This window comes from Apteryx mantelli, chromosome Z, assembly GCF_036417845.1.
Source record: "Apteryx mantelli isolate bAptMan1 chromosome Z, bAptMan1.hap1, whole genome shotgun sequence".
In the NCBI taxonomy this organism is placed as follows: domain Eukaryota; kingdom Metazoa; phylum Chordata; class Aves; order Apterygiformes; family Apterygidae; genus Apteryx; species Apteryx mantelli.
Window position 1 is genome coordinate 87722502 of NC_090020.1, and position 60952 is coordinate 87783453.

At 40.4% G+C, this 60952-nt stretch overlaps 1 protein-coding gene and 1 long non-coding RNA gene across 2 annotated transcripts; one reads left to right on the forward strand and one right to left on the reverse strand.

Moving 5' to 3' along the window:
* Positions 1-4088: 4088 nt before the first annotated feature.
* LOC106486977 (uncharacterized) lies at positions 4089-11779 on the reverse strand. Its single transcript, XR_001292988.2, has 6 exons — positions 11429-11779; positions 10532-10572; positions 9369-9422; positions 7904-7990; positions 4289-4359; positions 4089-4178 (listed from the first exon to the last, which is right to left on the reverse strand). It is a non-coding gene; the product is annotated as an uncharacterized lncRNA (long non-coding RNA).
* A 231-nt stretch (positions 11780-12010) lies between these two features.
* Positions 12011-53320, forward strand: MALT1 (MALT1 paracaspase). Its single transcript, XM_067315925.1, has 17 exons — positions 12011-12190; positions 14536-14702; positions 22110-22231; positions 23435-23585; positions 28918-29096; positions 29569-29665; positions 30431-30463; positions 32171-32197; positions 33316-33351; positions 35096-35299; positions 42896-43073; positions 44449-44523; positions 45652-45779; positions 48451-48600; positions 49929-50086; positions 50903-51028; positions 52127-53320. The coding sequence occupies exons 1-17, from the start codon at positions 12030-12032 to the stop codon at positions 52589-52591; spliced, it is 2457 nt and encodes an 818-aa protein (XP_067172026.1). The 5' UTR covers positions 12011-12029; the 3' UTR covers positions 52592-53320.
* The last annotated feature ends 7632 nt before the right edge of the window (positions 53321-60952 follow it).

Sequence of the window (60952 nt, forward strand, 5' to 3'; positions counted from 1 at the left end):
GAATGCCTTTGTCAAGACTACAGAGAAGAATACTGCAGTCATCAAAACTGCAGATTTTAAGTCACCACTAAAGTTTTTCTGTATGTTTAGACATTGTGGAAAAAAACAAAGCACAAGTAGAGCTTTAGTAAGAGGATTTACACAGGGGTCAAAGTCAAAGATGTTGCATAGGTTTCAAGATTGAGTAGCAGGCAGGATGGCAGTGTGTTTCCCACAGAAACTAAGGAAGCAAGGGAAAAGTGTTCAGTGAGGGATTAGATGAAGTTCTGTTTTAGCCATTTGGAGCTCAACAGCCAAAATGACACGTCAGAGAGATCTGTTGAGGCCTTAGTTTGGTCTGAAGCAGGTAACTCTGGAGGTAAAAAGTGAATCTGTGCATGAAGCAACTGAAGACAAAAGGATGCAAGGGCCAGTCACTGGGCGATCCGTTGTGTGTCTGTGCATGTGCACGCACGCGCGTGTGTGTATAAGGGGGGTCTGTACCAGCAATTCCAGTGGGGCTGCGGGCCTTGGGGGGTCACATGCCCAGGTGCCAGCAGCTGGGGAGACCAGGGATCCCGGGCAGCTGCTGGATGGACTGCATGTCCCAGGCCAGCTACTGGGGATCCATGTGTGCATGTGTGTGTGTGTGAGGGGGTCCGTACCAGCAGCTGCCAGGGGGCTGCGGGTCTCGGGGGCAGCTGGGGAGAGTGGGATCCAGGGGCAGCTGCTGGACAGGAGGGTGTCCAAGGCCAGCTACTGGGGATCCACGTTGCACGTATGTGTATTTCCCACTAACGAGCCGTTGTTTGGATTGGCCAGAGGTGGCCAGGAGGAGGCCGTTGGTGTTGTGTGAGTGCTGAGTGTGTCTGCCTGTGCTGGTCTGTATGGCTGGCCACGTGTCTACGTGTGTGTGTTGTGTGTGTGTGCTTGTGCGTGGGCCTCCTGGGGACACATGCTCAGTCTCACGGCTGGTTGGAGTCGGGGGCAGGGAGCTGCGGCAGCCTTGCCTCTATCAGGCTGCTGGATTTGGCAACTCCTGAAAGACAAGAGGAGCCAGAATGGGGCTTCTAGAGTGTATGAAAGGATCAGAGGAGAGCAGATGAGATCCGCATTCGTGACAGAGGGAAGAAGGGGGTGTGGGAGGAGGTGGTGAAACGGCAGCAAAGAGGTGACACGTTTTGTCAGTTTAGTCTTGGAATAAATTGACAAAGATCCAACATACAGGGAAGCGAAGGCCAACAGGAAAGGATGATTTGAAGAGTGAGTCAAAGCTGCCAAAAAGGGATCTGTTAGCATGGAGCAGTAGCTGGGAAGTTGCCAGGCAAAGAGAAAGACAGAACGACTTCAAAGTAGCAGAAGTCAGCCTGGTCACAGTGGCTTGGCTAGAGATGCTCTGCAGCAGGAGAGCAAGAGGGGAAAACACGCACTGCTGTACACAGTGCTGCTGACATGTGGAAGGTACAAGGCAGAAAGCTGGTGTGCAGACTTCCACCTCCGAGCCTGAAAAGCAGCCTATTCAAAAATCCATCACACTATGGACTTCCCTGAAGATGACAAGAACAATTAGTGCATATTGTGGTGTTTTTTAACAAAGTGGACACCTGCCGACTGGACTTTGGCCCAATGCTCTATGCTTGTTTCATGTAGGCCTTTGAACAACAATCTAGACCATAGCTGCAACAAGAGCCTAGAGAAAAAAGGCATCAGATTCCACTGTCTTCAGCCTTCCAGACCTACGATCATGTTTTTCTTTCCATTTCAACTCCATGAAGTATAAACGTTTAACAGGAAAAATGGAGCAGTAAAGATTAATCTTTTCCTCATCCATTTTCATACGCTGCCATGGAATTACCCCCTGCATTCACCCATCTCCTCTTAATAGTTATTTATCTAATGTTCCTGTTGCATTCTTTCAAATCTGCTTTTATCATTGCTTTTCAGAAGATTAGATGCATCTTTTCTCTTTTTTGGAGGGTTTAAGTTATTTTAAAAGCATGGTAATTTCACCAGCTGAAAAGAGCCTTGGCAACATTTTTTTAATGCAGACCAAACTCATGAATATGCTTTACCAAAGCAATTGTACTATACAGTTATCATTATCTTAGTTCAGCTGCATTTTGACATCAAGGGAAAAAGAGCTGTCAGATCTCTTGATATGAAAATTAGATTAGATTGATGTGCATTTTGCCAGATCTAACAATGGAAATTAAAGCAAAATTATTTTCCATGAAGAAAATTGCAATAAATGCTCTTTTTCTACCCAAGATGAAAAGACATGATTTTTTTTTAAATTTGAGGAGAAAATGAAAGATATTAGATATAATCATAATTTCAATTACTGAATTTGGACTGAAACTGGGAAAAGAACTGTTAGCATAACACACTCACAGCTCCTAGAGAAAACTTGTGATAGAAAATGCATAATGAAATTCACTGAGGAGGGACGAATGGGAGATCATGATCATTTATCTTTGGTTATTGACTAACAGGCTGGAAATGAAACTCAATTTCCTAAAATACCAGGCACAGAACACTTGGTCAAAACATGATGAGAGCAGAGAACTTCAGATGCATAAAGGTGTTCTGGCTGCTTGTCTCAAGTCTTGCTCTGGAAACTGGGGAGGCTACTTGCCAAATCAACTAGCTACTAATCGTTGGAAGAAAGTGAAGCAGAACCATGTAGGAGAAATCAATACTACCAGGTTTTAACAGGAACTGGCACTGGAAAGAAAGGTGCCTATTTTGTTTCTCTAATGATCTGTAAACATATTTATTATGTCAACTTGTTCCAATTCGAAATTTATTTAGAAAATTTAAAATTTTTCAATTGTTCATTATTTATTCCAATTAAGACTAATTTTTTTTAATTACTTTTTAGCATGGAAGGAATGATGTTTTAACTGTTTTTAAAAAAAGCAATTTGGGGGATGGTTTTGGACTCAAAGCCGCTTCTGTTGATTTCAGCGGGAACTGTGGGCTTAATCCTAATGTTGGCAAAAAAAATTTTCACTGACAAAAATACACAAATTTGGTTAAACCTATACAGTGTCAATTAATTTTCCTCTCTTGCATCACTCTCTTTTTCTACTTTATTTAGTTATTTCCAAAATGAATTCCTTTGCAAGGAATTTGTCTTTCACTCAAGTTATTTTTACTGGAAGCTTATATGTTTTATAAGTTTAGGGGGAAATTGGAGTCTTCCTGTGGGGCTCAGTTCCTCTTGAGCCAATGGAAGAAGTGCCCTCTTTACTACCTCTCTGAAGGTTTTTTCTCGTTTCCTATCGAGGCATCATGTAATCGCTCTGTTTTGTGCAGTCCTACTCAGCCCACACCCTTTCCCAATAAGATTTATTCCTATCTTTCAGATGCACACGCTTCTCCCCCTCTTTCACATGACCTGTCGTTCCATATCCATGTATTGTCCCTTTCCTTATCTTTAGAACACAAGCTCTACGAACCGGGCACCATTCCGCGTATTCACACGCACAGTGGGCACCTGATCTATGTGTAACTCTTGTATAGTACTGCAGTACAAATAATCTATGTAAACATGCTTTGACAACCAAAGCATTGTCTAGCTACATTAAAAACCACCATATGACTGCATAAATACCTCCATATGGCTGTATGTTTTCTACAAATGCCCTTCTTTACACCCACATCAGCGCAAAGGAGTGGGAAAGAAGAAGCTGCATTAGCCCACACGAAAGATTATCTTAGCTAAACACATGGAAGGAATGAAACTGATAATCCTCCAGTGTTTCATATTAAGAAATATCCTTAAGTTCACTAATATTTTGGCCTCCTTATACCAATTTCACACAGGGTCTGGGATATCTGAAAATATGAAAAAAATGGATAGGTACCTAAATAACATGCTTGTAATTGCCATGTGCTTGTCCTGGCTCTAAGCTTGCCAATAATCTATATATTCATTCTATCACAACTGTCTACTCAGGTATTACACAGTAGATTTTGTTCAGAAAGAATAGATCACCAAATAGTTCCATGCATATCCCTCTAAAACAGAATACCTGAGAAGTAGTATCTTTTGAAATCAAATGCAGCCCTCAGCTGTATGCAAAGATAATAGCACTCTTAGTGCATCAGGTCAAAGACGTTTATTAGTCGAACCAGCTATGATGATTACCAGATATGAGAGAGGCAAATCTCATGTCATCGTTTTCTGGTACAAACTGGGAAATCAAAGTAGACAAAGAGCAAGGTGAGCTTCTCAGAAATATATCTGAGTCTGTCTGAATTCTGTGGCATACAATTCTGAAAATATGAAATCCAACCACTTTACCTCTTCTACTGTCTGCTATTTCAATATAGCTGTTTTCTTTCTTCCTCTATCATTTCGTAAGATGACAAATACTGTAAAGAAAAAATATGAAATTGCTTAGGCCTAAAATGTATATGCTTTGTTGCACCTGTGCTATTCTGAGGCACTTAATGAATAATGACTCTGAAACAGAGAATTTATACAACAGAAAGAACTGTCTGTTCTGTTTGTTAATTCTGTAACTGTTTACATATTTTGGAAAACAACATTTACATAAAGGATCTACTCAAATTAATCTGCCTACTATTTTCTGTGTACCTAGAAAATATTTTTTGCAAGGTACAGGCTTTATTATTATTTGTACTCTAGTAGAGCTCTCTCCTACAAATGTACAGTTAGAGAACAATATAGAAACTGAAGAGAGGAGAAGTTGTTTAATTATTCCAGTTATACGAACAAGGAATTAAGACATCATGTGATTTGCCCCCAGTTGCACAGAAAGTTGACGCCAGAGCACCAGAATGAAACTTTTTAACAATTCTCAGTCCATCATCTAAAACTGTACAAAAGGTCTTCTTCCAGGAAGACAGAATAGACAAAAAATTGGCAAGCTGTCACAATGAAATTTTGCAGAAAAATCCATTTCATATAATTCCTACTGAAACTTTATGAAGCAAACCTAAATGAACTATTAAATGATACATGAACAGAACTATTAAATGATACATGAACAATTATGAAACATCACGGGTGAAGTGCTTTTATTTTGTATATAATGAAAGACTATTTTAAGCTGCACATAAAACCATTGTAGAGTTCAACCTTAAGTCAATAATACTTCCACTCAATTATTCTTTCATTATCAATGGACATTTACTTACTAACAGAATGCTGCACGTAAATAATGTCTCAGTGATTTATTTATTTCATATTACCTAGGAAGAAGCATTATTCAGATAATTATATTTATTTGGGTATATCCAAGCATAATTCTAATTTATTTGGATGACTACATTTATAATTACGTCAAATCAAAATATATTACTCAACACATACTCTATCTCTGGGTCAAAAGTGAACTTGCAAAAGTTCATTTGCAAAATGAAGTAGACAGGTTTCTTCCTGAGAGTAATCAAATGACATGGTTCAAGTGTTTGCTGCCTTTTTTGCATATTTCTCTTCATGGAGCAGTCCACTCTACCAGAATGATTAATAATAAACAATACTGTGCAAATAAAGAACTGAATAGTATATAAGAAACTCCTGTTTCTGATGCCCCCATAATAGCTGTATTTACATTATTTGAAATTCTCCCCAGCATCATCTGCATAGCCATGAATGAACAAAGAGAAAATTCTAAGTGCAAACCTGTCACTATTCTACTTGGCATAAAGCAACATTTTTACATAATGGTAAAACCTCTGAAACATTTTTCTGTTTTCATCCACAGTGAACTATCAGAACTGTTACTCTCATTTGAAGAGTCTGCAACTAATGCTCTAAGAAGCCTCAGTAATTTTTTAAAATAATCACTGAATACAAAGACCATAAACGGCATGGAACAGTGGTAGCTTGTCTCTTTTACCAAAATCTTCATACGGCCTGGAGCCATAGGATACATCTCACCTGCCTCAGAGATCCAGTCTCTGGAAGTTGTTCATGAGCAAGAACGGGTGATGGCTCCATGAGGAGCCTCCCACCCCTCTGTGGAACAAGGAAGACCCGAGCGAAGGCCATCCCGGTTGCAGGCAGCCCGGCAATGCCAGCGTTAGCAGGCCCCCTCTGTCCCAACTCCCTTCCTCAGGCAGGATTCGGATCACCTAGGGACCTGCCTTTTGGGAACTAGTTATGGCAATAGCATAGTCCCAACCTGCATCCATGGGGCTGAGGGACCTCCTCCCAGATCAGGATCAACCGCTGTCTTGGGAAGTGCTTTATTTCTTTTCTGTTATTCTTTCTTTTCTGTTGTTTTTGGTAGGAGCTTAGAGCTAGAAAGAGATCGCAGTGCTGAATGTCATCACTGTGACAGGAAAACAGAATTACGCTTCTTCAAATAAGCTTGGGGAAAAAATAACATATGGGAAACATAATCTTTCTCCTGTGCACATATGTGCATAGGAGGGGGATGTGGATGCATACATAATACAGTCTGCTTGTCCTCTCTGTTAACCCTTCTCCGCTAGACAGACCTCATTTATAAAGCCAGTGGAGCATTTGCTTGTGCTTCACTGTTTATCCTGAGAAACCTGGCGTCCCGAGATGCCCAATTTCCAAAGTGCCTGCATAGTTCCCTACTATCATCCATACTCCATAGGCGAAACATTGGCACCCGGACTTGACCATTTGAAAAAACAATTGTAATTCCCTAGATTATCCTACTAAACCTTACATGCATCAATGGCTCCTTCTCCACCTGCCTGGGCATACTATATGCATTTTCATACCTCCCTTTTTAGAGATGTTATATTTCCAGGTAGTTTAACCACAAACAAAGCTGGTGGATGTAACCAGACTTCACTGAGGATGAACATGAAAAAACCCCCAACCAAAACACTAATAACCAAAACCAATACTTTATGGTGAAGGGAAACGATATTGTATATACCACGCAGATCCAAACAGAAATCTCGCTGGTGTGGACAAAGGGATTTTTATAAATATTATATTGATGCAAGTGAAAGAAGGCAGCAAAAGCAGAACAGAAAAAAAAAGAAAAAGCAGAAATGAATCTCCAAACCACTGAGACACTAGCAATGCAATCCCAAGAAAAATCTAAAAGGGGCAATGTCTAAACTGTGGCACAAGGCAGAACTTCCCGTCTCCATCCGAGCCCCAGCCTCGTGCTGGCACCACATTGGAATGAGTGCTGGATGCGCACCATTCTTCCCTTATCCCATATTTGCCACAGAAAAAACCACAAGTGTGTAGGACAGAAAGGAAGCCGGCCACAGTCTGGCCAGGTTCTCAGTCTGCATGATCAAGGGATGAATACTTTAGGGAACACTGAGGAATGCAAGGGCTCTTTGGTCCAGACATAAACAGAGGAAAGTTTGGGGTGAAATGCTGGCCACAGGAAGGCTTGTGACTGTGATTATTCATTTCTACAGTGCTCACGGAAACGGGGCTTTATATGCATTTTTGCTGATAAATGACTGTACTCTTCAAGAATAGGCATTACAAGCCATATCCAACAGACAGAAAGTGAATTAACTTTCATCAATCATGATGATTCCTAGCATATGCATACAAGAACTGAAAGGCAAAAGAAATAACTTAACTAGTTTTTACAATAACTTGCAATAGCAAATAACTTGCAGTAGGAAATGTACCGTAACATGAAATATTGCTGTTAACAAAGCTCACATTTTTATGATCCTGACCCTTGGATGGTGGAGATACAAAGATGTTATAAGCCTAATCACTCAAACAACCTTACACTTCCTTTCCAGAAGGAGCAACTACGACACCGCATGTACAGTACCCGCCTTGTTGTCCATTCATCTGTGAAATCTAAGTCTCCTACTTCAATGCAATTATGTTCCAAAGTTAATATTAGTTCCCTTACATTCCCTCTGGAAACACTTCTCAAATCTGTCTTAACTTTCTTACAAACAGTAAAGTGTCTGTAATAAATACCGTAATTCCATCCACCTCCTGTTCCAGCCTGCCAAGTGTTTTGCATTTGGGAATATAGGCGTTTTTTCACTTCCTCATCCGAGGCATCTATCAACAGAGATTTTTGACTTTGTAGCAAATTTCACAAGTTTAACATTTTCCTTCTTCCAAAACAAAACAAAACACAGACAAGTTAAAATCTCCCAGACAACAAAAACTGGAATTGTAGAATTCACTTATAACTTTGTGAACTCTATTCACATTAGGGCCACGGTAAGTATTTATATATCAGTTTGTTTACTGCAGAGTCTGATATTTGATGGGTTAAGAGCAGTGGGAACCCACACACACAAGGATTTACAATGACTGGGTTTTCTATTTGTTTCTGTATCTCACAGAAGATCTGCCTGACTCAGTAGTTCTGACTGGAATGCCTAATGCTGGAATACAAATAACTACAATCATATTATTCTTCTATAAATCCTTGAAGACACTGTGATCAAATCAAACATTTGCTGCAGAATACTTGTCAAAAGCCTGTAATGTCAGAAGTCAAACTAGTAAAATACTTTATTTGAAACAGTTATCGTATATCTATTGTATTAACAAGGTTCAGATAAGAAACACATTAGTGAAGTTTTAGCTGTTCAAAAAACAGATGTCTTGAAAATATGTCCTTGACTAATATACTGTGAGACATTGTGGTTCCTCAGTTTCTGACGTTGCAGGTTTTTTGAAACTTCTCGCTCTACTGCACTGCCTACGGTAAACAGCACTACAGTATAAAGAAATCACCACAGCTGTGATTCATTGGTTAAACCTAAGGAGAATAAATGACTGGCTGTGCTTCTAATGAAGAGATTAAAATAGAGCAATTAAAATAAGCAATCACAGCACAACTCTTAACACTGATCTATCTTAATCTATTTTTAACGTTTGTCAAGTATTTGCCACAGTCAGCATAAGCAAATTTGTATCTAGCTTCATAATCATCTACATGCTACTAAATGACCAGATTTTTTTGAGGAATGGAGGGAATTTTGACTATTAGGCAACATAATACATATTTAGAAAGAACAAACTGAGTATCTCTGGATACCTAGTATCATTTACACATTTTCTAGAGAAGAAGGAAGCTTGCTTTCGCATGGCTTTTGCAATTGTTTGTCTTATTGAAACTTGGTGGAAATATCACCTAAGTTGTAATTTCAGAAACATTCTAAATACAACATGTTAACAAAATTTATCAAGATAAGCAAAAATGACTAAACAACAGCAGAAACAAATAACAAAACACATTTCCTGTTACATAAACAGTAAAAATTACTATAAACATGTAGTGCATTAAGAAAAAATAACTTACACTTTTTCATTTCTTTATCTTTTACAACCATGCATTCTATTTGCACATAGGAGGAATAAGCAGCCAAGTAATTTTAAAAATATAGACAATTTGACCTCTGAAACCATAAACATGTGCACTTACCTTTGACTGTTCTCTCTTTAAGTTCTAGAAGTGGGCCAGGCCTGTGGTTCGATTCTGCGTTACAAGACAAAAGATATTTAATTTATGCATTTTGTTCAAGAGCTAGGAGGCTAGCGGAAAGTTTCAGTGATGTTTTGCTGGTGTGACCTTAGTATAGTGAGTCTGATCACAGAACAGTTTGTCTTTTAAGAGAGACTATTTCATTACATGCAGCAGATGGTTCTTCCTGGGAAAATCTCAGCCAGAGAGAGCGGCAGAGAGAGAGAGTTGGCAGTGATGAGAGGGTATATCCTACTTCCATAGGAGTCTACGGGAATTTCCTCATGGGCTTGACAGAGAGGAAATATTGGCTTTAGGTTTTCATAATAAAGCACTGGGTTGCTTTTTTAAAGAACATGCTTAAGTGTGCTCAACTGCTTTGCTAGGCATGTTTGGAATTTCTTACTTGCTTAAAGTTAAGCACACAAAAGTTCTGCTAACACTGAGAAAATCTGCACAATTATCCCCAACAAGTAGGTTGAGGAAAGCAAAGGTGGATCGTGAACTTTTAACAATTACTACAACGATTCACCTAACAATTCACATTCCTTAAAGGCAATGTTCATCTAATACATATTTACACGAATCCTGAAATTAGAAAGTATTCCCATTCCTCTTCTCCAGGAAGACAACTCTCACACAAGGAACTTGTAAGAATTGCACACACTGTCCTGAGCTCGAGGGGTCCAGAAAAGACTCAGAAGCTAGTTTTGTGCCAAGTTTATTCTTGACTATTCTTCTGAAAGTCCAGCTGAATCTCTGCTTATCAGAAACTAAGGAGTACTTCTGTGTTTTCTGGACCTGCTCCAAGGGCTATAAAACTGGTGAGATCAGCAAAAAATACAGCAACTACAACTACCTTCATTCAGGAACAGCGTTAGGGATATCTATCTTTTATATAATAGCCTAACGGTTAAAATAATCACCAAATAGACTAGGATTCCAAACCCTTTTCAACCTGAGGCAATCTAATGCAACTGTCTGACATTTTAGGAGGATGACCAACAAGCATATGGCTATAGGCTGAGGTAGGTGAAAGGCACCTGCCCCGTTTTCTAGGGAGCTGAGTCACATGCAGCTGTGGATAATGACATGTCATCAGGAAGGCAAATCCACCATCTTACCTACACCATTTTGCCACGCAGAGATTGGTTCTGGACCTAACCTGGGAGAAAGAGACTCTTGGTTAATGATAAGGGAAAAAGCCACTGAATGCAATTTCTTTAAGTTAAGTCTTACTAAATACCTTGCTTTTCAGAGATGCTGGACCCCCAAAAAGTCAAGGAGAGATGCTACACTGCCACCTGCTCTGCAGGCAGATGTGTATCTCCAAGCAGGTATAAGCCAGCTCTGACTAGGGCTGCACAGCGTGCGAGACATTGAACTCTACTGAACAACATGGTGTATTAGTTTGATCTCCATGTTGTGCTACTGCAACCATGTGGCTTCCAGCTTGCTCGCAAGGAAGGCAAGGCGAGCTTGCAGCTACATGGAAAAACACTGCAGAAGTACAGGCAGTCATTTGAATGCTTGATCGCTGATTAAAAGTAATGGTAAAATGCACTCCTGAAGCACTTTCAGTCCACGTTGAGCAACTTCTAAACCAAGAGAGTTCAGAATTAGACCACGGCCATGCTCATCCATCCATCGACAGTGACGGAAAGCAGCCACCAGAACGTCTCCCCTTGAGAGACGCCTTGTCCCAAGCGGGATCTCATCTCCCTTGCTAGAAAACGTGCAGACCTCTCACCCTTTGGACAGGCCTTGCCTGCCGGCGGGCTGACAGCAGACGAGTCACAGCACCACGGAGCAGCAACACGCCTTGAGCGCGCCACAGCCGGCCGGACCACATCTCCATGCCAAGGCAATTTTGGCACAGCAGCGATTAAACGCAAGGGCCAGCACGAGAGCTGTCTCAGATGAATCGAGAGTGATCCTAACCTGGTGGTTAGCAGCGTAAGAATCAGCTTGACAACAGAAGAAAGGCAAAAGTGATATAAAGTATGATCTGCACAACCTACGGGCCCAGTGTCTGAAGCAGCTTCCACTGGGTGAAGATTCACTGCTCTCTTGATGACGAATGAGTTTGAAGAAACAGCCAACATCTTCAGGTGTCTTCCGAAAGAAACTGCACCTTTTTTTTTTCAAAAGACCAGAAAGATGCTATCTTTGGCTTTCTCCGGTAAGCCTTATCTGCGGCTTACACGAGACGTGCGTGAACCAGAGAAGAAAACCGAAACCCGGAGGCCGTCCCCGGGAGAGGCAAGCCGTTACAGGCAGGTCAGCAGCGCTGCCGGGGGTGAATTTCCAGACAGCCACGGCCAGGCAGGGCGAGGGCGAGGCAGGGCCCCGCGCTGCGGCCTGAAGAGCTGCTCGCCCCCCTCCCCTCCCCGGCCTGCGAGGGGCGCCGCCGCCTCCGGACGCCGCGAGCCCGCGGGCGCCTCAGGGGCCGCCTCGCGCCTCAGGGCCCGCGGCGGCGGCGGCGGCGGGCGGGAGGCACCGGGCCGGGCCGGGCCGGGCCGGACCCGACCCCTCCGGGCCGCGGCGGGGCGCGCTGCGGCGGCGCGGCTGCGCCCTGCGCGTCCTTCCGGGCCGCAGCGCCGCCCCGAGCAGCGCGGGGCGATGTCGGGGCCGGCGCGGGGCTCGCCGGGGTCGCTTCCCCTCAGCCGCCTGGCCGAGCCGCTGCTGCGGAGGCTCAGCGAGCTGCTGGACCGCGCGGCGCCCGGCAAGGGCTGGCGGGAGCTGGCGCAGCGCGCGGGGAGCCGCGGCAGGGTCCGCCTGAGGTGAGAGCGGCGGCGGGGGGCGCCGCGCGGCGGGAGGGGCTGCCGGCGGGAGGGGGGACCGTTGGAGGGGGCTGCCGGGGGGCGGGGGGACCGTTGGAGGGGACTCCGTGGGGGGCAGGGGGAGCCGTGGGGGGCGGAGGGGCTCCGTGAGGGGGCAGAGGGGCTCTGCAGAGGGCGGGGGGGCTTCCTGAGGAGCAGGGGGGAGCAGTGGGGGGGGGGCCGAGGGGGCGAGGGAGGGGGCGAGGGGCTCCCTGAGGGGGGGGCTCACAGAGGGACAGGGGGGAGCGGTGGGGGGGCAGAGGGGCTCCCTGAGGGGGGGGCTCACAGAGGGGCAGGGGGAAGCGCTGGGGGGGGCAGAGGGGCTCACGGAGTGGGGGGCTCACGGAGTGGCAGGGGGGAGCGCTGGAGGGGCAGAGGGGCTCACGGAGTGGGGGGCTCACGGAGGGGCAGGGGGGAGTGGTGGGGGGGTAGAGGTGTTCCCTGGGGGGGGCTAACAGAGGCAGGGGGGAGTGGGGGGGGCAGAGGGGCTCCCTGAGCAGGGGGGCTCACAGAGGGGCAGGGGGCTCCGTGGAGGAGGGCACTGGGGGGTCCCCGCAGGGCAGGGCTGGCCCCGGGGGGCTCCTGCGGTGGAGGGTCCCGCAGGCCGCCGGCGCTGCCCCCACGCCGAGGGGCCCCCGGGGTGGGTTTGCTGGGTGGGCGCCTCGCACGGGGCAGGGTAGTAGCGGCCTGTCTGGGAGCCCTCTCCTGCACTGCGCTCTGAGGCGTCTGGCGGCGAGCGGTCGCGATGCTGAAATCGAAGAGCGTGGCAGCGAAGATGAAGCAAACGTGGATTTGCCTTTGCTCGTCGGTTGCTTTAGACTCGGGAGCAGCAGCTGGACGCTGCAGTTGTTCTGTTGCTGAACAACAGCTTGCTGGAGCTGCCAATGCTTCTCCTTCCCTCTGTATAAGTGAAATGCAGGCTCATGGGAAGGAGGGTGCCCTAGTCAGAGCACCTGTGCTGAGGCAGGTGGGATGAAGAGCGGGTAGACCATCTCTAGGAGACATTTGCCTAGCCCCGTGCGAAGGCTTCCTGTGAAGAAGTAGTAGTGTGCTTTTTGCTTCTGAGCCTTCCTAGTTGGAAAGTATGCCCCAGTACCTAACTGCCTTTCCTTAGTGCTAATTTAGCCACCCGTTTGTCCTAGATGGTCCCAGAAAATATGGAAAATGTTTGATCGCCTTTTGCTGTAGTCACCAGTTCATCTTGCCTATATTAGGCTAAATACATTAATTTTCTTCAACTTTTTCCTTCTTTGTCATGTTCTCTAGACCCCTTCCTGTTCACGTTAATTTTCTGTGGACCTTTCAGTTTTTGTTTAAAGGGTAATATCTCAAACAAATGAGGCATTTCAAATGCAGCACTGAATGTATATTATTAAGATATGTCCTTTCTCTGTCATGATTGTATTTGTTAATACAGGGAGATTGAACCTGGGGACTGTAATATGTCCCCTTTGTAAGGCCCGTGGCTATATTTCTTTCTCTGTATTATCCAGTAAGATACTATGAAATTGTGTGGTATCTGAAGGTCTGCTTGGCCCTAGATAAGGGAAAATGTCTTGCCTCCAGATATGTGTGGCATTGTGATTTAATGAAAGAAATGTTGATCAGTCTTTTTAGTGGTAATACATAAACTTGCATTCCCTTCCCATAACTCTGTTCATCCCCTTATCATCTGTGTTTGGATACTATCCAAAGACTTTGTTTTAATCTGCTGTGATTCGAAAGGGCATGAAGTCTTAAAAATGAAGTTTAAAAGTATGAAAATTTATACCTGGTGATGAATTTATTGGAGCAGTTAACTGTAGCAGTAAATACGTGTGGTTATGTATATGGTTAAGCTGCAACAGTGGCTTATGTGAACACCCACACTGAAAATCAAAATCTACCCGGGCCTTCACGTTAGATCCTGACTCATTCTTTACAGCATCTTTCGTTTTCACATGCCTACTTCGGAAGCAGTACTCAATTTTCCTGCTGAGACTTTGAAAAGTGAAGCGTAGAATACTTCTCAATACATTTGGTCAGAATCATTAGGTACTTGCATACTTTGTTTTGTAGTGCGCAGTTCACTAATACTGCTTTCTGTCCATGGAGGTGCCACTGTATAACCTCTGGACTTCTAAAACTTGAAAGAAGTACTGCAAGTATTCCCAAATTAGCTAGGAATTTCGTCCCTCCCTCTCTCTGTATGTATGTATGTATGTATATGTATTTTGTTTTCTACAACTGTTTTTTAACCCAGCTCCTTTGTGAGAAAAAATGTATTAAAAAGACCTATGTCATGTCCTGGTCATGTTATTTTGTAGCTCTCTGGATTTAGAACAATGTTCCCTCAAAGTACTGGAGCCAGAAGGAAGTCCAAGTTGGAGTCTCCTGAAACTACTGGGTGATAGGGGTTGTACTGTGGTGGAACTGGTGGAGCTCTTGCAGGCCTTGGAGCATACAGAGGCTCTCCAATGTCTCAGTCTTTCAGGTCAGTTCTGATTTGTGCTTTTGCAGCAATTGTGTGTTTTACATGGGAAACAGTGAAGTGTGTGAATTTTCTACAGTGATTAAAAACCCTTCTATTGTTCAAACTCTCATGATTTGCATCACTTACATGATTCATTGGTGCATATTGTGGCAAATGAAGACAGCGTGTGATTGGAGGGCCCAAAATGGTAACTCTAATCCGACCTGAGTCAAGCCAGTGACAGGAGGGGTCCTTTCCCCGTTCAGATTCACCTGGATGGGTGGTGAATACTACTAGGAGTGGCAGTGCTGGTGCAAGAGTAGAGTCATGAGCAAGTTGCTGGGTAGCTAGGGACAAGACTGCCCCTTCTTGTGGCAGCATGGATGTATACTGGATTGAAGAGTATGGCCCTTGGGTACAGGCACATAAAATACTGAGGTTCTGTGTTTCTGTCCCTCAGGCGTATCAAGGTAACTGGAGAATGAGCGTGCTTCGTAACTGACTTTGTATGTTCCCTGGGGCTCCTACTGCACCATGAGTTGTCGTCTTTGCCCTGCACCCTGTAGCATTAATGCGTTCATCAGGCCTTAAATCAAAATTTCTTCCTCCTGAAGCCTGGCGGTCACAGTGCAGCTATGCTATGCTTCCAGGCATTTTGGGTCTTGAAAGGCTCATTTTTCAAGTTTGAAGAATGGTGCTGGGATGTACATAGGTTTTAATCTTTTCTGCCCCTCTTTGCTGATACCAGCTATTAATGCCTTCCAGCATAACACCAAAAATTGGTGTTATTAAGCTTCATCTTCACCTGTTCCTTAAGTACTTAGGATTATAGCTTGTCCCTCAGGTGTGTTTAGTGTCTGATATGCAGAGGATGTCTATCAGTTTCAGGAAGTATGCTGCAGTTTTTCAGATTCCTCTTTGAGAACTGCTGTGAAGAACAATTTTTAGTGTTCATTTTTGAGCAAATGAGCCACAAACTTAGGCTTTTGCTTAAAATTCTTCAATCCTTTCAACTTTTTTATCCTACAAACCCACATCTTCCTCATTTATTCCATTATCTTTTTTTTTTTTTTTGTCCTGGATTATATGCAGATTGTGAACTCTGTGCAGAATTTGTCTTATTTGTCTAAAACAATGGGCACTGATCTTTAAATTATGTCCATTGCTTCTATGTAAATAGCAAACTTTAAAATGTTTTTGGTATGATTAAAATGGCAAAAGTTGAATTCGATTAATAAGGAGTCAAAAAAAAACCAACCTTGTTGAACTTCACAATTTGTTCAGTACTTGGTGATACCAAGTTCTGAACTTTAAAATCTACAAATACTGATATGCCATAATAGTCACAAGGGTATGGATTAGTCTTGTACTTCTTGTCTTTAACTGGTGAGTGTAAAGGAGTTCCCATTACAACCTGTAATGTGTTCTGGAAGTGTCGGGCCACATTTTGTTAGTTTATATCACCTGGACCAGTTTTTATTAGTTTAGGTAACCTGATGTGTCACAAGCTATTAAAATGAGAGCTAAATATAAGTTAAAACTTTATCAGAGCTATAATGCTGTTTGAGAAGAAATGGACAGTAGCTACGCTGCAGCGTAGTTATCCTGCAGTGTGCCTAAATCAGCTCTAAGGAGATAACGACAATGTTTTAGGCTTCTCTTGGTCTAGGTTTTTACAAGCAAATTTTTGCTTTTTGCCAGTATCATGACTACAGCTGCAGAACTACTGTGCTGGAAGATGTCTTAGTGCCGTGTACAAAGGTATAAGCATTCAGTATGGTAGTTAAAACAAAAGTGTTTTAAGTCAATTCCCTTAAGAAAGTATCTACTTTAGAACTGACAAATGGTATACCAGTGTCTGTTGCAAATTGCTGTGGGCTTTAAAGTCCTCCTTACCTCACATTTCTCTACAGGTTTAACTTGGAGAGTTGCAGGCACGGTTATGAAAGCAGTTTTGTACCACTCTAAGTTAACTGACCTCATTCTTCACAGCAGCATGATCCAGTGGGAGTGTTAGTTTTGTTTCTACTGGGAAACTAAGCTTATATGGTCTATCTCAAAAACTGTTTTGAATCCATTGGCTGCTCTCAGCTGAATGAGACAAGATATGAAAAATGGTTACGATTTTCTTTAAATTATATAAAATAAAGTGCAGGTAAGGCAATAATCCTTCAAAGTGCTTGAGCTGTCCATCTGATAATAACCCTGAACCTGTGGAAGGCTACTTAGGGGTGTACACAGGTTGACTTTGTTAGGGTTTTGAAAAAGAGGGAAAAGAAGGAAGGTGGGAGGATTTCAATCTTTCAGTGACTGAAAATGAAAACACTGACCTGGGCATGTGAATAATTGCGGTAGAAACAACATGCAATGTATTTACTGCATGATAAGAGGAAAAAGGGGAATACAGGACTGTCTGTGTTCCTCTTTTTGCTAGGTTACTCGCTGCAGCCATTAAAATGCCTAGTTCTGTGTGTTTGGAATGACAGCTAAATGCACGTGGGTATCCTGCAGACATGCCCCTGAGTCAGAAAGCTTTTACAATGCGGTAGCATCTGAAGCTGCTTCCTACCATAGAATACAGCCTGGCCCCCTTTTTAAAGCCCTCCTTCTGCAGGATATGGTGAAATTCAGTCTTCTCGGAAGCTACAAAAGCTTCTCCTCAGATGAGGAGTGGGAATGAGACTAGCAAGCTATTTGGCGTACTCATAGCTGTCCTTCTTTTCTTTGGACGGCATGAAAAAAGAAGCCATGGACTGAGAACAATCACTAAAACAACCCTGGAATTTTTCAGCTAAACTGCTGTAGCAATGTTCTGCAACTCTTTCATGTAGTTAAGGCTTCTACTTCTTACTGTACTAGATATACCATGGTGTGTTGAATGAGGTGTAGTTTAGCTACGTGATCATTTAGTCTAGCTGAAATGCACCACTGTAGACCGGGGAGAAAAGGAGAATTGGTGTTATGTCAATGTGGGTGGATTTTGCTTGTAGGAGTAAGACTTGGGGTGAAGGAATATGCGATAATATGCTGTCCTGAACTATATAGTACCGCAGGTAGGAAAGCTTGTTCATCTTTATTGGTCTCTGTATGATGGTTAGTGGCGGAGTACTGAAAATACAGAATAGGACTAGTTCACGTTTGCACTCAGAGTGGCTGCATTGACAGCCAAAATATTGTGCCTGCTTGAGCTGTAACTGTCTCAAGTATTGCCATAGTTGAGTTAAGGGTTTTTGTGTGACTGACAATCAAGTTGCGTTTTGAAATATGTAATGAAGGCTAAATCCTGGGTAAACAGTGGAACCTGCTACATCACAAAATTGTGAGTTAATGAAGTTAGGAAACTGGGTAGATAGTTAAGATACCTGTACGTTGAGGAGAATGAGCCAATTGGTAGACTTTTACCAAGACCCTTTGGAACTGCAGAGGTGCTCTTGCTTGTTATAAATTATTATTATATATACATTGTATATTATAAATGTCTTACGTAACTGTATGAGACATGATGGATTGGACCACTACTTTGATTCGATCTCCTCTAGGGAGAAGTAGCTAGCTTTAGAGTGACTGAAAACTTGGAACCAGGAGAGTTTTGTTCTGAAAGGGGTTTTGAATCATTTAAAAAGTAATAGCCCTTGATATTTGGGGTGGGTTTGTTTAAATATTTGGTGACGGTTGCGCTTTTTTTTTTTTTTTTTTAGAAATTTAGTCTGTGCCTGCACTTGAAGTCACAGTGCTTATTCATAACTACCCATTTGTTCTAATAACCAAAAGAAGCATGGGTGCTGCTCAAGTTCCTTTAGCAATGAGATTGTTTAATGTAGCAGCTAGTCTTACTAGTTTGTTAGACTGTTTTCTACCAGCCTAATTTATGCAATTACAAAGACACAAAGCTTTGTGAGCCTCTGAGTGTACAGGGTAATGTGTGTACAGTTTTAATGCTGTTGAGTGGTCTGTTTTGACAATGATACTACCTCAGTGCCTTTATGTCACAGATGTATTGATACAAGCTGAGACATGGCTTTGTTTTGCGGCGACCCAAAGGATCTCGGAGAGAGAGTTGTAGAGTCCCAGAAATTATCCGTCTCTCCAAGCTTACAGACTTGCCTGTTGCACTGGCTTAACTCCATAAAAGAATTCCTTCCTCTAACCAAGCACACAAAATAGTAGTACTAATAATTCTTAAAATTCCCCTTTTTGGTAATAAGAAAGCCTAGACATCCTGTTCTTTGGGTCACCTTTCTGTCCTTTCTACCATTTTTTTAATCTTGTCGTGTTGTGAACCCGCTGGAAATGACTGAAATGCAAAGACCTTTCTCCCAAGCTAAGAAGGAAAAAGGCTTAATAACGCAGTTTGTGGTGTTAGTCTAGTCCTTGTGCAACCTCACTGAGTTGTGCTGGTTGAAACAAGCAATGAGGTATTTCCTTTCCCCAGACAGTTCTCTTATTGCAGCAGTTTAGGCACTTCAATCTGAACGTCAGTAATTGAGGCTGGGTTTGCAGAAATGGTTAAACATTTTTACTAATGTGTAAGCTAAGAAGATAACAGTTGGGATATAGTCAAGTACTGAGTACTTAATTTATGCTGCATTGTCATGCTATGAAGGTTTGGTAGTAATGACTGAGACAGTAACGTAATAATACGTTTATTTCCTCACGCAAGCTCTTCGATTAGTAACATCCATTAAAATAATGCGATTACTAATTTAGAAAGGATAACCCAAAACTGTCGGCTACTGCACTATTAATTGGAAGCACTGCTTATCCCTACTTGAAAGCTAGCTTGTTCACTCTCTTAGTGAGAGGGCTCTCAACCTCGAGGAGTTCCCTTAACCCAGCATCCCAGGAAAAGGGGATGGGGGGGAATACTCACGGTCCAGCCAGAGAGGATGATCAGGTCACGTTTCCATCCCTGCTCAAACTCTTAGCTCCCAAGTCTCTTTTTATACGGCTGGGGCTCTGGGCAAACACTGCTTTTGCTGACTTTTGCGAGCTTCACAATCACAGGACTGTTTGTTTGTCTGCTTGGAAGGACCCTCCTAGCAAGGCAAGACCACAACACCTCCGTATCGCTTCTTCCCTCCCTGGGGGTCCATGCAGATTCCCCGGCCTTGCCAGGCGGCAGAGTTCTTTAGTCCTGTTAACTCTTCTGTTCCGCAGCCTTGAGCATATCAGTCCTTGCGCATATCAGCAGGCAAACTTCTTCAGTCCTGTTAACTCTTCACTTGCTCGTCATGCGTGTGGGAAAGTCTGGTAACCGTGAAATGTCAGTTTCCTGTCCTTGAGGGTAAACCTTGTGCGTTCATATTCCAAGGAAAATTGAAGAAGCATTAGCATATCTTTGTAAGCATTCTGAAACCTGAGCCAGAAGATTTTCTTTTTATCCTGTTAAATTCTGTGATGCTTGCAGGAAGTAGCTGTATGATGCTAAATGAATGACTTCAAAGTGAATTTTTAAAAATCTGGCAGGAAAATAAATGAAACGTTGAAGAAATTATGAATCAGGTTTTCTTAGAACTTGGTTGTAACACCTCCCTAGAGCACAAGATACTAATTTTTCAGAGAATTTATTTTTCTCAGCTACTTTCTTATAAGAGATGTTAGTGATACAGATCAGGAGAGATTAAAACATAAAAGTGGAATGAGCAGATCTTAATTTTTCTTCCTCGTGCATTTATTCAGGTTGAAGTGGTATACTTCCTGTTTGTCTTGGTTAACGTTTGGTGACTGGGATGCTCAAAAATTGTATTGAACATGCTCCCTTTGTCTCAAAAAAGCATTGGAGGAAGTGTTAAATGAGGAACTGAGGTAGCAATCTTCAGGGTTTGACTATAGAGGAAAACTATTTTAGAATAAGATAGGCAGGGAATTTTCAAGTGCTGTAGCTGCTCTGGGGTAGCTCCCTGTGTGGTCAGCTATTTCAGAGTAAGATTGTGTGTGGAGGAAGCTGCTATAGCCCACTTCCCTGCTAAACAAACACTGTGTGATTTCCCGGTGTCATGTAATCTCTGTTTCAATCTACTGACCAAACCTGTTTCTACCCAAGTTTCAACCTGTTGACCAAATCATTACAAATACAGTTTCTCTCCTCATACTTTCTTCATTAGGAAAAAGTTCTGATGTATGTACTTAGCTATTAAACTAAATGAGGAGAAAAAGCAGACAAAAAGAAAACTCCTGGCAGAGTGTAGTAAAAAGGGTTGGAGCAAACGATAATCTTGAGTCTTGTTATCAGGATGTTTGTGATCTCTTTGCAGCTATTTTTGCACACAGTTTCTGTCTTACTCTACACTACTCTGTAAGTTCACTCCCCTGCCCAGTCTTGAATGCTTCTGTACCAAACTACACATTCAGCTTCTGCAGTGTGCATTCATTAAACTATAACAAAGGAACCTACCTTCTCCCACAACAGGGAAATCAGACTGAATCCAAACACAACAAAATCTTTAGTGCGAGTACCTATTTTGCATCTGATTCTTAATTTCAGAGTAGTGAAAAGGCAATGAAGTGCCTCTGTAATGTTTGTTGTTTCTGTGCTTTTTCTGTTACTAGTATTGGTAGCAATTAGTAGTATTGCATGTGGTCCCACTAGGGTTGTTAAATGTATTTTACTATTCATAGCATAACTTTAAGCTAATGATTTCTGGTGGCTTATCGGTTCAGCACTGTTGAACACCATGGTCTTAGGTCCATATATACTTTCTTTGGCAACAAATCAAGATTAAACTTTCTGTTCTGCAGTTGACTTTTCTTTCTTTTTTTTTTTTCCCCTCCTCCCTTTCTCGCCATGACCTTGGCTATGTCAGTGGATCTGTTTTGGGGTCATGCTGTAACTAGATCTCTGGAATGATCCAGGTTAAAAAAACAACTGGATCATTATCAGACTGATGTCAACACTTAGCTCACGGTATTTCCTGGCACTTACAATCTGAAGTGGAAAATCTTCTCTTGCAGACTGGCAAAAGAAAACCCTAGCTCCGTGTTCTACAGAAGTCAGAGGCATGAAGCTGTACCCAGTGTTAGCTAACAGGGTTGTCTGAGCAATCGCAGAAAAATGCAGCTAGTTAAACTAGCTCTTACTAGTCTGAACCCTCCCTCAGGCTATGCCTTCTCTCATATTTTAAGAATAAAAGCCTCAAAGAAATCCTTGGGAATTAGCAGACACTTAAAAACTGTGAATACTTTTCTCAGAAGGAACATATGCCATTGAAAATACCATTTGCTCTAGTGAATAGAGAGCAAGAGGGAATGACATACCCTGAAGTTATACAACTAATTGTAACTGTGTGAATATAGTACAACCAAATTGATTATTTTCAAGTAGATTGAATGACAGAAAGTTCCATTGTTCAGAGGACAATTTAAATGCAAATTTAAATTGTTGAGGTGTGTTTATTAATAAAGTTTCCCATATGTAAATCCTTTTTTAAGGTATAAAGATTGTTGTGCAGCCAGACTCTCAAGCAGTGCTCCCCGGCCAGGTCGTCAAGCTGTGCTGCTGGGCGACGGGACACCCATTTGTGCATTACCAGTGGTTCAAACAGGAAAAAGAGGTAATAGTTGGTACAGAATTTACACATATATTTTATATAGAGAGATATATAGAGATATAGATATTTAATGGTGAAAATAATAAGTAATGACCCTGTGGACTAATTTTAATATTTTTATTTCTCTCCCTGGATATCCGTTTGGAGATTTCAGATATTAATTTTTTTTCAAAGCTATGATTTTCAAATTCAAGGAGAGACGCTCACTGTCTACTAATAGAAATAGAAGTTCAATAAATGCAGCAGTGTGACCCTGTCAGTGTGCTAAAACAATAAGATGGTTCAATATATGCAGACCATTTCATCCTTGGAGACTAATCGTGGAATGTGACAGTTGGAAGACTGTAGGTTTATTTGTATCCGTCTACCAACCAGTGTCAAACAGGCCAGTGACAAACTGCTGCACAGGAACAAATGCCAGTCGCTGTAGGTCTAGGACAGAGGGGAACTCGTCTCCTAAGAATCAGCTGTGGAAGACCTGAACTCAGCAGTGTCGCAGACTTCTTAATAAAATAGTGGCGGGCCTGCAAGCAGTATCTCTGGAGCATCTGAATGGTAGCACTTTATGCCCATACTTCTTGTCCTGGGTGTCTTCCTACAGGGTGAATGCACATTATCTTAATGTTGTTATAAGTACTGTTTTTAAAAATGCACCAAGTTTGTAGTATTTTAAATTGCTGTTAGGACTGAAAAATTTAACTCCTTTTCCTCCATCTTTCTAAAGGTTTATCTAGCTCATCCAAACCATGGCTTAAAATAAAAACATGATTACAGTCAGTTCCTGCTCATTACACTTAAATATATTTCTCACTATAGATGTAGTAAAAAATTACCTTTCTGATACTGACAGAATGTTATAGTTTCTTGGTCATATTTGAATATACCTTAAGACAAGAACTGAATGTAACTCAAGAAATTATTCCAATTTATTTGTGGGGAAGGATTAAGAATTTCAGGAAGAGCTTGTCAACTGTTTTTTAAGAGCTCAGAATTGTTTTAAATAGAAGCATATGAACTATTCTTGAAAGACAACCTGTTTCTGAGCTACTAAATACTTAAAACAAGACTTTCTCATCTAAAAGCTTCATGTAAATGGAGGAGTTGAGGCTGGTGTTTCTGACACTGAAACAAATATTCTAATGTTTGATCCTGGTTTAGCTTAAAACAGTCTAAACTTAAATATTTCTTGGTTCATATGTAATTCAGGTTCCCCATGGTAATTCTCCAGAGCTGGTTTTGAATCCAGTGAAAGTAAATGATTCTGGCTTTTACATCTGTCGCGTGAACAGTGAATCTTCCTTTGTGTTCAGTCGGTGGGCACGACTAGAAGTTTGTGATCTCCAGGATACATCTCACGGTGAGTAGCAAAAGCCTTGTGCAGTGGGACCCCTCTGCCTGGATTGCACTTTGAAGTCTATTGAATCTGTTTTTCTCCAGCCCTTGAGTAAATGCTTATCTAACAAACGCAGTCTTCTGAAAGTCTGTCCTCCTGCTTGTTAGAGGAGCTCAGGTCCTGGTTGCTATCTTGCACAGATATGAAAGAGGGCTGATTTAAAAAGGTCGTATCCAATTCTTGCTCTCTTGTGCTGGCCGTGAAAGCAGAAGAGAAAGGAAGTTCCACTGAGTGGTGGATAAGAACAGATTGAAAACAAGCACAGACTCAGAATTGTCTTAGTTTTTAGAGGAGTCTTGGACCAGAAAAACAATTCTTTAACTATCTTGCTGTTCACCTGAAGCCTGTAACTTGTTAGTGACTGGACACAAAAAGTCTTTTCTGAAAGCCTGCCCCACTGGCCTAATATTCAGGACTGTTTGGCCTCTCTCTCTCTGTTTGTTGCCAGTCTGGGTATATAAGAATCTTAAGGAGGTTTTTTTGCTTTCCTTACCACAAATAAAATGAAAGCAAGAAACGTATGAGGTAAAAGGAGTCGTCTTGGTGTGAGCTGCATCTTCACAGGTTTCATAACATACTTGGGTGTTAGTTTTCAGTTATTACCTGCATAAGAAAAAACATGGTAACTCAAATATACCGATGTAAATCTATATGAATTTGTGGCACTAACATGAAGGTACCTCTGCTTCAATGATGGGATAATCTCCATCTGCAACATATATGATGAAAATGGGGAAGAAGTAGTAGTTTGAGAAGAATGGAATAAATAGGAGAAAGCAAATAAGATAAACAGCCGTCTGCTCAACAGTATCTGGAATCTCTGAGAGTAGTAGAGTGTAAATAAATCCTGTGTTTGGAAACTTGCTTCTTGGATCTAGTGTACAAATACCATGCACTTATTTCCAGTTTCTGAAGTTGCTGGTGTGCATGTGTGTTTTTATTGTTGTTTTGTAGAAAAGTCAATAGCATTAAATAAATATGTGCATTGCATTTGCCTTTTTTAACTTTTGAATTAAGTACTTAGCCTTGGCTCGCCATTGACCCTAAAGATAAGTGAGATTGAAATCAACTGTACTGTCTTCAGACTATAGAGTGCTTATTTTGCCTCATGTCCTCAGTCAGTGGTGTGTCCCGCTTGCATCCTGCCTATAAAATTTATTTCTGGAAGAAAAAGAGATAGAGAGTACTGGTCTTCCAGTAAAAGATCAGAGGCTGTTGAAATGTCAGCTGAGGTAACCTTTTCACATTTTAATCTCTAACAGCTTCTCCATCCCTTATCTGAACAACGATTTCTTCTGCTCTTCCCTTGCTCCTACTTCAAGTTCTATTCAGTCAGAAAGCTGCAGGTTTAGATCTTGGTGATTACACCAGGAAGCTGAGATGTTTAGGTGCATAATGGCTACTTTAAAAGAATTTGAGAGAAACAAAAAATATGTTGTTTCACATTAGTTGCAGAAATTTTGATGACTAAAGGGCAGTGGGTATCCCCAGACTAGTGCATTGCTTTATGTTCTGTGACTCTTGGGCAACCAAAAAACCTTAATAGAAGGGAATTTTAATAAGCTTTGACTAGTTATGAGCTCCGTGATATTAACATGTAATGAATAACGTAAAAAGAAGGCACAAAGAGTTCTGAATTGTAAATAGTAGGAAAAACTAACTGTAAATTTGTCCATCACCAAGGCCTAATTTTGACTCAAGGATTGGGGGGGGAGGGGGAGGGGGTCCTCCTTCCTGTAACTTTCTCTCTTAGGATCCTTACAAAGAAACGTAAACTGGGGGATGCAGTGCGCACCCTGAATGAATGATTTCTCTTTCCTGCAACGTTTGGGCTGGGATCCCCTGTGAATGAATCGAACTAGATGATGCAGACAGCACCATCTCTGCAAATGCTGGCCAGGTCTGCAGTCTCCTATTTCAACTGTTGGCTGTCTTCCCCCCCCCCCCCCCCCCCCACCTTCTCTTTTCTTTCTTTCCTGTTCCCTTGGGTTGCTTTCCTTCTCCAGATCTTTTTTTTTTTTTTTTTTTTTTTAACCTCTTATCTTTTCCTTGCTTTCTATTTAATGAGAGCTTGACCCCCCCCGTCAAAGCTGTCTTTCACAGCTCTGCTGTCAGCTTGTGGCCAGTGAGGCAACCGGAAACAATTTCAGAAACATCCTGAGACTGATACAGGTTTGTCAGTGTATTGCGTGAGTGATAAGACAACATGCTGTACCAACGAGGGCCTGTAAATGAGACTGCAAGTAAGACATCGCACCAGAGACAGAAGCCATATATCTTTCAATCTCGTGTTCTGTTTTGCCATCTGTAACTTGCACATGTGTTCTTTTGTCTTAAAGATAAATCCTGCTTAAGTTGACTACAACAGTTCCTTTACCTCTCGTCTTCTGTCTTTCTGCCCTATAGGGAAATTAATTCTTTTCATTTTGTTAAAGATCCTAATATCAAACTGAGGGATTGAGAGGGAGGGAGTGAGAAGGCTCTGAACAGTTGAGTGAAAGGGACTAGAGTTTATTTTGACATATAAAAATCTTTTATATGGTAAGAGATGCAGAAAACAAAGTTTTTCCAAAGAAACAAATAAAAACCTCTGAAAAGGTTTCTAGAGGACTTGGTAAGCCAAGGTCTCTCTATTTGAAATGCTGTGCAACACTGGTACAGCGTATATTGGCAGATTTCTTTCTGTTTCCTTAACTGTCTAGAGACTACATTAGAAAATACAGTTGTCTTTTAAAAAGGCTAGTCAACACTGATAATAAACACACTCACAATGAAGTCCTCGGTGTGGTGTTGTACTTTGATATTTCAATTTACATGCATGAGTTTAGGGCATGTTCTCTTGTGTCAACAGATTTTGTCAGATTCTTAAGAAATGGGACATACTGTAAGACCCATGAAACTGAACTTGTTGAGATTTGAGAAGAGAAGGCTTGATGGGAAATGCAAAACACCTGCAAAACATTTACCTCCTAAAAAGTGGCTGCACAGAGGAACAGGATATCTTCTTCACACTTACTGTTTACAGGCGTGAAGTAAAGGGTTCATATTTCAGCAAGAGAGATTTCTGCTAGACATTAGGAAGTATTTTCTAATGACAGGAATAATAAACACTGGAATGAGTCATCTGAAGAAAGCACAGAATTGCTGCCAAATGAGCATCTGCCAGAAATCATATAGTTGATGGAGTAGGTGACCATATTTCCTGTGATTGTGTTATGTCTGTTAACCTTTATGGTAGCTGATTTTCTTTGGTTATTAACTGCCCTATGGAGACTTGCATGACAATGTAATTAGCAGCAAAAGGTTAGGGGTGTTATGATAAAAACAGTGTTTCTGCTTGCCTGCTGGTTATCCATGAATTTTTTCCCCTCTCCTGGCCAGGAAGGAGGCTGGATTTGAAATCCACAATGGATTGGATATCCCTTGTAACCTTTGGCATACAAAGGTGATTTCCAAAACCAGGAAACATTGATTTATATCTGTTGTTGATAAAGTCATAGGTAGCAGCTTAATAAAAAGCTTATTTTTCCCTTCCAGAAACAGCAGATCTTCCCGTATGTGTTACTAGTGCTCTAGCTGCACGGGGTGGGGGTGGGGGGATTTATTTGCCTTTGAGTACATAGGCTACTCATCCAAAAAGTTTGTGTTTTGACATTTTTGCTGTCTGGAACAAATCCCTTTCCTTTCATTAGACTTGACCTCCCTTTTTTCTAGCTAGTGAAAAGTGTGATTTTTTTTTTTTTCTTTTCTGTGGTAGATGTAAAGATTTAAGTCAGTTATTTCCCAACTTAATTTTCTCTGTATTCTAAGCTTGTGCTATAATCAGAAGCTGAAAGTATTTGAAGTTGAATTTATATATTTAGATCATTTTGATTAAGTTGATTCATTCCAATGAAGTGGAATTTGTTTTTTGTTTTGGGGTTTGGTTTTTTTTGAAGCAGACTCATGTTACACCACAGATCGACAGCTTCCTATCTCCTGTGAGGTTCTTGTGACGTTGTCAGCCTGCTTATCTGTAGCTTTCTGGCAAATTGGTATTTAAGGCTGTCTTTGTAAAGTACTCCTCAATTTTTGTTTCTGGGATACCAGCTTCTTAAACCACTCTTCAAGGAAAGCAACTTTTCTTTTCCTTTTTGGAACATCTTTTAGGAAAAAGACATAGGACTGCAATTACTTAAATATAAAACTTAGCTGTAGCTTCTAGTGGGTTTTGAGTACATCTGTTTGTAAAATCCCCGAAATATAGGCTAGTAATGTGCTAGGAAGTGCAGACACTAGTAGAACAGTGTTATCCATATCACTGTCTGCCTTTAGTATGTGAAGGATAGTGTCATCAGCCCTTAATCGTCAGTCGTCAATAGTTCTGATGACAAAATATGTGTCTACATACTTAGTCTAAAAATAAAGATGTGAGTGACCTTGCAACTGAGATAAAAGATCACTGGTGTGGCCTTTACAGGTAGGTTTGAGCTTGCTGTAGTATGTCTCAGTTAATCAAGCTCTTCAGCACGTACAGATCATAAACCTTTTCAGTGGAGTACTTTAATGTGTATAGTGGCTGTATTAAAAATGAATTTCAACATTTCAATGTATTTTAGCATATATAGAAACTTTCATCAGCTGGACTGTCCTTTAATGCATTTCAGGTTTTCTGGATAGATTTCTTATCCAAAGACATTTCAACATGGAGATATGGCAGGAGCTGGTGTTTGTAAAGTATTTTTAACTTTGGGTTTTTCTTACGTATTTGCTGTAAAATTTGATGCTAAGTTTAGAGTGAGAAGAATATGGGTATGCTAAAACTAACTAATTGTAGATTTGTTATAGTTACCAAAGTTTTACCTTGATTTTTCTATAATGAAGCAAATAAAATGATGTAAAGGAAAGGAATTCTTCTTCCTGCATACACACCTGCACACAGGTTGGGTCCTCAGTCCATGCTTTGGTAGCAACTGTTCTTTGTGCTTGTTTTTTTCTCTGGAGCCTTTCTATAACAGCTCTGTGTTTTGGAGCTGTGCCCCTTTGTAATCTCGTTGGCAGGAATAAATGATGCAGAGAGGGCTTTGCATCTGTTTGCTTGCGGGGTACATTTAATGTGCGTTTCGGTTACTTTCAGTTGAAAAAACAGAAAACAGTTGCTGCTCCTTTTTAGCATACTCTTTAAAGGAAACACAACTTAAACTAAATTTCATTGCTACTTAAAGTCTGCTGTAATTATAGGATGATGTGCCTGTGGTTGGTTAATTCTTACTGATATATGTTAGGTTAGACTAATTCTCACTTTTTTTTTTTTTAGGGAGTTTCATTGGTTTGCCTGAAAACAAATTACGTATTTGTATTCAGCCTCAGCCGCAGAACCTGACGGTGGGGGACGCTTTGGTGCTAGAATGTGGAGCTGTTGGAAATCCAATTCCTCATTACCAGTGGTTCAGAAATGGATTTCCCATGGCAAATGGGAGCAAAAATGTCTACACGGTAAGTTACTGCAGAGTGCCAGTGTCAGGCAGTTAATATGTACCACCTTTTGCTTATCTCATAAAGTTTCCTTGAAGAAGATAGTCAGGTGGTAGTCATGGGGTGGAAGGCTATGGAAGTGACTTAAACATATATTGGATTAGAATGATGTATTGGCATAACAAAGATTAAATATCAGTAAAAGTGAAAGCTTCTCTTTCTATCCCATGCTGCAAAGCACTGATTTGTAAGAGCTGTTGTGTTCAATGCTTAGTGCAGCTTAAGCCTGTGCGGTGGATTTGCAGTGTGGCATTCTTTCTTGCATTCCTGAAAGCATTTCTAGAATACACACACTGTCCATCATGCTGTGGAATGAGAGTGTCTACAGCTTTTAGATTTGTATTGCCTTTCTTTAAGCCCATCAAGGGGGCTTAAATGAAGCTGATAAATATATTCTTTGGGGCATCGTGGGATGACTGTGATGCTTACACAGGTAGCTTGCGTGGGCATGGAACATCAGGGGACATATTGGTGTCACGTATTCAATGACCAGGAAGATCTAGACAGCAAGAAGATAGAAGTTGTTATAGGTAAGGAGTCTTTCAGTTTGACATAGGGAAGAAATTGATAAATCGACTGACCTATCATTAGAATTCATTTCTGAAACATTCAGTATTAAGCCAAGCACGTAACCTTCTGTATTTTTAGTTTATCCATTTGTTAAAATAGCTATCCTTGCTGGCATCAAAGGAAAGTTTAGAGCTTTATCAGTTACAAAGTGCTTTGGATTCTCATGGTGACCTGCATAGAAATGCTATCACTTTTTGACAACGCTAGTATGTATATGGCTTGTCAACAGATGGTGGGCTGCTTGCTTTATCTTCATGCTTTCTTTGACAACTAAGCAGTTTAACTCTTGAGACTTCATTAAGAACTTGTTAGTGATACCGACTGTGTTATACTGTTTGAGCCCTTTTGCAACCAGGGCAGGTGAGATTATCCACAGTTAGTGGATATACAACTGTATATACAGTTCAGTGGATCTGCATGTATTTACAGCAAACTAAAGAGGTGGAGCTCCATTTGTGTAGCTTCCAGATGCCTTTGGGAATACTATCAAGTATTCGTATATGAAAAGCTCTTTCCTCTCGTGAGAAATATTCTAGTTTGGTATGCCTCAGTTTTAGCAATAATTGCCATACAATAATGTAGTCAGTGCTGACAGACTTATACTGCTATAAAATGAGCCAGATTGCGGAGAAGCTTGGCAGTGACCTTTGTCTTCCACTTTGTGCTAACTCTCATAACTGAGAGCGTGAATTGTCTTCCAATTTTTTTCCCCTTTAAAACACAAGGAAGGAAAGCTATGGCAGTGGAGTGCACAGAAGGTAAAGTAAACTTTTAGTTGTGAATCAGTTTTTTAAAAATTAATTATGGGGATGATAGACTGTTGCTGAGAAGCATGGGTGGGTTAAGGGCTTCAGCATGCTTTAAAACACTGATGTGTGATGTAATGTTACTTTTGCATGTGCTTCTCCCTTCTTTGCCTTGATACCATGACCTAGAGCACATGAAAAACGCCAAACCACTTTCTTCATCTGCAGTATTAAAAGTGATTTGATTTTTGCATCATTTCCATGTCCTGCACTTACAGATTCTAGTGCAATATAACGATCTTGAGATTTCTTCAACTGGGCTCAGGAGGCAACATCCTTGCAAGAAAGCCGGAGCTGTTCAGGGACCTGGGTGACCTTAGAGAGTTGGATAGAGCTAGTCCTAGTGATTCTGTCAGCTCTGTGCCTGCAAGACAGTGTTTCCAGCAACCTTATTAGGAAGATTTTCATTCTCCTTTGCATTGCTCCAGTGTGAGTGGAAGACATATCTTGACCTTAATGTTGATGCCATCCCTTGATTACTGAGCATCTCCAAGTATGTAAAATTTACATACTAGAAGGAAACCATATATGAAGATGTACAGCTGCTTTTTTATTTTATTTTTATTTTTTGTTCTCTGACCTTATCTACCAGCACAGGAAAAACAAATGCATTCCCAAGGTACAATAAATGGCTCTCTGCCCTGTTTGTCTTGCAATTAAGCTTCTCTGCAGCATTTTTTGTTGAAAGCTAGAGAAGGTTTGACATTGTGAGGGTGTCATGATCTGTAACTCACTGGAACGTGCAAGTACTCGGCGTTTGCTGCGTCAGCCTCACTTCCACAGAACAGCTTCTGAGGCTGGTTGTCTCTTTGAGCCTTTCACATCCGTTCTGGCTTGGGCTTTGTCTGCGCTGCATGCAGAAGCCTCCTAGTTATCTGTGACTCAACTAGTCTTTGAAGCGGGAGATGATCACTGTGTTGTGTGTGGGGCCATGCACCCCAACTACAGTTCACTTGGGTGCAGCACCCTTTTTCTGCTAAGCTGCCTTAGAACCCACACTAGCATCAGTTTAGGTCGCCGTAGTTTCCCATGTGGATGTATGAGGCTGTCTCGATGGCTTAAGATATATGCCTAGTGTTCCATTGCATGGAACAAGCCTGGCCTAGGAGACTTCTGGTGCTTCGAATAAATGACTTTTCTTTTCCGTGGTTTCCAGTGTTCTCAAAATAAATAGGTGAAGTCTCTGGTAGTTTAGAATGTTTGAAGATCAAATCAGAAGCCTTTCTGAATACCTATAGGTTTATGAAGTAAGCTTTCTTGCTCAGGATGTTGCTTTTTTAGCAGTCCCCAGGACAACTGTCATTCACATGGGTGATTGTGTTCCTTTTCCCTATTTGTTCGAGCTGCTTGCATGCCTGTGGGGCTGAGGGTAGTGTATGTTTTCCCCTTTGTTTCTGTCTGAGATCTATTATATTGTATTGCTGTGTCTCGCATAACTTAGTATTTTGATGTAGGATTTTTCTCTTCTGCACCTCTGGAAGAAATACATGAAAGGTTAGATTTACAGAAATTTAAAGCTAAATTTTGGCATATTTTAGAAAGATATTTTTATTTTCTAGTTTTTTTGACTTCTACTAATATGGCATGATACTTCTATTAGTAAAAATTATTATTTAGTTCTCGTTTAAGCTATGATCTTATTGGTGTATTTCTTCACAGAAGATCTAAGCGGTCTTCAAAAGCCTGGTAAGTGATACATTTTGAAAAACTTTAATTTCAAATCTTCATTTCGCATTACAAATCACTGAAGGCTGACTGTGTTGCAGTATGTAACTTCTGTTATTTGTATGTATTCATAGCTGGGGATTTAATAGGGGCATATATCATGTAAAGGGCAGTGCAGCTTACTGGTTCCAATAAATTAACTTAAAGATCCACAGTGAACCATAGGGTGGCTGTTATTTTTGCAACATCACGCAAAGCTGCTCTTTTATATTATATGCCTGCATATTATATAAATAAAGAAGGAATTATCTTTTCCTTTTTTTGTCTGTGGCTTACTTGGACTCTTAAGTTTTAGTATGTTTTTGTTCTTTCCGATGGTTATCTGCAGACAGAAGGGAGCTGTACGGATGTAAGGTATCATCCATGAAATGCTGAGTTGGTACATTTTGCAAATTCAAGTTGGGGTGGACTAATGTGATTTGAAGCCTGTTTGTTGTTACTGATAGAAATCCACGTCTGGAATAGTACTCCCTGAGGGATTATCCCTGATGCTGTGTTCCCCAAAACTCAAATCACAAATGTCATTTAATTTCCTGTGTTAGACTTAGACATCCAAGATATATTTATTTTTGCCAAAACTTAGTTGACGTCACTGAAGGATCTATCAGTGATGTTGTCGTGACGTGCACAGTACCCAAAGCAGGAGGTTTGTCAGCTACTGTTGTTCTTTGCAAAGTGTTGGCTCTACCATTCCTCTGTGAAGGATAAAATAAAAGAATTTTACACATAGCAAACTGTCATCCCTGCTAAACATCCCCCATCTTGCATGTCTTTATCTCATTTAAAGAGGATGAAGTATTTCAGGTGTTACTGAAAATGCTAATATACCATTTGTAAGACACAAAATTACACTTTAAGCATCCTACAAGGCTGTGTTTGCTGAAAGAGGATGAAGGAAATTAGGTAAAATAACAACAAAAGCCAAGCACTCTTATTTTTATTTAAAGCTAGGAAGGAAACAACTTACTAAGCAAAGTAGTACTGATGGACGATTGCTTTATGGAACATGCAGTTCATTTTCTTATGTTAACAACTGTGATTGCTATTACTGATGATCTATTCTCTTAATTTATTTCAAGCAAACCTACAAGAACGATCAAATGACAGACCTTTTGGTGAGTAGTTTTGTAGCTGTGATGAACATATGTGTATCTTATCTGGGAAACAGAGCTGTCTGAATGTGGCTTCTTCTGCCATAGCTAGTGAAATAACTCTACGGTGCATGTAAGGAGCTGCAGGGAGGGAGACTTTTGTGTGTTTGTATAGTCCTTTATAAAATTTGGTTGCCTTTTCACTAGTAAACTTGGGTGAGAACACCAGTATTTTTAATGACTTGGTGGAATGCCTGTAACTTCTCATCTCTTCCAGTTTATGGTTTCAAATTCTTCTGACTGTGACCTTAACAAGTGTGTTACCCCATTACTTGGAGTACTTTGATATTTGGGGGTAGTGGCATTAGGATGGTTTCAAAAAAAAGAGTGGGAGTCTTTCCACTAAGAGAGTATGCCATGCTTGCAAGCCTAGCGTGGTGTGGATGCTTTGATCCTGAGCTGCAGCTGGACTAACCGCCAAGGTGGATACTGTAGGTATGTTGCGAAGAACAGCCTGCGGTCAGGCGTATTGTCCTGACCGTGCTGGACCACTCCCAGATTCGCCAGTGCGAGTGAGTGAAAGTCCTTCCCTATCCTGCTCATTTTTTCTAAATAGATTTGAAAACTTGCACTTTTAAAAGCATTTCAATGTCAGTGTATTTCTGTTACTCTTTGTCTGTCTCTGCTTTTAGAAAAGTTTACTGTGTTCAAGACCTTGGAAGTTTTCCGTCTGCAAAAATGTTGAAAACAAGTTGGGATCTTGTTTGAGACAGTGAAGTGTTAAGAGACTGAGGCTATGAGCAGAGTTTCTCTTCTAGACCTGGTTGTGCATGGTTAATGTCTCTGAAGCAGGTTAAGGAGCATTCTCATGACTTTGTGTGTCGCCAGAGCTGTGGGACAGTAATTCCTATCAGAGAGGAGAAGTAACAAACAAACCAGGGAGGAAAATGCTGTGCTTTAACTGAATAAATGCCTTTCTGTAGTCTAGTGTGCAATGCTTGGATAAAAATCAGGCTGCTAGTCTCTAAAGCATCTCTGGCAATGTAGCTTTTCTCCCCTTCATAGCTGCTTTGTTCAGTCAGGGCAGAAATACTTCCAACTTCATTAAAATCAAAGTGAATATATCTCAAACTATAAGCACATTGGCAGACTCCCCCCCCCAGTTTTTTTTTAATTTTCATATACGTAATTGTTTTTTACTAGTGCAACAGCAGAAAAACCCTTAACAAACAGAAAAAAAGACTTTTTAATTCTGACCTGTAAAAGTTGCTACTTAAATGTTGCTCGTTTTAGAGACAGGAGCATGGGAGATGGAGGCATGAAAGTGGTTTGGGTTTGGGTTTTGGTTTCATAAGAAAATTCAGTTTGGGAAAGCATATTGGCTATAGCTTTGCCATAAGAATTTTCATTTTTATTAAATTCCTTCCTTCTTGTTTGGGGGGATTGAATAATTGTCTATGCTTTCAGATAAATGAAAGAAATAGGAAATAGCCTTAGTGGCTCACTTCTCAGATCAGCTAATCTGTCAATAACCTCTGCATTCATCACAGTTCAAATGTGCTGACTGTCAGAACACGCTGCAATGTTTCTTTGTTTTCTTGGATGAGAAGTGAGTTGAGTTCTAGAGTTGATGTAGGAGGACTTAAAAACATTGTGTAAAATATTGAGATTTGGTCTGTTTTAGCTTTAGAAGAAATTAAATGTAAAGGTATTGAACCCAGGAAATACATAAACGTGCTGTGACTTTGTTTTGCCTTTGCCTTTGCAGCAACAGACAAGGTAGCTCTGTTAATAGGCAATATGAGCTACTGGAATCACCCTCAGCTCAAGGCTCCCATGGTAGATGTCTATGAACTGACCAATTTGCTAAGACAGCTGGATTTCAAAGTTGTTTCTTTGCTGGATCTTACTGAGTCTGAGATGCGAAATGCAGTGTATGAATTTTTACTTCTCCTGGACAAAGGAGTATACGGTAAGAACATGTGATATTCCTAGTGGAGTAGATTGATTTTTGCAATGTATCAAGTACACAAACATCTGGGGTTTTTTAACCTCTGCCAGATCACTGTCATGTGATACTAAAGCAAACTTCACTGTAATAATATGTACATAGAATGGGAAAGGTAAGTTAGAAACACCTACTGGCACATCCTTTGACCTTGACTAAAAATGTTATTGCTGCTTTATTATTGGAACAGATAAAATCTTTGATCTCCTTTCTTTAACCATACCTAAATGTACAGTCCTTAGCTTCTCGCTGCAGAGTATTTCTGTGTTTGATGGTACTGGTGTGTTTATCTGCTAAAAGCTGATGTATCTGTATAGCAGCATGCTGTGCAGAAGTTGCATATTTACACTAGGAGGTCATTAGTAGTAACTTGTACAAATCATTTAAGTAAAAGCACGAGCAGTCCATTATGTCTGTATCGGTGTATTATGGGAAAGAGCTATTAGCAGAGTAGCGAAAACTGTACAAACCAAATTATACTATTGCAAAAGCTGCTCTGAGGAGAGGATATTACTTGCAACAGATTAAAGGTTTGCTCAGTTAACTGGTTGCCAATCTCAGTTGTAGTTAAGCGAGAGCTCTTTGAGCTGTGAATGTGTTAGATGCACTATATATTCCAGCTGCTTTACAACTTTTTTTGTACTCCTTCGTTTGATATATGCAAAGGTAGAAATATAGTTTTTTCTCCCCTCCTCAAAATTTATAAAGAAAAATAGACTGTTTTTTCCTGAAATCCTTTCCCCACACATTTATTTATATGGAAAATATTTGTTCCTACTACTTCGTGTTAAGGATTTCCCTGCAATACCAAACCTAAACCTTTCCTAGGTTTTAACTGTGCAATAAGCATCAAGTACAATTTTTAGGGGTTACCGAGACACAGAATTGACCCTGGATCCGGAGACAGGAGAACCAAAACTGAACTGTGTGCATCTCACTCACAAACCCTGGATGAAATGGCTCACTAAAAGAGTCTGCTGAAGAGTGGGGAAAAAAAAAGGACTACTGAGAGATTAACAGGCTCTAAACAATGGTTTCTTTTTCAAGGTACAACAAGAATTGTTTTGAGTCTTCTCTGATTTCCTTGTGAAGGCAGCTGCTGTGGGAAGTGTGAAGCAGACAGTGGCTCGTTCGGGGTCTGTGTCTATCAATAGCCTGTCACCTATCCTGCTAAATTAGCAAAATCTCATTCTAGCTGCAGTTTATCAAAATAGTGAGAATAGCCCACTGTCTGCTCTTGCAAAAGCACAAAAAGAGCCATCTAGAGTACCGTAAAATGCAAGACTACATGTGATCTTGAGCAGCAGTCCTTGCTGCTCCTAAGACACCTTTTAAACACCTTCTTAAACATCTTTTCTGTCCTCTGCCCTCCCCCATGTCTGCAAGTTACTGCTTTTGGTTAGGATTGACCAATCCCTAGGCATATTTAAAATTGCTACTTTGCATTTTGTTGGGGGGAGAGGGGAACGGCCATAAATATAACACTGAATATGTTCTAAGTTTGCTTGTTGGACCATTTCAATCGTTCCCTGTCTTTCTACTAGATGTCTGCAGAACGGTCTTTCCTTCTGGATTTCCATCCTCCAGGAGCTCTTTGGGAAGGGCTGCTGCTACAGAGGTGCTCTTAGTCCTTGCACACCAGACTTTTTCTTAAAGAGCTGAGGAAGAGGGGGCTTTCAGAGCCGGGACAGTAAGCTGCACCCTGATGGGGGGGGGGGGAAGGGGGCAAGGGACATAGCAGCAAAGCCTTGTCTCGTGAAATTGTTGCAACCTAAAATACACAGTACAAAAATAAGAGAAAAACATTGATTTCACTTTATAGTTAAGGTGTAATGCTGAACAGCTTGGATGCAGTCTCTCTTTTAGCCAAGATTTTCAGGTTAAATAGAAAGCCTGCTTTTGAGTTGCTGGGTTCCTTTCAGCTTTCAGGATACTGGCCTAACAAAAATATAGTTTTTCATTATGTCCTTGACAAGGAGTGAAAAAAATCTACAAACATAAATTTCTACTTTAAAAAACAATTTGAAAAGAAGCGCTTTTTTTTTTTTTTTTTTTTTTTTTTTTTAAGAAAGCCTAATTCTCTTAAGCTATGTCTGTGCACTGCAAAGAAGTTAAAACAGAAAAAATCCTTTGTAGGATATACCTAACAAATTGAGCGGCATAAACTGAGAATTTGAGCTATGGCATTCAGCTTTTTTTACCTTCTGCAGTTGTGAATAATAAAGGACTTTCCTAAGACTCCTGTTTGGGCAGAACTCGGATACAGCTATTGCTTCGACAGAGCTGTGGAAGCTCTGAATATGGAGTAAAGGATTCGTCCTTTTCTCATGTCTTTGCACATTATTCAGGGAGTTTAAGTTTGTTGGAGTTTGTTGCTTAAGGAGGCAGCGCCTCTAACTTTTTTTTTAAACACTTTAGACTTGAAATAAAGCCCAACAAAAACGCAAGGCCCACACCTCTAAAATGACAACATCACCTTAATGATTGTACTGTGGCACCTCACAGTATAGGCTTTTACATTACAGGTAGAAATGAATCTACAGCATGCATACTGAAAGATATGTTTAACACGCTTCTCTCTTGTCTCTTATTTTTTGTTTGAGTCACACATTCATTTCTAAGATATCTATAATAGAATTTTAAAAAATTTTTTAAACTACCCTCCACATACTGCTCAGGAGGTGCCTTCTACTGGGATAATGAATAACCAGTCAAGTCTGATATGCATCACTGCTATTCTTAAATCATTTTTCACATATTTGGATTCTTTGTCGTATTTAAACTTGATTTTTGAGGACAAGGGGCAAGGCAGAACTGGTGGCTGTGCTAGCTGGAGGGAATTGATCCACTGAGCGAAAACCTTCGTGTCTTATGCAGAACAGGCCACCTGACTTGGAGCGTAAGGCAAGTTCTTCTGTAGGCTTTGAGCAGTTTGCTGCTGACTGCCATTATTTTTGGCTTTTTTTCTAAAAGCTAAGGTTGCATAAATGACTCTAGAAATTATTTAGGACAGACCAGAAAGCTGAGCCAGTTGTCCCATTTGAATTGCAGAATTTCCCATAGCATCATCCATCTAAGAAAACATTGTTTGACTCTTTTTGGAACACAAGGTCAGATTCTTTTTTAGCATGTTTTTTTTTTTTCGCTGATGTGATACCTGATGCTCTGTCTGTGCAGAACTGGCTGATCTGACACTTCAGCATTTAAGTTGGAGCCAAAACTCACATGATACGAAGACTGATTATGGCAGTAAAGTTCAGTAGACTTTCTGATAGCTGTTTTCTTTTAGATGTACTTTGTTATACATTTGAATGAACTTTTAGATTCTTACACCTTCTTAATTTTTTTTTATAATTGCTGAAACAAATTTAGGAAACAAAGTACTGAAAGGCCATAATGAGTTTCTTACCAGCACTATCTGAGGGTACTTTTAAGAGGTATTTTAAGAGTTGTATTTTTCAAGAAAGCTGGTATTTCTGAAAGCTAAGCAGAGAATTCTTTCAGTACTGTTTGGCAGTAAACTTCTTCATGATTTAAATGGTCATTTTATTCTTTCTGGATAGTGGCTATTAATATCTCAGAGCATTTAAAAGATACTGTGAATGCACAAATAGATGATGATTTATTGCATTTTTAGTGGGCGTAGCTCCAAACATAAGAGGCACAGTGGCTATTCCTGTTTAGTTCTTGTTACACATACCCATGATGTCTAATATGACACCGTGTAATTGCTACTTACTGCCAGGAAAGTGGCATTTCAGATACTGTTCCTTAAGAGCAGGAGTAATAAACAAAGTGCTGATGATTGTCTCCTTTAATGCCTCAGTCTGTGTCATATTAAATGCAGTGTGCAATCAATACTGTGTTTTGCAAAGGATAAAAGCATAGACCCATACATTTTAAAGGCTGAAAATAGTTAGACTGTTTTCCTAAACAAAGCTCTGAACATCACTTAAATGCTGATGTTTATGAGGACACTTGAGCCCACTCGAAACTGTTGTGCCAAAGTGTCTAACGAGGCCCTCCAAACATGTTTGCTTGCTCTGAGTATACAGAGACTCAATTCTGATCTTGAGTTCAACAGATTAATTGTTGCAGACACCAAATAAGCGTAACAGTCATTTGCTCAAGGATAGAAAAGAAATCCAGTTGCTATTTCTGAAATATTTCTTTTCACTGAGAAAATATTCTGTTAAATAGTGTTCTGACTCTTTTCATTACTTTTTCTACCTTTTTCTTCTACTAGAAAAAGGTGGTATGGATCTTTTTTTCTTCTCCTCCTTCTCCTTCTCCTTCTCCGCTGAGGCATATTGCCTTAGGTTAAAGGCCACATTGGCATTTTTGCTTGCTTGATTTCATGTTCTTAGTGTTCTGTGACATGGAAAAGTCTCTTCCATACAAAAGGTATCACGGACAGTTATCTCAAAACTGAATATTTAAATGTCGTTACTATATGGTACCTTGTAGAGATATTTTGTGGCTGTGGATGCTTATCTTGGCTCATGAGTTTCTTTTGGCTGGCCAATGAGTTTTTGTTTGCACTTTATAGTTTGTTGCAAGACACATATTGCCAGTGTGACATGTTAAGGAAACAGCACTCGGGGTGTTTTTATAGTCACCATGGAGTAAAAACTTCATAAATTCCGAAAGTCAAGTTGGCATATCTCTAATTATTAATGAACGTGAGGCTGTTGACTCCTTCTCCCTCTAGCTTTCCCTGTGGTGTAACTGTGACGGTGTCAGGGCTGAGCAGCGTCCTAGCCCAGGGCCAGCGCGAACAGAACCGCTGCTGTTGCCGCAGTGCGGATTCCCCTGGTAGCAGGCAAAAAGCCAGGGAGAGCTGGAGGTCAGTGGAAGGGCCGTAACTGGGCTGTGCGCTGCAGAAGTCTTGGCCGGTCTTTTCCTCTTAGGTGAGCTGGCTCTGTGCGATTGATTGACCCGGCAGCGTCGTCAGTGGTTTTCCTTGTCCCTTTAGCAGTTATTTCCTTATTTAGGATGGATGGATGTTCATGTGTCGTTATTTGCTATCCGGATTCAAAGCGGTGGTATGTTCTGTCGGCACGAAGCCATTTGGCAGCAGACTCTGATTTGTCCTCGGTTAGCGTGATCTGTGCGGAGCGGTCTGCAAAACGGTGACTTTTAGTTGTGGGGAATGATACTGTTATGTAAGTGTTGGGTGTGTCTAAGGACTTTATTGCTTCCTGTATAATGTCTTAAAATAGTCTGTGTCCACTGTTTCACTTTCTAATTAATGAGTCAATTCAGAGAAAGCAAGTTGTTAGTTAGCTTCAGGGTTATAAAGTAAAACAAGGTAATGAGAGGGTAGTGGGAGCATGATTAATGTTCTAACATGGCTATAACTCATTCATTTGAGCTTGAAAATTTTAAATCAAAGTATTATCAAAGTTCATATCTTTGCTGATTTTATTCTGCTTTTTTTTTTTAATTTAACACAGATTTTTATCAGCCTAGTTTTACAGAAAGTGAAAAGATTTTAAATTTGAGACTTGTGTTCCCTTCTGTTAGTCCAATTACTTCTCCAACATACACTCAGATATATAATCTCAAATATAATCTCAGTTCAGGTCCAAACACTATAGAAATCAAATTTAGTAGTTTTCCTTTAACTTTTTCCTTAATCTGACATGACGTTAGGCACTTAACTTCATTTTTAACTCTTTTGAAACTGCCCAGTCACAGATAAACAAATACATAAAGTATTAATGGGCCAATTATAAGATTCCTATGGTTAAGTTTTTAATTACACACAGTTAATTCTGTGCCCTTTATAACTGTAATTTTTAATTGAATAAACTGTTGCTGGTTTGCAAGACTCTAGCAAGCGAATCACCGTTAGGCTCTTTGTTCCAACGAATCCTCGCATCCTGGGGTTTGCCTTGTACACGCTCACTGGGTGCTCGTCCTCGCCGTGCGTGTTTCCCGTGAGGAGCAGTGAGCAACGCGGACTGAATGGAGCAGGCTGCGAGGTCTTGGCACGGTTGTTGATGACTTGAGAGCTCGCGAGTCGAGGAGAAGCCAGGACTTAGTGTGAAGGTCTGTGATCATCTCTCGGTATTCCTGTACGGAATACACAGGGCTGTATGAGAGAAGTAGTTTCATTTGTTGTATTTATCTGTAATGTAAAGGGAAAATCATCTACACAAGCTGGCTTAAAGATAGGTCGTTTTAGTATGTTAGGGCAAGGGTTGTTTTGCACTACTGAATATTTAAGTTTTATAGTGACAACTTTCACAGCTGCGTTTAGTAAGAATAACTCTATAAGAAGAACATGTCCATAAGTAGCATAAACTGTCATCTCTCTGTTGACTTTGTTTCAGCTGCAGCACTTTACACTAACCGAAGATCTGACCCATAGACAGCTATGTACAGATAACTAATATTATATTTAGAAGCTGGAACTTGCCATAGATAAGCAAAGCAGTGCGGGGAACAGGCAGAAGGAAAATTCTGTTGAATCGTGTAAGCTTCTGGTAACTGTATTTTGTGGCAATGAAAATTAATGCTGAGATTATCTAATTTTACAGCAAATTGGTGTGGTTTTAATATTTGATTTGCTTATTCATAGAAGTAAAATTTAAGTCTTAAGTTGCAGTTCCCTTTCTTAGGGTTATGAAAAGCTTTTAATTGTATAATGTATCTTCTCTATACAAAACTATTGCGTGTTTGTTTGAAGTTCTTTAATCTTAAACTGTTGTAGACCATTATGTATTGACATATGAGGGAGATTATTTTAGGATAATCTGTTATATCTAAGTAAACATAGAAAGAAGTTGCTCGTATAGCAGTTATGGATCATTAAACTATAAAGAGATGTAGATGTGATCAACTAAAAGTGAGTTGCCGGTAGTTTGAATAATAGGAGTGTGGTCTGGAATGCTGCCAAATATGATCATGGAATAATCATTCTTTTCTCTAAATGTAAAAATATTTCTTACCCTTTCCTATACACAAGATAAAAAACAAATGGAAAAACTGATGGTACAGAAAAAACAGCAAAACTGAAAAATCACTGTTATAGTGTAAGCAAGATTTTCCTCTGATTTCTAGCTATAGTAATTTTAAGAATTGTCAGTAGTAATAGTAGGTAAAAATTTTCAAAGGAGAATGTAATTTTAAAGATTTACAGCATCTTTCAAACAAAAAAAAATCCAGTAGCACTGGTTATCTTATTCTATCTTCAGAGGCCAAAACTAATTAAAGCATTTTTAAGAGTTGTTTTATTTAGCTGTCTTTGATTACATGTGTCACTATACAGTAAGTATTTGAATGATCCCATTTCATGAGCAAACACTTATTTTTACATCTGTGTATTACGAGGTTGATGTTATCATTTCATTTTTCCTTCCTTCCTTCCTGTATTAACAAAGGCATATCAATAATAAAAAAAAATACTGCTTGGAGTAGCTTAAATGATCTTCATCTCCCACAGATGCATGCTGTGGACACAGTGCATGAAACCATGGCCATGCTAGAATCAGTAGAAATGTTCTAATGTACTTTTGAACTGTGTTTTCAGTCCCATCTATTCTGACCTCTCAGGTTTGCTATACTACGCTGGCCATGGCTACGAAAACTATGGAAACAGCTTCATGGTCCCTATTGATGCTCCAAATCCCTACCGATCTGCAAACTGTCTGTGTGTACAGAACATCCTCAAACTGATGCAGGAAAAAGAGACAGGACTCAATGTATTCCTACTGGATATGTGTCGGAAAAGGTAGAACTAATCTAATCTGATCGTTCATGAATAGTGAAAACTAACATTACATATTTGAGAGGTGTTTTTGCTTCGTGATGCAGGGAGGAGGTATAATGACTGTAGTTTTGGGAACAAAGTATGAAGTTCAGTTTATTCGTCCCAGCAATAGATTATAACTGGGCCTACTTTAAAAAAGAATAAATAAAAATAACCAGCTACTTTGGGAAAATAGCAAGGAAGCTTGGGAGAAAGCTGGTCTACAAGCTGAGGAAAAGCCTTTCATCTAGATTGAGAACTCAGTGCCCTTGAAAGCTCATGGTTCTGAGAATTCACAGCCGGAACCCTTTTAAAGTCAATAGGAGTCATTCATAGACTTATTTTGCGTTTGGCACCAGATAGAAATGTGAAGCTGGTGATTCAGCTTTCTGTTTCCACGTGCAGGTACTTGCCTCTTGACTTGAATGAGAGTTATTTCAGTTCTTTTGTTTGTTTGTTTAAAAGTTATAAAGTGTCAGCCTTGTTAGTTAGAAGTGAAGTTAGGCATCTTACAGAAGAAAAGTGAATCTTTTCCCTTGTATCTTTAACCATCTTTATGATTTCGGGGAGGAAGGAGAACCTGCATGATCAAAGACATGTTAGTTTGACAGAAGGGCTGAAGTACTCATTTTAGAACTCTTAAGAGGCATGGATTTTGTGGACTGCTTTTATGCTGAGGAAATTGTGTCTTTATTTAGAGCTTAAAAATCAACTGGTTCAGCAGGTTTTTCTAAACAAAGTGCTGTTTTCTTTCCCTGTTAAGAGAAGATAAATACCGTGCCTGATTCAGCTTGCCCTTGAAATCAGCTCTTCCGTCAGCACTTCCGAAAGTCAATCTCTAAGGACCATCTATGTTTTGTAATAGAAAATTGCTAGCGCCTTCATGTTTGCAGAGCCTGTCAACTTCACTGCTAATGAAATGCCCATGATCTAATTCAGCTTCACAATCTGCTATCCAAATAGAAAATATTGCTGCATAACCCGTGTGTCAACATTGCAGACACCATGATTTCAATGAAAGAATTCAAATAGTTTTCATTGTAGCCTAAAATGGCTTGTCATCATCAGAGACTTTTTGCAGAGATTTTGCCAAATTCGATATTGGTTAATATAGCATGCCCTCGTAAGCATGCCCTCATCTGCATAACGCGTGATACCTGACTGTCTTTGCAGTCTTTTCATGAAGGGTTTTGATGATGCTGGGTTGTCTTTAGCTGTCAGGATTCGTTCAGAGTTGTAAGAGGGGAAGAAAAATACTGTGTTTCTGAACTAAGTTGCTTGGTATTTTGAATAACTGTAGAGTTTGTTACTGTTATTATTTCTCAAATTTTTTTTTTTATGTTTCCATTTATTGCAGAAATGAATATGATGACACAATTCCCATTTTAGATGCTCTGAAGGTTACAGCCAACATTGTTTTTGGATATGCAACGTAAGGAAACTTTTTTTTTCCTTGCTATGCCACAGAGATTTTTGAAGCCAGAGCAGACCACTGAGATTGTATAGCTAATCTTTTAGAGAAGAATGCCAATTATGGTGTTAAAGGGCCAATAACTTACCCTTATCTGTATCTTCTCACTATCTTTTTGACTTCATTCCTCAAATCATTCAATTCACTGTGGAATGTCGGGGAAGAAGCCAGCCAACTGTAGAAATGCGTATTTACTGATTTCCATTAAGTAATATTCCTATTCAGATATAGGCTAATGCTGGTGATGGAACTGCGTCAGCAACTCCGGAATTGCTGAACAGTGTTCCTGATTTTTATTTTAATAGTTAATTGTAGGAATGCTCTAATTGTAATCTAAGTACTATTTATTAGAGATTAAAAATCACAGAGGAGGAAAAAGCAAAGTTTACCCACAAGCCCATAATGTTTCATTTGTTTGTGCTAACTTATTTTGGGGGGGGGGGGGGGGTCCTCTCTCATTGTGTCCTGTATGTTGCTAATGGTATTTACCAGTCTTTACCTGTACGCGAGGTCCAGTACTGTGGAGCAGTTGAACTGTAACCTACATGCTGCACCCTATGTGGTCATGTGTCTCCTGTGTTAATACAAATTAAATTTCTAGAAAGCGTATAGGTGTTAAACATACAAATAAATTATTGGAAGAGATTGACCACTGCTTTTCCTTTTCTAGGTATAAAGAAAAAAGCTACAACTGCAATTGAAATTATTTGAGGAGGTTACTTATGCTGAAATGTAAATAACCTTTCACTATTAGTTTTCAAATTAAATGCAAAAGCTATTGACTAGAAATAGTCAAGAGCTTTAGTAATCTTCTATGAAAAATTTAAGCTCCTCATATAAACTGAATTTGATATCATCTCTGGTATGGTTTTGTTATAAGCATGAAATCTTCCCAGATGAGTTGGTTGCAAATGAACATTGCAATGCTACAAAGAGCAGGCTGGCTCTAGACTTAACCTGGTTTTTAAATTGTAGGATTTCCTTCCCTCGCATTCCCAAACAAAACTTTTCTCCATTTGTCCTCGTGTTGATCTTAAGTCATATAACATTTATGATGTCTTTCCTTGTCTGATATTGGTGATCTCATAGGTGCCAAGGAGCAGAAGCCTTTGAAATTCAGCACTCTGGGTTAGCCAATGGGATTTTCATGAAGTTCTTGAAGGAGCGCTTGTTAGAAGACAAGAAGATTACTGTACTGCTAGATGAAGTTGCAGAAGGTGAACTCCGGCTTACTGCATTAACTGTCTTCTCAGCCTGCATTATTTAAACACTTCCTTGCTTAACTGTCATTCTTCTTGTACAGCAAATGTGGTACCCTTCTTTAAGCTCTTTCTTGTTGCATTTTGCTAAAATATCAGCTTTACCAAGAAGTGGGTGCTATTAGGCGGCAGATGAACAAAGTTTACCATTTGTAAAGAGATTTGAGCTTCTTCAAGATAGCGGTATTATACTCTTCTTTCTGGTGTACCTTGTTGCATGATGAACTACTCGTTCTGAAGTGTTTTTCTGCATGGAGCTTTGAATTGTCCGTCCACTAAAACTAGTCTGCAGTCTCATGGTGTCTGATGCTACTGGTAGTCCACTCACTTCCATGTTCATTTTAGCAATCAGCTGAGCCCTGCCTACCTCTGAGTATGCTCTAGTGATGACAATTACTTGCTCTTTGTCGAAAAGCGTAAGTGTACATCAAAGGGCAATCCACTGTTTTAGTGTACTCTGTTCAGTTATTGTCTTCTGTAACTGACAAGAGAAGCAGTAAAGTGAAAACTGCTGAAAGAAAATGTATTGCTTCTGTGCAAGCATTTCCTCAAAGCACAGAAGAACAGATACAGCCATTAACAAAGAGCTGTCTGTGTATTATCCCATTATTTGTAGGTAAATCATTGTCCTTTTGAATAAAGGCACTGTCTGGCTCCCTAACATTAGGGAATTCAAATCTACATAATCAGCCGAGTTCTGCTGTGGTTTCCAATATGCTTGGTGGGACGACAGGTCTGTAATGGAAGCCATAATTTGGCCCAATCTGTCTTTTGGCTCCAAAAAGCAGAAAAAATACAAAAGGCTCCTAAATGCACAGTAGAGTTGTCAGCAGGTCAGACTGTTGAAGATGGGAGGCAAAGGTTAAAATGACAGAACTTCTGTCAGTGCTCTAGCAAGAAAGGTTGACTAGCTAAAATATAAGCATGCAATCTGTATCAAACTGATAGCAATAGGATTCCAGCACCAGCAGAATGTGAACCGAAATGGTGCTTCTTGGTTACCATTTCTTTGTTTGTCTGGATTATCTTCCTTGTCTTTTTGCTTTTTGTTGATACATTGCTTGACTAGATCCCATAAAACAAACTTACTGTTCATATTTTCTATGTTACCTGTTAAACTTTTCATGAAGTTTCTGTGAAAAGTTTAATGAAACTTGTGTTCTTCAGAAGATGTCAAAATTATTCTGAAGAAATAAATAAGATCTGTAGATGTTAAGACTAAAATGTTAATCTCAAAACTTAGGGTTGAAATTGATTTTTTTCCTTGGTTTCAAACAGAGCTTCCTGTGTTGCAGTTTATGCTCATTGCCTCTTGTCCTGTCACAGGGCACCACTGAAGAGTCTGACTCTGTCATCTTTACACCCTGCCTTCAGATATTTATACGCATTGATAAGATACCCCTTAAGCCTTCTCTTCAGGCTAAACAGTCCCAACCTCTCCTCATTATGTCAGATGCTCCAATCCTTTAATCATCTTCATGGCCCTTCACTGGACTCACTCCAGTAACTCCATCTCTCTTGTATTGGGAGCCCAGCACTGGACACAGCCCTAGCAAGGCCACATTTGGAGTGCTGAGTAGAGGGGAAGGATCACCTCCCTTGACCTGTTGGCAATACTTCTCCTAATGCAGCCCAGGACACCACTGGCCTTGGCCACAAGGACACATTGCTGCCTCAACCTGTTGTCCGCCAGGACCCCCAGGGCCTTCTCCACAGAGCTGCTTTCCAGCAGGTCAGCCCCCAACCTGTACTGGTGCAGGGGGTTATTCCTCCCTAGGTGCAGGACCTTTGTTGAACTTCATGAGGTTCCTCTCCACCCAGCTCTCCAGCCTGTCCAGGTCCCTCTGGGTTGCAGTGCAACCATGTGGTGCATTAGCCGCTCCTCACCATTCGGTAAACCTCTGCAAACTTGCTGAGGGTGCGCTCTGTCCCATCATCCAGGTCATTAATGAAGATGTTAAATAGTGTTGGCCCCAGTATCAACCCCTGGGATATGCGCTAGTTACTGGCTTCCAGTTTATTACGTTCTTTAGAAATCGCCTCCAGTAGTATTATTCACATGCTTAAAATTAGTCACATAAATTACAACCTTGCTGAGTCAGAGCCATAATGTTGCTTGAACTAACTTTGAAAAATGTGCGAGCATCCTGAAAAGCAGACATGCAAAACCCTCAGAATTCTTTTGCGGTATCTGGCACACTGCTTTAGCTTTGGATGAATGAACAACTGAGAAGGGAGTGCTTCTGAAAATGCAAGTTTACATGAAAATAATATGGAAAAGGAAAAAAAAAACATGTAAGTGGAAGATCAGTGTAGAAACAGATTGGTTAGAAGTTTATATATAGACATATGACTAAGTATGATTTGCATTGATGGCTGTGTTATCTAACAAGGTTGTATGTGCAGTATAACAGATCTGATAGGTATGTAGCCTTAATATGGTTAAATTCCGGTTTTGCAAGTTCCCCGTGCATTTCAAACATGCATCACTTTTTAGTGCAACATCGTGACAGATATCTGAAGACTGTAGGGGTTTTGTTGTAATTTTATATACAAAAGGAAGTAGTTAATTTAGTTAGAATTTCCACAGCATTGATTTTGAGAGAAATTATTTGCATCTTATTTTTAGATATGGGCAAGTGTCACCTTACCAAAGGCAAGCAAGCTTTGGAGATCCGCAGCAGTTTGTCTGAGAAAAGGGCATTAACTGATCCCATTCAACAAACCGTATCTTCTGCAGAGTCTATGGCACGGAATCTACAGTGGGCCAAAGCTCATGGTACAGTACAATCTGCTTTTAGATGATCCTACTTGCAAGGTGGGAATTTCATATTAGAGTGTTACATCACTTGAACTAAAATAGTTCCCTCAAAAATATGAGGATGAACTTCTTACTGATCTCTAGTTCATGGAAATATGTTTTTCATGGGCTGTAATATTCAACAGAAATGGAAGAAATTCAAGTTAATATCTGAATTTTCATTAGTATTTTCAGATCTTAAGCATTCTTGGTTTGGGGGTTACCTGTACATGAGATTGTAATGAAAAATGTGACATCCAGAGTTTAAGACCAACAGACACTATTGGGGATAGTCACTCTATGCTCTGTTTATATTTGTGACATTTCTAGGACATCAGTAATCTCATTCTAAAGCATCTGAAATCACCAGGGGAACTGTGCAGTAAAAAATGTCCTCTACAGTGATGGAAGTGGAGTTTTAGATAAATACAACTGAGACAGTTAACTAAAATTAGGGTGACATAGATTCTTACTTGTGGAATCAAGCCTTTAATTCTTCTCTGTTAAATGACTGAAATGCAAAGCAAAAATTCTAAAGACAATGTTATTTTACAATTTATACGTTTTAATCTATGTGTAGAAGAGAATGTATTTGGAATTTGGGAAGAGAACAACCTTTATATTTGTATAAAGGTATATCTATGTTAATGTTGTTGCAGTATAATAATTCCCTTAAAAATCTGCTTCACATGGGAGTAGAAAAATCAGTGCAAAGCACACAGACACAAAATGATGTTGATCCTTGAGCACTTGTAGATATTTTCCTGTGGCTTGAGCAAGATACAAAATATAAAGAAGGGAAGCGCTGTGGACCAGAATTTGTGAATATGTACAGATGCTGTGGAAAGAAAAAGAGTGAACCTGACTTTTTTTTGTTCTGCTGTCAAATTCAAAGGTTCTTAAAATGTTATAGCTGTGACTACTGTATGTAGGAAGTGTACTGTATTAACCTTACTAGTTTGATTAAAGCATAAATAAATTCTTGGGGCAGCAAGCTATATTCTGGTCACATTTAATGTTGCTGTGCTAGTTGCACAGAGATTGGAAGAAAACCGGCGAAGTGGCATTTGAAGTCAGCTCTCTAGAGCAGTGTCAGTCAGTTACCGGGTGACACTGCACGTAGAAAACAGTATTGCTGCCTGGTTAGCTTCTGACAGTTGCTTCAGTACAAATACATAAGTGATAGGTAGAGGGAGGGCAGGAGGAAGAGGTCTATACCTTTACAACTTTTGAATATCTCAAAAAAATAAAAAAAAGACATATGTTAAGTTTTATTTAAAATGTAATAATGTGTTATCTATTTGCAGAGCTCCCAGAAAGTATGTATCTTGAATTCAAATGTGGTGTTCAGATTCAGCTGGGATTTGCAGCAGAGTTTTCCAATGTCATGATAATCTACACGCGCATAGTAAAGAAGCCACCTGAAATAGTAGTTTGCAGAGCCTACGTTACAGACTTTGCGCTCGTAAGTGCTTCCTATTGCTGGTTCAGTGATCTGATCCACTCAAGTTGACAACAGTCTGGTCTGTCCATGTCAGACTGCACCTTTCATAATAAAATGAATGTAAAATGTTAAAACCAAGTGCACATGTGTACATCTGTATATACAAATATCTGTATAAAAATGTAAAAATGAATCTCTGATCGTCTTTTTCCATCTCCTTTTGCTTTTCACCATCTAATATCCAGTACTTACATTTAATTAAAGAAATTTAATGTCAGTAGTCCCTATGAGAGCTGAGGACAAATCTCTCTTGCAGGACAAGGTTTATTTGACTTTAACTTTACAGTTCTCTGCACCTGAGTGGACTCCTGTCCAATTCCACTGACATTACTCAGCTGAGCAGTGTGAAGTGAAGGATGAGAGTAAATGCAAAAGCTCCTTAGAGGCAGAAAACATTCTTTCTGTAAAGCACTTAGGACGCTACTGATGCTTTATAAATAAAATATCTGAGTTAATTTGCATAATAAATACATGTATTTATAACTCGGAGAATTACTGTTATGGTACCTTATTTCATAGCAGGATTTAGGTAACAAAGAGCAACCTTTAAGGAAGCACAGCAAGTCTGAGAGGAAGCATCAGCAAAAGAGAGTAACCTAAACAAATGTGACTTCTTCCACCTGTGATTAACAATGATTTTAGCAACTTTTGCATGTTATCCAAGACTGGTGTTTTCTTTCCTTTTTAGAAGAAGAAAATGCTGACATTAACAAAGGAAATGCTCCTAACTATTTTAGAACTGAACTCAATTCAGTTCTCATTTCTTTCTTGCAATAGGACCTGGATGTGGATCCTAAAGAGGCCAATAAAGGAACTCCTGAGGAAACTGGAAGCTATTTAGTATCGAAGGACCTTCCCAAACACTGTCTTTACACCAGGCTAAGTTCACTGCAGAAGCTAAAGGTTAATATATTTGCGAAGATCACCTTGTGCACATTGTGGGGATGTTCTTATGTTTCATAGCTCAATGAGAATGAAGTAGAGTTGCGTCTTAGGAAGTCATCAGTAGGAGATGAAAATGTCGTACATCATCTCCTTCCGTTCCAACGTGTGCTCTTGGGCATGTAGTTTTTGAAGGCTTCTCACTTTAGCATGGCACCATAAGTTTTTTTTCTGTATCTCGTGTTGTGAACATCTGTGCTGGACATCACTTGGTATGTCATTCCCAACGCTTCTGGCAGGTGGTGAAATATAAATGCTTCTAGAAATAAAAACTATCAGGTGAGCAAGTATTAACCAAAAGAGGTACTCAGATAAACCAGTTCTGAGGTACTTTCAGACAGTGAAGGGGACAGAAACATTAGATTAATTTTACTGTCATCTCTGATAAGCAGGTACGTTCGTGAGGGACTTGTGTTTCTGACTTTGCCTGCAGTAGCAGGAAACCAGATTTTCTAGCCTGTGAGATACCTTGTGCACACAGACTGAAACATGATTCAGATCTGCTACTTGCATGTCCTGTACAGGGATAGGTTGATTTGGATTACCTAAATTTTAAACAGAATTTGAAGCAGTAGAGGGAAATTGAACCTTGAATAAACATGGAACGCACCTAATTCCTTCATAGCTTACGATGATTAGCCTGAAGAGCTATGAGAATAACACTGTCTGTGACGGAAGCATCTAATGTCTGTCACATGGGTCAAAAAGGAAAATGGGAAAATAACCGTAAGAAGACCAGGAAAAGTGTATCAGGATAAGAGACCATTGGAGATGTCTGACTGCTTTCATGGGTGTAAGGAGAGTTTGCAAGAATTTTATGTGAATAGACTCCTTTTGCAATCCCACTGATTTCTCAGGTGTATTGAGCAGCATCAGTCCAGAACCGTCACCTTTCTTGTAGTACGTATGTAGTTGATGAGGTTAACAGTCTTGCTTAGTATGTGTCTTTAGCTCCTAAAAAGGTTAGTCATCTCCTCCAGTAAATTATTTCTCTGGAGAAGTTTACTGTACTGTTTATTTGGGGGAAGTGTAACTTTTTTTTTTTTCCTTCCATTGCAGGAGCACTTGGTCTTCACTGTTTGTCTGCACTATGAGTATCCAGGAATAGACGATACAATGGATGAAAGGAAGGAAGTTAACGTTGGGAAGCCCCTTATTGCTAAATTAGGCCTTCATCATGGATTCAAAAATAATAGCTGTCTTCAGACCTGTTGCGTGGCTAATAACCCTTTTCATAAACAAGTGGAATCAAGTCCAGTGACAACTAAATACTATTTACCTAGTCATCACCAACCAAATTCCTGTCCAGGGGTTTATCATCCAAACACTGTTTGTTCAGACAGCATTAGACAACCAGAGGCATGTTCTTGCAATGGGACTTCAGGTATGTTAACGTCAAGACACGAAGTACGGAATTACTCACCCCCTGTGGAAAAGAGTAACATACCAATAGAGACAACTGATGACACTGTTGAACTAGAATTCCTTCTTTCTGACAACCTCAGACTCTCTAAACAGCAATAGCTGTGGTGTGTGCAGAACGGACCAGAGTTTCTTTTGTGAACTGGCAAACATCCACGTTTTATCCATCTTCTGGAGTTTGGGGTCTTTGTGACAAAGGGATTAGGGTGTCTAGAGATGTACTGAGGTTGAGGGTGTGATGTAGGCTGGTCTGTTCTACTCTCAGGGAAAACTTCTCAGATCCAAAGAGACAAAACTGGACTGATAGATTTAGGAATAAAAAAGCATGATTTTTGTATTTTCTCCTACCATTTGAAGTCTGATACAGGTAAAAACCTGAACTCCTCTGAGTTCCCATCCATGAACTGGGAGGCAAACAGCGAAAGCACGGAGAGGCAAGCATGCATCCCCATCTCCGATAGGGAGAGAATGCACCGAACCCTGGTGTTGGTGTCAAAGTCTCCCCTGAGAGAGTAGAGCCTTGGATCTTCCCTGCTGCTTCTCCTCCATTACCTATTGGCATTGTAAGATTTACTGTAAATGTATGTTTTCTGAATCTTGTGTTTTCAGTTGACAATTGTTTATCCTGTACAAAAACAAAATAACCATGTATAGTAGTCAGAGGAAAAATGTTGACAAAAGTAAGCAGGAAAAGGAATTTCCGTGTTCTGTATGCTTTAACTTGATTTTTAAAAATCTGTTAGCCACAAAATGATAAATATTGTTTGATATCCAGGTATTTTCATACATACTGCATTAAAATAAGATTTTATGTATTAGTGTATGTTATAACAGCCTCCTGTTGAGCGTGTAAGATAATACATAATGCAACTGAACTGAGCAAAGAGGGAGTTTTTCCAGAAGTGAAGATGTGGTCAGTGTTTTAATATTTCAGTGTTAAAAATCACATCCCCTTCAATCCTCAGTTTCTTTTCCTGCTCATGTATGTATTACGATCAATTGTTGATGCTCTGCTCTCTTGGGGTAGCTAATAATGAGCTTCTATTGCATTCTGCTTTCTCCTCTCTGGTCAGATGTCCAATACTTGGTAGAACCTGACAGATAGATGAAGAGCAGGGCAGGGAAAATAAAACATGTGAGAGGGGAAAGAGGAACTGGGCCAGTAAACTAGCATTATCACTTTTTTAAGGGCATTAGATTGCAAATCATCAGAAGGAAGAAAGTCGCAAGTTCATACTGTGGTAGATTGCTCTCATGAAAATCTTTCTTTCATGTCAAATATTTTTAAGATTTTTATTGATCTGATTTGTGGAGAGGTGGACTTCTGTTCAGGATGAACAATAAATTGAAATGTGAGATGCGATTAAATATAAGGTTCATGGTTGTTAAAAGTGTCTCTCTGTCCATAACAAGTGAAGCGGTGCGTGGTCAATCTCACAGTAAGACGTGCTGAAGACTAAAGATATTTGGGCAAGATGAATGAAAACTTTGAGGTTTGTCCATCTTAAGTGCAGGGATGATGTTCCTGGACACTAGCTCTTGCTTTTTTGTGGTGATGTAAAAAGGAAAAAAAAAAAATCCTACTCAGTTCCTTTCCAGGCCAAATTCATTCATATTCTTTCAAATAAAAATGTTGAAGGAAGAGAAGGAAGAGTCTTACCCACAACTGTGAAAACCCAAGGTAATGATTCCAGCACACAAAAACAGTTAAATGCTAAAACTACTTTAAATCCCATCTGCAGAAGATGAAGGACACTTGCTTCATCTCACTGCCTGATGCTTACTGTATATCATGCTGCAGCCTCTTTTACCTGTGTGCATTGGCTCTGGAGCTCAAAGGTGGAGTTCATCTCTCCATAGACTAGATGTCAAAAGTACACTAGGCTTGTAGGGCCTCTAGCCTCTAGGACCAGAATTTCACTATTCAGTGTGGAGGCAGAGGCACCTTCAGAAGGCAAATGATCCCATACTGAGAGAGAAATGAACTACTTTCATGCAGTGCTTCATTACTTGGTCGATCAGCGGGAGCATAGGGAGCTAGCTTGGGCTGGCTGCTGAACTTCTGAGATACCTCAGATCAGATGCGATGAAGGAATTGATCTCAGGTGACTCACTTCTAATAGGAACTTGTCTGGGGAAAGGAAGCTGGCAAAATTTTTTGATCTGTTTTCAGGAAAGGGCAGTTCTTGCTTACCAAACTGCTTGGCATGTTCAGGTTGAATAATTCCAAAAAAGGCACATTAACTTGTTAAATGCTTGGGTTTGCTTCAAAATAATGAAAAATCTGTTATTTACATATATGTATCTGGCAATTAGTTTGAAAACATTTAGAGATGTTTTATTTGGTCTTTAAAAGTCTTGGTGCTTTGAAAGGATAAATATATTAGTAGTATGTGGGGTAATTACTGTTCAAGGAAGTTATATGGGCAATAGCCTCTCCTGCCCTGATAATACTGATAAGCAGTATTGCTTTGATTAAAACTTATTTTCCCTTAAATTATTTACCCTGCCTTGAAATAACTTTTGACATTTGGAAAAATCATTGTAGTGCTTTACATTAAATAGGTAGCAAAAAATAAAGAAAAGAATAAGAGAATATTTGATTCTCATCGATACTATTGAGAAACCAGATTAACTCTTCAGCTGAGAATGCTGCCTTCTGGTGGGACCTAGTCTTATACAGCCTTATAACATTTTGGCTGGACGCTGAGGGAGATGCTGTTTGTGGTCATAACGAGTCTAATCCAGCTTGGAGTATTAACAGAATTGTTAACTAGATCTATTGATCTTCAAATTTATGCTGAAAGATGGATGTACCTTGCTAGCAGATATACATGAATATTAATGTATTTATTTCCATAATGACAGACATGGTTGAAGTAATCTGCAAATGAGCTTGATTTTCTAATTTTCTTCTTTGGAGAGTATTAAATAGATATTTTTTAATGCATGAGATGTACCTATGCATTAATTATTCTGTATAAGTGTCATAAATCAAAATTATAGCTTGAGATATGATCTAGTACTGTAATATTTAGCTGATACTTTGTCACAGTTTTCTATTTTGTATGGAGACTTATTCCTTTTCTTACTGTTGCAATAAGCTATGGTCCACAGAAAGATATATCTGTGCGTACATAGTTGCTATATTTTTGTGCTCCTCCTAGTTTAAAAAAAAAAACCACAAAACAAAACTGGATTAAAACAATGCTTATAGTAGGAGCAAAGTTTCCTTTCCTTAAGGAAAAAGAAGGGGAGATCTGAACCATGAGCTTCAGCTGAAGTTAAAAATGTCTGTACTCTGGACCTGTACACATTTTCCAAACTGAGCACTCAGTGATGGAGGATAGTTTTTACAAGTTTATATGTCTTCTAACTTCTGATATCCTAATTTTCTTGCTGGTGAAGCCTAGGTGATATTTCTCCATCGTCTCACAAAGGCGTCCAAACCAATTTCAGTAATATCTTGTCGGGTTGCTTGAGAAATGTGGATAGAGAGAGAATATAGTTATTAAACCTTAAAAGTAGTCTGAAGAAAGGCAAGGGGACTCACTGTATTTTCATGTTTTTCTCCAGGTATACTTCCTAGCACAGGACGGGCTTGCAGGATCAGCGGTGCTGTGTGTGTGAGTAACTCTCCTGGCACAAGTAAGAACTAACTACAGGCAGACAGCTGGGGCATTACAGCAGAGCAGCTAGTCAGTGGTCTGGGAATTTTCCACTGCTAGGGGAGCATAACATATGTTGATTAGTTTCCAAGTTTTAGTACATGGTCTGAAACCTGAATTTAAAACCATCCTTATCGACCTACGTAGGAACCGATTGACCTTTGAGGACCTATACCTAAGATGCTTGAAGCGTAGCTATGTTTGACATGGCAAAGAGAAGACGATTGAATTAATAACGCGCTGCCAGAGAGACGGTCCCATCCCATCCCTTGTGCTGGCTCTAGGGCTCGCCTGGCCCATCTGTGAACCAGCTGAGCTCTGAACTGGCTCGCTTGAGGGCTCAGATCAGTTAAGAGCCAGTGTGATGGAGGATGGGGTTTTGTGCCTGGGACCACTGGGTGGGGAAGAGGAGCGAGGAGGAAAGGTGGGAGCAGGGCCACTGCTAGGCATCGGCAGGAAGCTGTTAGATTGACTCAGTGACTATTAGAACTGAATCCTTAGGACTGAAAGAAGGTCACCTGTAGGTGCTTCTGAAAGCTTTGCCCACGCACTCCTGAAATCGTTCCTTCCCTTTCCCAAGTGCTAAGCGCTTAGTCACTGCGAACATCTGTCACGTTAACGAGCTGCTTGGGGTAGTGATTTCTTTTGCTCCTTAAGGCCCAGCGTGGTTGAAGTCCAGTGAGAAAACACTGAAGTCATTAAGATTTAAGCCTTAGGTACTTCCGATGACTTCATTTATGAGTTTGCCCTCAGCCTCAGCTGGAGTGCTAAAAAGATGTAGGACATTTTAAGCAATAGACCTTTTGAGTTATAGAGACCTAGGATTAATGCTGACTGTGTTTGATATGCACCAGGTTCCTCAATAAACTGTAATCTGTGAGATCTGATGTCAGTAAGTGGCAGCAGAGCCCTTGCTCATGCTGTGATGCCTGTCTGCCTTCTCTCCTTCCTTCTCCGGGAAGGACCACAGTGACATGGTGCAGCTCTCTCCAGCCCAGCACACCTGGAGGAAGGAAAGGAGCGCGCGATCCCCTGTAAAACGTGGGAGACGTTCCTGCCCCGGGCTGCGTGCTGCATCTAGAATCTGAGTCAGTTCTGCTGGGCCCCCCCCAGAATTGTTTTATTTGAGCAATTCCCATTTTTAGGTTTGGAGCTAGTTACTGACTGAACTCCTACCCGTGCCTGCAGGATCTGCAGGGGAGAGCTTTGTCATTCTGACCCTAATTAAAAAGGGAATGCCCATGGGAAGGCGTTTTCTTAGTGCCTCGTTGCCTTTGGGACCTGCTTTAACTGTTCTGATCACTGGTGTTAGGGTGAAATGTTTTGGCTCTTTAGGACAAGCTCCAAGAGGCATCCATTTCCTTTGGCCCATGCCCAGCAAAGCACTTTAATAGTTAAGCATGCATAAATTAAGCCAACTTTTAAAACCTAGTGAAGTTAGTGGGATTAAAATGCATGACTAAACTTAGGCATTTGTTCAAGCTCTCTGTTTGGCTTGAAATGCCCTTTCTGAACTGAGGCCTTGGGGTTTTCTTCTGAAGTGTGGGGATAATATTTATTTTTGACTTGAAGTATCTGCTAGACTGAGTTAATTTGTTGGCTGCTTTATTCACAGCTTTAGATTTTTGTGTGATTTAGTTGTGTATGTGATTTATTTTTGAAAGTTGCATAGATTTGGAAGAAATGCTTTAAGCTTGGGCTTCTCTGTCAAAAGAAGCCTTCCTGTGCCTCAGGAAGGCCATTACCCTTCTTTCATTCTTCCTCCTCACTCTGCAATAAATCAGGATAAAGTAAATGCAAGAAGCTAGTGTTAATGCAGCATTAAAATTCTGAGACTGTTCCCTTTTTTTTTGGGGGGGGGGGCAAGTGATAGGAATAGGGGAGCATGAGAGGCTTATAAAGAAAGAGCTTTCCAAAATTAATGGCTTGGGATTCATTTTGCCTTTGGTTTGGCCTTTTAAATTTCATGTCCTTGGCCTTTGCTCGCTGTGCTGGCTGTGCCCTTCTCTGATCCATGGAAGAAGGTGCTGGGACTTCACACTGCACCAGCTGCTGGCTTTGGGTGGGCATCCTCTTGTGCATCTCTGCGCAGAGGCAAACTGCCAAAGGAGATCCATATGGTTAAAAACGGTGAAACACTCGTATTGTCCCATGTGAGCATCTTTCTCTGTCACTCCACTTCATTTTCTGTTTTCTCCGCTTTGGATGAGTTCTGTAGGGCAGATGTCTCTCTTAAAATGTGTCTTGAGCAACACTGCAGAATTATAGTGTAGCTGGTAGGTTTAGGAGGAATGATCCTACAGTCCTGCATAAATCTATCCTAGTGTGCTTTTAATCATTTATCACATGCTATGAGAATGTCAGAACAGTTGTTACATTGTGGATCCATCAAATGGCCAAAATATTTAATTGGAATTCAAGTCGACCCTGGTTACAGGTATTGAGTGAAGTAGTTCTCTGACCTTGTCTTTGGCACAACTGAGATCTGGAACCTTCTTGTGTTAGAGATTATTAGCTGGTTTCCCTGGGTTCTTCCATCTAACACCAGAGCTCATAGAAAACAGTTAGCTTCAGACCTGATGTTGAGACTGTGGGAAGAAAGTAGCCAAATACAATAGGTAAAGCATTATCCTTGTTTTAGCTCACATAGTGCATTCACCTAATGGAGTTTTTAATGTTTTCTTTGGACAGGGTGAAACACTGTTAGTTCTCTCAAAATGCAACTAGTTTAACAGCAGGAAGTATTTGGACAGTCCTAGAGCAGAGGGAATAGTGCTGTCTTTTCCATCACTGGATCCATTTCCTGTTGCCTTTGAGTATTATCCTGGAGCAAAGCACTGTTACTATTGAACTGGAGAAATATCTTGGTCTTCCACAGAAATGGTATGAGTGCGTGTACCTTCTATATCTACACGAAGCTCTGCAGGTCACCGTCTCAGTAAAACAGCCTTTTATCTTGGGAGTCCTTCGATTGTCGCAGACCATCTGCACTATGTAACTCTGCACTAAGTGATCACTGAGAGGCTTCAAGGCAGGTTTGCTGTCTCTGTGGATGCTGCTTTTGTTCGTGCATCCACTGCTCTCCCCACTCCATGTCAGCTAACGAGCGGCTTCGGCAATTCTCTCGTACATTAAGCCTCAGGGCCACATTCACCCTGATGTGTATTACAGACTACTCTAAGTATAAGGCATTTCAGTATTAGCCCCTCCCTGCACAGAATTTTAGTTCCGAGTAAGATCTACTCACTTTTTCAGATAGAAGATATGGAGATCCAATGTGTTTGCTGTGAATTGGGGATAGGTTTAAAGCATTAGGTGTAAGAGGGAAGGGTTGGGGATTTTTTTGTTTTGGCTTTTATTTTTAAAGTTTGTCATTTTAGTTTAGTAATTGCAATAGTTTAGGAATGGAGTAAGAACGCCTCCATGTTATGGAAATTTTGCAGTTCTTTAATTTCTAAGGTATCACTGCTGAAATTTAGTCATACCAGGCTTATTTTAAAAGCTAATAAGAAGAAGAATGCTGTCTCCCATCACTTTTGTTGCCATGCTCAGTGAGCATGAGAGACCACAATTCTTGTGGAGTACGTGTCACCGCAGCAACCAGCCCCCGCACATGCTTTTGTCACTCAGAAGTGTTACAGCAAATGCAGGAGGAAATGACTAGGACTTCCTCGTCTGTTCTTTAGGTAGAAATTATTTTAGTCATCTTGCTAGCAGCTCTGCCTTAATTTTTCGAAGTTGATTGAAATTAGTATGAAAAGTCATCAACGTGGTATGCAGATGATTTCACTACCCAGTACCACAAGAGATCAAACAGCTCTCAGATACGTTTCCTAGGCTCCCTTATGACTTAACCTGGTGGGTAGGATTCATCCCACCTCTCTGCAGGTTAGGCAGCCGTGCTTTCTTGTCATCCTATCATGCCATCTCGTAAGAGGATACGGTTCACTCCACCTACCTTGGGTATGTGATGTAGGACAGCATAAACTACCTTTTGGAGGTAGGCGCCTCTCTCTTACTGATGGAGATCAGGCAGCCGGAGAGCCAGATAAGCCTATCTGCCCAACCTCTGCAGAGCAAAGCTGGTCAGATAATACCCCCGAACGTGCTGATATTCAGTGCTGTAGATGTTTAGTGATATGTGTATCATGGAAGCATGGATGACAATTAAACTGTTTTCAGATCTGATGTCAAAATTCCTTCTAGCTTCAGTGCGGAAGAACGTGGGGCATAAAGGCATGTAACAGCATGTGACATGTGAAAGAGCAGACTACAAAGCCCGGCTATCTTTTTGATGCAATATCTTACAGAATTCCAGCATTCTGCCCAGCCCTGCCACAGCTAAGTTGTGTTTATGGTTCCTATAGGAGAAATTCGTAGGTGAAGTTTGTGCTCCGAAATTTTCTGACAAAAGATTCTTTAACAGTGTATAATAACACAATCGTTATTACTTGCTGTTATGTAAAATTATAATGCTGTATCTGTTATTCACACAGCTTGTTTTTTGCTCAAACAGTCATACCTCAAGTAGAGCTATGACTAATTTTGGACAGCTAGGCTTGGTTTATATAAAGAGCAGAAGCAGAGTATGCATGCAGCTGAGAAATACAAGCGTTCTGATTTGCTTTGCTGGTATGAGCATGGATCTGTACTGGCGAATTCATTGGTATGGCCATGCCAATGTAGTTACGGTAAAGCTTTTCCTTCTTTTCCTCTCCTTAGGAAGGAAACATGTCCTGGACTCTTTGACTTAGTAGTCAGAGAGATTGGCGCAAGGTCACAGGAAGTATTCTCC

Excerpts from the sequence above, each read along its gene's own strand:
- MALT1 (XM_067315925.1), top strand. The coding sequence starts at position 12,030 with ATGTCGGGGCCGGCGCGGGGCTCGCCGGGGTCGCTTCCCCTCAGCCGC. Across the intron at positions 23,586-28,917 it reads TCTCCAGGATACATCTCACG|GGAGTTTCATTGGTTTGCCT; the intron begins GTGAGTAGCAAA and ends TTTTTTTTTTAG. Across the intron at positions 29,666-30,430 it reads GAAGATAGAAGTTGTTATAG|GAAGGAAAGCTATGGCAGTG; the intron begins GTAAGGAGTCTT and ends TTAAAACACAAG.